Genomic DNA, 72,089 nt, shown 5'->3' with positions numbered 1-72,089 from the left:
TGAAAAATCAAGGTATGTTAGCTTTTCAAGATTCCCTATCCATGTTGGCAAATGGCCATTGAGTTCATTACTACTCAAGTACAGTTCCTTTGTATCATATTTAATGCATCCAGATAAATCGGAGTCACCAAATGCTTTTCCTTGAAGATTGCTGTTGCAAAACTTTAATCATTTTAAATGCCACATGTTTTTCAAGATGTGTGACATAGAAATTTCTAGTGTGGATGTGATTTGATTCATGGAGATGTCTAGATAGCAAAGGCTCCTTAACTCTCCCGACCAAGATGGAATTGAATTAAAATTGTTTGAAGAAAGGTCAAGGTCTTCAAGGGAAGTTAATGTTTGCAAAGCAATAGGAATGGGTCCACAAAGTGTATTATATGAAGGATCAAGAGAAACCATGTTCTTAAACTCTCCTAACCACAGTGGCACTAAACTGAGATTGTTGATACTGAGGTCAAGGATTTCAATAGAAGTCAAATTTTGAAATAGATGAAGGATTCGACTATTAATTTCATTTATTGCCATATTTAGGACTTGAACTCTAGCACATTTTGTGAAATTAATGTGGGCAAAAGAAACAGACAAGTTGCCAAGTCCACAACTAAGTAATTGGAGTTCTGGCAAAGAAGGAAGCATGTGAAGTACCTGGAACAAGTTGTGAGCTTCTCCAAGGTAGACACCACTTAGATTGAGGTGTTGCAAAGACTGAAGTTTAGATATCCAACTCATGTCATTGATGTGCAAATCATTCCAAGTGAGATCAAGAAACTACAATGTTCTGAGGTTTCCGCCAAAATTGGTAGGAATATTTCCTATGAAATTAGCATTAGAGATAGAAAGATATCTCAATCGCCCCATAAAACCAAAAAAGGCAGGCATTGAAGTAGCATTGAAGTTGTTTCTGCTCAAATTCAAATAAATCAAATGCTGCACCTCCAACAAAGATGGATCACCAACACCAGTAGCTTGTAGGTTATAGTCGCTAAGATCAAGTTGGAGAACTTGACCAGTAACATTGTGACAAGTTATGCCATCCCACTGTCAACAATTGGCTTTGGGATTCCAGGAAGAAAGGTGCGTATATAGATAATCATGAATAGATGCTTTGAACTTGAGAAGAGTTTGCTTCTCTGATTCAATGCATCTTCCCATTGGACGGTTTTAGATAATAGAAAAAACAATGCAAATCCCGCAATGACTTGCCTTCCCATATTCAAATCAGGAAGCTTAAACAAGTGACTTTTCTATACGATGAAGTGGAGTGTTGGGGCTTTTGTTGAATATGTGCCACTCCTATTTATAATATTTTGTGGCCAAGATACTTGTGGTCTATGACCCTTTTTTTTTTTTTAAATACGATATAAGATAATCAGGAGTTGTATATTTTTTGAAAGATAACTATTCACTTATTATTTTCTTCAACCTTTATAGAAGTCAACACTAATATCATATTAAAAAAATTTTAAAACATGAAAAATATGAGAGAACACTTGAGTGACTTGTTAGCATCAAAGTGTGGTGAGCACTAACTTTGAAATGGCTAACGGGATTATAAATTGTAATAAAATATTAAAATGTTCAACTGCTGATGGTAAATAAAAAAAATGTAAGTAAAATTTGAAATATATGCAATATTTTTTATTGATTATAAATTTGGTTACATTTAAATTGGAGACCGTCATTAATAAAATATGAGTAAAATATTATGCTCATTTGGGCTCAAAACATGAAAAAATCAAATCCTCTTACCGAAATTTATTTCTCATGCATGCGCGCACAACATACATATATATTCAAACTGAATTTTAAAATTCTTTAATGTAGAATCAATCAAAATAAAATTTGAAATAAATCATTCTTTGGGCTCTAGAATCGTGAATATCTTTTTTTTTTTTTGTTACCAGAAGAATTGTGAACATCAATCAATATGATCATGAATAAGCCGTCAAAATCTTAAATTTAGAACTATGACATAAAATTTTCAAATATTATATGAAGCCCGAAAACAATCTCTCGCAAATATTATAAAATGTAAAATGATTCATTTTCAATATTAGTAATTTTGCATATGAAAATTTTTTAAAAGTATTTCTGACGATATAGGAGAAGAAATAATTATGGTTTTATTATATTTTTAGGATATTTGAATTATTTGGATTTATTATTATTTTAGGATTTATTTATATTTATTAGTATTTTATTATTTTTTATTATTAGGATTAGTTGTTGTTGTTATTATTATTTTCATTTTACTATAATTTTAATATAAGCAGTGTTAGGATTATCAGTTACGGTAGATTTTAGATGTTGATTGAATTACTCAGATTAGTTTCTCTCTCTCTCTTAGTTCTCCTTCTCCATCTCTCCATGCTTTCTTTCCTCGATCTTTTCCTTTCTCCCTCCTCGTTTTACACCAATTTTGATTTTATTATATTTATCATATTTCTAAGATATTTGAATTATTTAGATTTATTATCATTTTTAGGATTCATTTAGATTTATTGTTATTTTAGTATTTTATTATTAGGATTAGTTGTTATTATTATTATTATTATTATTATTATTATTATTATTATTATTATTATTATTATTATTATTTTAGTATAAGGAGATATAGGTTTACATTCTATGACAAATTAGACTCGGATATTGAATTTGAAGACCATTATTTTCCTTCTCAGTTTCTCTCTTCCTTGCTCTTCCTTCTTTTTGATCTCATCCCTTCCTCTTTCTCTTTTCGTTTCACATCAATTTCATATTAGAAGTATGACATCATTGATTTTACTTAGGATAAATTCCAATAAAATGATCATTGAATTTGTAAAACCCCAAATGGTCAGTTGAACTTCTAAAATGCCAATTTAGTTATAATGACTAAATTGGGATTTTGAAATGTTGGGAAATTTACATTGTTGCCTTTATTCCCCCTCCCCAAAAGAGGCTCAAGCTACCCTCACCCGACTAGCTAGCCGAACACTGGAGCTCTGGCACTAGTGGTCGCCCTTGGAGTTTAGGTCGCCACCAGTCATCGGAACTCCAATAGCAGGCCGATGATCAATCACCAAAACTCTGGTGACAATAGCTTTTTTTTAAAGAATTTTTTCAAGTCTAATAAAATGATTAACAAGTTTGTTAACGCTATTAACAAATTTGGTATTGCTGTTAACAATAGGTTTTTTGGAAAATTCAAAAAATGGCATTTTTGCAACTTGAGTAACATAGGTAACGAGACATATAACAATATTAACAACTCTTATAATGTTATTAACCACGTGATTTGAAAGTTTTTTACACTTCGAGAGATTAGTCATGGCATCATAAATGGAGAAATTTTCAATTCCTGTAACATGGTTAACAAGTTCTTTAACACAATTAACAAGTTTGGTGTTACCATTAATAATAGATTTTTTTTTCAAAAAATTTAAAAAGTAATATTTTTACAATTTCAGTAATACAGTTAATGAGTCCTGTGGCAATGATCTCATACCCCAAATTAACATCAAGAAGCCTGGATCGAATACTTGGAGGGGCATAAAAAATAACTGGAAGCACGTCATGGAGAGTATTCAAGTAACTAAGGACACCCTAGGCAATGAAGTGGCGAGATGAAAATGGGAGAAGAGTGGATCCTTTACTACGAGATCTGCCTACAAAACACTTAACCCACAGTGTGAAGAGCCGACTGCAAACTGGAATAAAATCTGGAAGTTAAAAGTTCCCCAACGGTGCAAGTCATTTGCTTGGCTGCTATACCATGAACGCATCCTTACCAACAAACGCAAATTGAGGAGAGGACTTCATGAAATCGGGTTATGTGACAGATGCCATGCTAATATAGAAGCAGAGATACATGTACTTAGGGACTGCCCATTCGTGTCTAAAGTCTGGGCAACTATTCTCAAGCCCCAACACATACCTCTTTTCTTCTCTTGCGACCTGCAAGAATGGATCCAGTTCAACATGAGGGACAACGCTGGGAAAATGGATGAGGACTGGAAAGACTTATTTATTGTTATATGTTGGCTGATATGGAAAGCAAGAAATGAACTAACGCATTCGAAGAATAATGCTGATCTCAACTCTGTTCCGAAAAGAGCTGCTGCGATCTTGAAGTGCATGAGAAACTCAGCCAACAAACTTCAAGGGGTTAGAATGAATGCCCCATAGCAAAACTCAACTAAACTCACTGATGGCATCCCTAAAGACGCTTGCGTAGTGGAGGTCGATGGAGCATTCTCAGCTCATACCGGCAAAGCAGCGTGTGGTGGCATTATCAAGCGAGCTGATGTAGAAATCTGTGAAGGTTTCATGCTGAAGCTTGATCAAGGGGACCATGTTACGGCAGAAATCTGGGCTTGCTTGATGGGAATGAAACGTGCTTGGGACTTGGGAATTCGGAAAGTAGTCTTGCGCTGTGATTCATCCGAAGTTATTGAAACTTTTCTAAAAGGAGATCACCTCCTTCATGAGGACGGGCAAAGCATCCACGAGGTTCAGGAAATGATGAAATGGAACTGGGAACTGGGTTTCCAAGTGATAAGCAGAGCTGATAATGCAACAGCGGACTCTCTCGCCAAAATAGCACTCAATGGAGCCATGAGTTTGCAAATCATGAGCAGGGATACTATTAATGCCATTATCGGACACCATACTGTAATATAGCCTTACGTTTGTAGTTCCAGTTTATCAAAAAAAAAAAAAGAGTCCTGTGATGATATTAACAATTCTTGTAACTCTATTAAAAAAGTTCACTATGAAAGTTGGTGTTTTTAATGTCAACTCCTTAACAGCCTTTCCAATTTATTAGGCAATGACTATGGTTATAAGAGTTGTTAATATTATTACATGACTTGTTATAAGAGTTATTAATAATGTTACTTGGCAACCATATTATTGAAATTGCAAAAATGTCACTTTTGAAAATGTCACTTTTTAAATTTCTAGAAAACCTATTATTAATGGCGATACCAATCTTATTAATAATGTTAGAAAAACTTGTTAATCGTATTATTAGACTCGAAAAAATTCTCAATAAAATAGTTGCGGTCGTGGAGCTCTGGTGATTGATTTTTGGCTAGTCGTGGGACTCTAATGACTAGTGACCATCTGAACTCTGGCTGCCGACCAAGCGGTGAGTGTGGCTTGAGCCTCTTAAAAAACAATAAAGTTAAATGGCAACAATGTAAATTTCCCAACATTTTAAAATCCCAATTCGGTCATTATTGTTATAAATATTGTATATATGTGGATGTCCATAACCCCCAACTCTTAGGATTCTTTATAGGATTCTTGATCTTTGAATGTCCTAAAACCATAACCCCCCAATGAATGACTTAAGAGGAGTTTTACATGTTTATTGTCATTATTCCCTTGTTCATTTCTTTGTAACTCTTGGATTAGACTTTCATGGTTGGGGGCCTATAAATAGAAGCCATATACAAGGCATTTGTATCCATATATGTGTATGAGAAATACTTCTTGTTTTCTCTCCCAATTCTTGTTTTGCTATTCTCTTTCTACTCTCTTATTTTCATACCATGTTATCAGCAGAAGTTTGCTTTGAAAATTTTAGGTATGCCTTTTTTAAATTAATATATTCTTATGCTATATTACTCTCTATTAACTTTCCCTTACTCAATAATTCTTTTGATCATATTATCATCGGCAATTTTGATTTTCTATACATTTGCTATATATTATGTTATTTATTAATTTATACTTTCTATACATTTTAATTCTGTTATCTCCCCATTGTGATATTGTGTTATTTATTTATTTATTTTTTCATACTTCTTGTTTTATTGTTTGTTTACACATATCTGTTTGGTTTATATTATATCATTTTATATCTATTACAGCATTATATATATGATTATGTAACGTTGTTTATATTTGGATTTATTTGTTATTTATATTTTGATTATGAATTTGAATTTATTTAATTTATTTTATTATATTATTATTTTAATCTCATTTTATTGAATGGCCAGAAGTCATAATACTTTTGATCCTGTGATTAGATGACCAAAAGCTATATCACTTTTGCAATTGGTCTTTTGTGAAAGAACACTATGGATGCCTTTAAATGGTATGACAAGAAAAATCTATGACACTTTGATGATCTAATGGCGACAGATATCAAAGCCCTGACGGAGACATGGTGACAAATATCAAAGCCTCGAAGGCTAATAGTTCAAACATCAAATGGCATAAAAGAGCTTTATTTGAAAGATTTTTACTAGGGTCCTGAAGACTAATATTTGAAGAAATTGATTAGGTACTATTAAAAGTAAGAAACATGTTTATAAGAGTGATAAAGAACATGACCATATTATATCGGTGGAATTAATAATTTAAGGACAATGATCTTTGGTCTTGGCTATTGAATCATAATTGAGAAGATGGTGATACTTCTATAGTTAAAAACAATTATGGGTGAATATTACAATATGACCAGAAGTTATATGGACAAGTATATCCATTGAAGGTAAATGTTAAAATTGGTTATGAAACCAAAAGATCAATAAATATTATAAAAAGTATGAAACATAGTTATGATGCCTAAGATAATATCTTGTAAAGAAATATGCTCAAATTAGTCAAAGTTGAAAAATATAATTATACGCCCTAAAGGCTATATGACATTACTTTAAATTTTTTGTGATTGATTAGTAGACACATATTATTATAAGTATTTAATATTAAGATATTGATAAATATTCCAAGAGTAGTATGAAACCAAATATACCAAAAGGTGATTATTGGTCACTTTGAAATATTTATTTATTATGCCAAGTTATTTGCATGTTTAAGAATATGAAATATGAATATAATTTATTTTCATATCAATAGAATAGCCTAAAAGATGGTCATATTATGATATTGATATTTTATTGTGCTGTTTGTGCACAAATTAAAGAAATGATATATTATTCATATTTTTCTTATTTATATGCTATTTGTATGATCTTAGTTTGAATGATTTATTGTGATTTATTGACAATAAATTTTATTGTGAGTATTTGAAATTGTTCTGAGTTTAACTAAACAAGAAATTAGTTGAGAAAGAAAAGTTAAGCATTCATACAATATGTAAGTAATTTTTAAAAAGATATATTTTGAGTATTACAAATTAAATAAATAATATATATTAATGTCAAGAAATTTTGACAATAAGTTCAATTTTACACTTTATTCTCAGAAAGTTTATTTTAAAAGATCTTATATATTTGTGTTCTTTTTAATTATATGAGTTTGTTTATGAGAATAAATTAAGCATGTGCAAATGATAATTATAGTTTAAGAAATTGTGATTATTGGATTAATTCAAATATTATTTAATTTTTTAAATTCATATATTTTGATAAAGTATAAAAGAAAATTGTATATCTACAATTAAATTAGTTTTTGCTGTGACATTTGAGAGGAAAAAAACCATATATTTATGTCACATTTGAATTGAGAGAATGGAAAGTTATTTAACTTTATGAGAAAATTTATTATAAATAGTTGATATTAATTTTAATTGATTGGACAAAATCATATTTGCAGTATGTGTAAATTCTATATATATTACAAGTTAAACTTATGATACTTATAAGTATTCATTATTATGTATTACGATGTTATTAAGATGAATTTGTCTCCTCAATCTTCTCAAATCACATAGTTCCTGAAGAACTATGTGTAAAAATATTAATATAGTTCCTGAAGAACTAATGCAATGTTTTTTTTGGGCGGAAAAAGAATTAATAGTGAAAAATATGACCCATTGATCTACATCAAAACTTCAATTCTCCAAAAGGTCTAAAATGCAATAGCCCAATTAAATTAATACAAGTGAGTTGATGTCAGATAGAGTTTTACTTATATAAGAAACTTATTACAATAAACCATAAGTTTACTTGTCCAATTAGATTTATAGTTGGTATGCCTTGTTTGATCATCATGAATCATATATATGACTTAACAAATCATTGATGATGATTATTGACATCCATTGAAGAACTAGAAGATTCTTCATGAATAGACAACATATTAATTATATGATTTAAGAGTTCATATAGTTCTTATTCTCAAAGCAAAATTAATTATGTTGATATCACTAGTTATGATGTGGAATAGATCTCTATATTTCTGGAAATATATCAAATTTAGATATATGGGCCCATACCGATAGCATGTAAACCATACAAGTATTCAATAAATTTGATAAATGCATCTATAAGATGGTTACATGTGTTATTATTAGGTTGCAACCTGAAGTTTGCAAGACTAATTGAGTAGATCATTATATATGTTGAGTGCACATTTCCAAAAAAGTGTGATCTAGAAAATTTCTGTAGCAAACACCGGTGAGTTTATATCTTAGCTTTTGAATGATTATCCTATATTTATTAGAAAATTGCTGAAAAGCCTACTTAATAGAATGATCTAGTAGAATAATTTATTAAAGCCTCCAGAAGTAGCTAGATCAATACTTTTAAGAACAAGATCTTCATTTCAATGTTGGCATATTTGATTTGACATTTTATAGTACTTATACATATCAAGCTAACAAATTCTCCCAATAAAAATTGGCTTTTGGTCAGGAGCCAAATATTCCCATCTTAGAAGTTTAAATGTGCAATATTTATTACTATCACCCCACCACAATGCACATAGATGATTATTTTAAAAAGAAAAGTTGGGATATATGTTGAGAAAGAATCTCCTTCTTGTCTCTAAATGAAATGAAATGATGTTTCTAAATGAAACAAATGAATTTAGGAGACTTATATGATATGATTAATGAATTGTTATTCAACAAAGTTCTTTTCAACGTGAACAAAGTTTTCCCAACATGAGGGGGAGAGATTGAGTAGCTGGAAAAGATAACATATAGAATGCATTATTATCAAGTATAGATCCTCAGATATATGATGGTATGAACCAGAAGTTCATCAAAGAATGCATTCATGAGATATTACAAATATCTGCCAAATGCTATTACTGACCTATTTAAGTGAGTATTAATAAATCTCATATTCCAGTTGAAAATGCTCCAATTAGTATAAATAAAAGTGAGACATGCCTGAAGCATGAGAGATTAATTAGTTCCAATATAATTATGTTGGATAAAAAGGAGTATGAAATTTAGAAGTCATATTAAGAAGGCATACGCTCTAGAAGAATGCCAAGATATAACTTATTGAAAAAAAAAAAAGCCCCATAAGAGGTTTAAGTACCTAAAAAGTAATAAAAAGATCTCAATAAGTTATGTCACAGGAGGAAAAATGGAACCAAAAAGATAAAGTTGTCGACAACGTTTTTGATAATAATATCACGTGATTTGAAAGAGGATCTTATATGAAGATCAAAACTTGGCCAAAAGCAAAAGGAAAAGAGAAAAGATGCAATGGAAATATAATTATTATTTTAATATGTGAAAATTATGGACTTGCAGTCCAAACACATCAAATACAAAGTTATTACGTGACATATGAATATTTTTGTGAAAATAAAGAATTTCACAAAGGTCTAGTGATTATGATTAGGCATAATATTTTATGGTGGATGCAATAATTTTTGCATATATTACTAGTTTGGCAGTATATGAAAAATGAAATATGTGTCTGTTAGATATCATTATAGCCTATGCATGTGGATCACTAAATAATAAAGTTTACATTAGAATTCTTGAAGGATTTAAAATGCCAGAAGCATATATATGTATATAGAAAAAAAATATCCAATATTTGAAATATTATGTTGATTAAGATAATTTGAGTATACATATTTGGCTCAAAAAAATGTATTAGAAAATAAATAATTTCATATCTTATCTGACCTGTAGATCAAGCTATTGAACGTATCAATGATTGCAAGATGATTGATTTTTGTTATGATAATTTTGCCTACAAAATATATTCAACTAAATAGACTAGAAGTCCCATATATTTATTCTATAATAATATTTACATATATTGTTAATATTGCGTGTTATAATTTTGTTGGTAAAAATAAGTTTCTACAAGTATGCATGTGAATAACAAAATTGAGATTGAATATGTAGTTCTATGAAATTATTTTGTTCAAATTAAACTAATCATGTCGATGCAAGATATATTATAGTACGGTGTTTTTCAAAATAACCTTTCTTTGCAGTTCTCTCAGTGCAAGTGAAGAATATATTGATAATTCCACATATCCAAAAGATATGTTAGAAAAATACATTTCAATATAATTTGATGACGACGCACTATACATAGTTCAACTAAAAAGAAGATATGCTTGAAAAAGCATTGGACAACTTGAGAAATTAGTACACTTTATTATGATAAAATGATGAAGAGCGACGCTGTTGACAGAGGGAGTAAAAGTGATATTGTCCTTAGGGGGAGTAAAGATCATGATATATTCTTTTTTCTTAGCCAATATTTTGTCCCACAGGGTTTTCCTTGCATGGGTTTTAATGAGGCAGCTCCAATATATTGAAAGAGAGCCTTTCTGTCGTTCGCCTTGGGGTTCTCAATCAAAATTTAATCCAAGCTATGCAGTATAGTGCAAACTCGGGTCGTTTCACTTTTGGGAGCCTTTATTAATTACCTAAGTTAGACTAAATGCCATGCAATGCAATGAAATGGGGTTTTGGGTTTTTAAGACTTAAATGAATGGTGCCTCCTCTCACGCCGTCGGCCAGCTCTTTCCTCTGTTTCGCCTCTGTGTGTGTCGTTTTTCGTTCGGCCGCCTCCAGCTTGCTGTGTTTCGTCGTGTTCAGCCCCCCGGTCTCCGTTTCCAGCTGATGATGATTATTAGGTTGGGGCAAAACGCAACGTTTTGCCCCAGCTTATTATTATTTATTTTTCTTTTCTTTTAATTTAATTTTTTTCTTTTTTTTCTTTATTTATTTATTTATTTATTCTTGAATCTTTCAAGAACCTGTAAGCAAAATTCAAGGATAAGGTAGCATTAATTGTCCTTAAAAATCAATTAATCATAATTAAATCAAAACATGACAATTTTGCCCCTATAAAATAATAATTCAAAATAAAACAAAATAAATCAATTAAGGCAAAAAGGGACCAATTAAGCTGACAAAACTCATATAAAAGATACCAAAATATATAAAAATAATTGAGTTTGTCAACTCCCCCACACTTAGCCTTTTGCACTCCTGGGCAAAACATCATTAAAGAAGAATCCAATAGAGACACTCAACGCAAGCAAACATAAAACTAACTAAGCATGAATGTGCAATTAACTCAAACAATCTTTATTCCTAATTAATCAGTAATCATAGAATACTTCAGTGCAAAGAAATTAACACAAGAAACATAGCAGGATAAAAGAAGAGAAACATAATGGAGCTCACATAAGGTACAAGTGTTTCACTCATCTCTCAAATGGGAAAAATTTCACTCAATCCACCTAGATTAGCACCTACCATAAGCTTGTAGAAATTCTAATATCTCCACCACTAACATACCTTAGACTCATGATCAAGGGGACTTGAAGGGTTGTAATGTTGGAAACTATGGCCAAATGAATGAAATGGACTAACAAGTGAAATGCATGAGTAATAAATAATCAACTCAAAGTAAGCTAAAGTACAATCATGAAACAACACCAATGTGCAGATTTTAACCTTTTGAGACAAAAATCTTTGCTCTTCAAACCACCATGAAATGCCTTATTTCAAATTTATTCTTTTGTTGCAACTTATTTTCTTCTTCTTCTTCTTCTTCTTCTTTTTTTTTACTTTCTTTCTTTGGCTTTTTCTAAACATTTTCTTCTCTTTCTTGCCTTTTTAAGAGAGCCTTTCTGTCGTTCGCCTTGGGGTTCTCAATCAAAAATAAATCCAAGCTATGCAGTATAGTGCAAACTCGGGTCGTTTCACTTTTGGGAGCCTTTATTAATTACCTAAGCTAGACTAAATGCCATGCAATGCAATGAAATGGGGTTTTGGGTTTTTTTAAGATTTAAATGAATGGAGCCTAAACTAATGCAATGAAACAAACCTAAGATACTATATTTTTGGTGTTTTAAGATAATAATGATGGAATGGAAATGAATGATAGGAAGTCTCTTGAAAATGGTTTTGATAGCAATCATAGTTCACTTAAAATATTGGGAATTTCACAAATCATTAGGCTTTCTTAATAACAACCTCAATAACTCATTGAGTCCAAAGCTTACATTAATAACTCATTAATGAAAACTTTGTTAAGCTTCCCTAATGTGTAATTCTGGAATGATCATGCAATTGGCTCAATGTAACACAAAATCAACTCAGTATCAAAACATAACCATGCAAGATAGGAGAGAATCATGAGAGTTACAATAAGCATATATGCAACTACATATATTTAACCATAAAGTTCAACATCAATCAATCCAAATTACAAATGTAATCATTAACCAATAATTACAGTATCAGTCCCAAGTTCCTAACTAAGAAATTACAACTCCTAGACCTAGAAAGCCATAAATCATAGCTAAAAATTGCAAACTGAAACTAAACTCCCCTTTGAAGCTTGGAAACTCATGCTACTCTCCACCATCTTCAAGAGTTGATAAACCCTAGCCCTCCATAGCTTCAAGAAAAACTCCAACCAAAGTGAATCTATCAACCATGGCAGCTGGGAGTGGAAGGAAATGAGATGGAGTGAAGAAAAGATGAAGGAAATGGAGGTGGAGAGGCAAGAAGATGAGAGAATAGAGGTGTTGGAGATGATATGGAGTGTATGGTCGAAAATAGGGTTTCTAAGGGTTTTAGGGGTCCATCTGGGTCGGATCATATGATTAGAAGCTCCATTTTCGCGTTCTGATCCGGATCTGGCGTTGCTGATACGAAGAGTTCGCCGCGGCGAAGCATGCCCGAGAGGAGCTCCACCTAATCTTGTGATTTCGCCGCGGCGAAGCTGTAAGTTGGCCGCGGCGAACTCTGCCCGAGAGACTACTGGTGAGATTTCAATAACTCTATTAGTGCTAATACTCTGATCTTGTGTTGTGTCATCCTTTGGTCTTTGATCTTGGCTCCAATTCTCAATTGTCCTACAATAAAAAGCATCAATTTGAAGCATCAATTGTCCTAGAAATCAACTGAATACAATTAATAACCAATTATGACAATTTTAACCTCAAAAAGACACTAACTCAAAGCAAGGACTCTTAATCTAAATTAAGCACAATTATCATCAAAAGGAGCCAAAATCTATGATAAATACCCTTAAAATGATATGAAATAACATAGAATAATTGGGCTAAATCATATATATTGTGCACTCTTTTTCCTTCAGTAGGTTTTTGTCCCAATAGGTTTTTCCTAGTAAGGTTTTAATGAGGCACAATATTTGTTCTGGACATCCAAGGGAGAGTGTTATAAATATTGTATATATGTGGATGTCCATAACCCCTTACTCTTAGGATTCTTCATGGGATTCTTGATCTTTGAATGTCCTAAAACTATAACCCCCCAATGAATGACTTAAGAGGAGTTTTTCATGTTTCTTGTCATTATTCCCTTATTTATTTCTTTGTAACTCTTGGATTAGACTTTCATGGTTATGGTCTATAAATAGAAGCCATATACAAGGCATTTGTACCCATATATGTGTGTGAGAAATACTCCTTGTTTTCTCTCCCAATTCTTGTTTTGCTATTCTCTTTCTACTCTCTTCCTTATTTTCATAACAATTATGATTAAATTGAAATTTTACAAGTTCAAGTAACCATTTGGGGTTTTGCAAATTCAATGATCATTTATTAGAATTTTTCCTTTTACTTATGAGATTAAATTTTTTTTAAAAATTTGGGTGAGACCAAATGAGGGGGAAAATAAATTCATCTACCGGATCAGATTAAACTGATCGAGAAAAAAATTCTGTATAGTTGGTGGTATTTTTACATATTTGTGGAACTTAATTATAAGTCCCTCATTTGTGACCCGTTTCTGATTTTTCCATTAAAAAAGCCCTATATTTTAGATATCAAAATGGAATTAAGTAAAAAGGAAAATTAGGAGCATTTGAATAATTATAAACTGATAAAAATATTTTAAATATAGAAATTAAAATATTTTGGATCATGAACGAAACTTGATTTAATGTGTTATTAACCTGTTTTATTGTCATGAAACTAAAATTATATAGAGAATGCAATGTGTAAATTCTTTTATATTAAAAACATATAAAATTGGATGGAAGTTAAAGGCCCCCCCACCGCCAAAAAACTGTATAATAAAGGAATATATACAACAAGTTGAGTATTTTTTATGAATGAAAATAATAAGGATGATCTCAATATGTTTAAATGTCTGGTGCATAAATAATGTTGTAAGAAAAAATTAAAGTTTAAAAAATTCAATCAACTATATTATTTTCCTATTTTTGACCAAAAAAAGAACTATATTATATGCGAAACTGGCCATTTCTTCAGCACAAGGATTAAGAAAACCACATCACGCTCACATTGAGTTGCTTGTGTAGAGTTTTCCAAGTCATACAACGAAAATATGCCCCGCACTTCATGTTCCACTACTTTGACAATATTGCATCTGCATATAACGTGTTTTTTTTTTTTTTTTTGCCAGAGCATATGAGGCGTTGAAAGTATTGGCATCATATCAAAAATAAAGACGAGTTAATGTGGACAGAGACGGAGTGGAGAAGATTGTTCATGGTATTAATGAACCGTAGAAACCGTTCATATAGTTGTTCTTAACGTCACTACAAAAAAACATGCTTTCAACGACAGAATTTAGCAACGGAATTTTTTATTTAGCGACGGAAAAATTTCGTCACTAATCCGTCGCTAACTCAATTTTTTAAAAAATAAATAAAATGCCACGTGGCATCTCTACTAATAAAAAGAACTATATTATATGCGAAACTGGCCATTTTTTCAGCACAAGGATTAAGAAAACCACATCACGCTCACATTGAGTTGCTTGTGTAGAGTTTTCCAAGTCATGCAGCGAAAATATGCCCCGCACTTCATGTTCCACTACTTTGACAATATTGCATCTGCATATAACGTGTTTTTTTTTTTTACCAGAGCATATGAGGCGTTGAAAGTATTGGCATCATATCAAAAATAAAGACGAGTTAATGTGGACAGAGACGGAGTGGAGAAGATTGTTCATGTGTATTAATGAACAGTAGAAACCGTTCATATAGTTGTTCTTAACGTCACTACAAAAAAACATGCTTTCAACGACAGAATTTAGCGACAGAATTTTTTATTTAGCGACTGAAAAATTCCGTCACTAATCCGTCGCTAACTCAATTTTTTTAAAAATAAATAAAATGTCACGTGGCATCTCTACTAAAAAAGAACTATATTATATGCGAAACTGGCCATTTTTTCAGCACAAGGATTAAGAAAACCACATCACGCTCACATTGAGTTGCTTGTGTAGAGTTTTCCAAGTCATGCAAGGAAAACATGCCCCGCACTTCATGTTCCACTACTTTGGCAATATTGCATCTGCATAGAACGTGTTTTTTTTTTTACCAGAGCATACAAGGCGTTGAAAGTATTGGCATCATATCAAAAATAAAGACGAGTTAATGTGGACAGAGACGGAGTGGAGAAGATTGTTCATGTGTATTAATGAACAGTAGAAACCGTTCATATAGTTGTTCTTAACGTCACTACAAAAAAACATGCTTTCAACGATAGAATTTAGCAACGGAAAAATTCCATCACTAATCCGTTGCTAACTCGATTTTTTAAAAGATAAAATAAAATGCCACGTGGCACCTCTACCAATTGCCACGTCATCACTGGGGACCACCTCCACGTGTCGCTGCCACCTCACCTACGTCAGCCACGTGTGCGCCACGTGTCACCACCACATAATTCCCTTCTCAAGGTGACTTCTCACTGGTTTGAACCCACGACCTCCTCCGTGCGCATGTGTGGTTTTACCAGTTGAGTTGCAATGAGCCTGTTGACTTATTGTGTAAAATTAAATATATATATTATTATATTATTTTACACAAACAATTATATATACATATATATTATTAAAAACTAAAAATATACTGTATGATAATTTTAATCATAACTGTTTTAATGAAAAAATAATTTTTAAATATTTGTTTTATTATTTTAATAATGTTTTATTTTTTAAAAAAATATTTTTAATATAATTTTAATTTCTAACAACACTAATTTTGAATTTTACATCATAAATAATTTTTCATAAATAATTTTTAAATTTATTTTTATTAACATTGATAAGATATACAATTTAATTATATATATATATATATTATATTACATTATATTATATTATGTATATGTGGTTTATATATTTGAAGAAAATCATTTACAATTAGTAAAAAAAATCTTGTTATTCAAAAAATAACTACTATAATAAAATCTAATAAATTATTCTATATAAAAAAATTAAATGATTTAAATAGATTATGATAAACAGTATTTTTCTACTTGTATATATATCCTATGTAATTTATTTTCTTAAAATTTGCAACGGAATTTGCGACGGAAACAAATTCCGTCGCTAATTTCTGACGGAATTGCGATGGAATTTCCATCGCTAATTTTTTTGACAGATTAGCGATGAAATTAGGGACGGAATTGTCTGATAGAAAAAGATTCCGTCGCTAAATACGGATTAGCGACAGAATTTAGCGACGTACAGAAATTCCATCGCTAATCCGTCAAAAAAATTAGCGATGGAATTTCCGTCTCAATTCTGTCAGAAATTAGGGACGGAATTTGTTTCCGTCACAAATTCCGTCGATAATTTGTGACGGAATTTTTTTTCGTCGCTAATCAGCTGTTTTTTTGTAGTGGGCTCACGTTAATTACCATCAATGTTGGGTTAGAGACCTTGTATTGCAAAAGAATTAAACTTGCATAAATGCTAAGCTAAAACAATATCTGACGCTCTGATTCTATTTCATCCAACACTAATTTTATTTATGGCACATCTAGCATCTTGGTTTTATTTTTCTGCACTCTAATCTTATTTATATGCAATGCATCCAGCATCTTAATAAACCATAAATGAATGGTATTAAAGTGCTAGATATAAGATGAAAATAACATCAGAAATGCATAAGATGTTACTTTACCCGAAATACCTATAGTCAGAAGCGTTGGAGGGATGACGAAAGTTAACGTAAAAGAAGGAAAAAGATCAGTAAAGAGAACCACCCAAGTATATAAAATTCAAGGTTGAGAATTTATTCATATCTTAGGAATACAAGTACACAGATAAGGTAGACAAGCAGAGAATGCATGGTGTCTTACTACACAGTCCTTTATTAATAGGTAGGAATTATAAGAAAACAAGGCGCAACTAACTAATATAACTACTTATTCATGGGCAGAAGACAATCTTGTAGTTGGTTCCCCCTCGACAACTATGAGTCTTAGAATTGTCGGCAGGATAAAGGTAAGCATCAGGGCACTTATCAGTAGGACATCGAAGGGAAAGGCTACAGCCATTAGAGGTTGGGCTGAATTCCAAGGGAATATTGAAACCATCAATCACTGAGATATCGTAAAAGTCCAAATTGTTGGGTTGGTTAAGAGAAAATTCTGTAAGTGTAGTTGGTGGTGCCCCAGAGAGTTGGCATTGGAGCACACCTCCACAATCACCTGTGTCACAATGTCCATGACCTGACCCGTCGAAGTTGCAGCCGGTTCGACCCCATATACGAGCTTGGGCGGTGCCGGGCGCTACCTGAAGGGACCACGTCTCACTGGGATTCAGCTGCCGGCCACCACCGGTTGGCAAAGACGCCGGCCACACTGTGTAGGGGCAACTGTTGGTTATATCAAACGTGGCTGCTTCAGTGAAAGTGAAGCTAAGAGCCAGAAGGAGGGAGAAAACAAAAAGGCTTTTGGACAGTGTCATTTTTTGGAGGTAACTAAGATTGTGTAGTGATGTTGCTTTTGTGATGGTGAGGGATAGCAATAATATTAATGGGTATTTATAGGGTTCTGGGAGCTGTGGTATTTTTAAAATTTAAGCGATTATGGCATGAAGTAAATGGAAGAGTGCACAAATTAATTAGCACAGAAAATTAGAACCAATTTCAGTGCTCATCACTTTAATAAGTACTATAAACACATTATATTTGAATCATCCATATTTCATTTAGATGGTCTAGGTTTGATTTTTGTTTTATTTTTATTTTAAATAATTATTTTAATACGTTGAAAATCTAAAATAGAGATAATCTCTTAACTATAATTTTTTTCAAAAATAATTTTTTTCTATTTAAAAATAATTAATTAAAAATTTTAAATCTGAATTGTTTAAATACGATTCAGATCTGATGAAATTATTATGCTTATCAAAATAATGAGTATGGAAACGTGTTCCTCGAAAATTCATAGTTGCGGTCAAGCTGCGGGTCTGCATAAAAGATAATAATTAGTTTGGTGGAATGGATTGTCCAAAATGACTATATTGGCCTTGACTTGGAAAAAGATCGCGATTAGCGAAGACTTCTGGCTTGACTTTGAATAGTCCACACTTTTACTAAAAATAATAACTGATACTTTTTGTTGTGAAATATTATATTCCGTTTAGGATTTTTGGACTCAATTATATGAAAAATCCTAATTAAATTGAGTTGAAATACCTAAATTTAAATTCATGCTTGCATTTTTAACAAATTTCTAATTTAGTCATGAGGTCTCATTAAGAATTTCTAAATATTGCTAAATAATCAGGATGCTCCTCTTTAATTTGGAAGTAAAATTAATTATTTTATCGTTCTAAATAGCCCCTCATCTTTTATGACTATTGTTTGATATACAAATAATTTTACGGTGTTTTAAAATTTGTATATATAACTAAAACTTTCAAAAATATTTAATTGATGTTTCTTAATGGTTGGACGCAAGTTTTCTCATCCGTTTTGTTCATCTCTCCGGATCTGAATTTTATTATTCTTTGGATTTCTTCTACAATTTGTGTTGTGATTGTTTTAGTTCTCAGATCTCAAAATTTTTAGTTGTCAGTTGTCCTAATTCTGCTTCATCTGGGATTTGCATTGAATCATCATAATGCTGGAATTTTAGCCCTTCTTTGAATCAGAGAGCAGGAATTTGCTTTTAGGCATGGCCTCTTCTTTTTTTTTTTTTGGGCATAGATGCCTGGCTGGAGTCTTAAGTTATTAAAATTATTTGCCACACCAGCTTCTTCTAACAAAATTATTTCTAATACTACTGGCCTTTATTTAGCAGTTTTAAAGATAACGAAATAATGAATTTACATAAAAATGTAAAAGGGTATAAAGGAAAAGGAAAACTTGAGGACTTAATTCAAAACTAAATAAGACTATAAGAACCTTTAAATTAATTTTTTCTCAACTTTATTTAAGGGATATTCAGTGTCCTTCCATTCAATCAACCCAACTCCATGAAAAAATTAATTACAATTGAATGTTTAACTTACTCGTTTATATTTTTAATTTTTAGTAGTAATTCTGTTAGTGTGTATTTTGGAGATGTGTTTATGTATACCAGTTGAATGCGCAATTTCCTTGCAAGTCAATCAACTAACTTTTTAACAAATTACGCTGTGTTTGGCTCGACAGAGGGAAGGAAATGAGAGAGATTTTAATTAAGAGTGTGTTTGGTACGAGGGGTTTGGGAGGGGGTAGGAGAGGAAAAGGGAGGGATTTTAATCATTTCTACTTGTTTGGCAACACATAAATTTTAGGAGAGGAGGGAAAATTTAAAAAAAAATTTCCTCCCCTCCCCTCCAAAATTGAGAAGATTTGGAGGAAAAGGACAATATTTTGCCATGTTGTATCCATTATGCCTATATTTTGTTATGTTGTGATCATTATGTCTATATTTTGACGTACTGTGATCATTATGCCTATATCTTAAATAAAATAAGAGCAAAATTGTCCATATTAAAACATTTTTTCCCTCCCCTCCCCTCTTTTTTTATAAATTCAAATAAGATAATATTAAAATCTTTTCATTCTCCTCCCCTCCATTAAAATTCCTCCCCTCCCCTTCCTCTCATTGAGCCAAACATACCCTAAGGGAAGGGGAGGGTAGCAACAAAGGGGGGGAGGAGGGAGGGGGGAGGGGGGAGGGGATACCTTATTTTATTCTGATAAAAAATTGACTATTTTAACTTTATAAAATTTAAATGAATTTTCTCACTTTTTAATTTTATCAAGATATAACTACATATATAATGTAATTCACCAATTTTGACCTGCAAGACGAAATCACGCACTTATAGGATATCATCAAGTGTCTGTTTTGCTTGATCTTTCTTTTTATTTCATTATGAACTATTGAAAACGTATTGCTTACTTATTAAACTTTGTGTTTAAACTTGATCAGTATGGATTTTTAATTTATTCATCAATTTTAATTTTGTTGCTGTGATCTTCGTATGACTTTATATGTAGGCTAACGAACGCTCCTTTGAGGGTTAGATTTTGCAAACTATCATGAGGCCGGTTTCAATGGCTACAAATTCGCCCTGCTTAGTAAAAATATGTTGAAGCCTTGACATTGTACGTACTCTGGGCAGGAAGAAAAGGGTATTGTCTGAGATTGGGAGAATATGTAATTTTGGTTTTGCTCGTATGTTTTACATGGCCAAGTCATTTTTTTCTCTCAACAGTTTATCATTACTTGACTGGTGCATGTAAATTTTTGGCATGACTATTTACTAACTTGTGGTTCTCATGATTTACTCATTGCACGTTGCTACATGATATTTTTAGCCGTTACTTCTCATTGACTCTGTTTTTAATAATCATCCATCATAGGTCGCCTCTAAAGAAACTCAGAGTGTGGGGGTGGATCAAATTTCTAAGGAGGCAGCATTTGCGGAGCGAATCAATCTGTTTCATTCAAACGGTCACTACTATGACCCTATCCAATCAACTACCTCTTACTTGCATGTTTTTGAACCACCTAAAGTCACTTCTGCTGCCAGCGTTCAAGTAGAGGAGCCTCTCTTTCATGAGGATGACTTCTTGGAAATGAATGATCTCATTGATCCTGAACTAGCATTACCAAAAATAGAAAATCCTTTGGTGAATTTAGAGTTTGAAGATGGATTAAGTGCACTTGACTGGTACAATGATGCAGAGATGTTTCTTCGCGACATGGGGCATATTGACCAGGAAACTATTTCACATCCTTCTATGAATACTTTTGACAGTAATGTCGTGAATCAGCATTATCAGTCTCAGCCCTTTGGAGACAATGCAGATCAAAGTGGTGAACTCTGGATGCGTCATGAAAGGCATATGATGAGTCCAGCAGAACTTGCAAATAATGTTTCTTTCTGTTCATCAACCTCAGGTACATTCATTGGCATGACACACTGTGGTGGTGGTTTTGCTCAACTTCCAAATAATGATTGTACCATCTTTGTTCTCAATGGAGATGCAAGCTTCGCATCTCATTTGTGTTGAACTCTTCGAAGTTGACTTCCATTGGTTGATAGCCTGCTAATGCATCGAAGAAACCTTCCCTGATTATTGGTGTTCTGGCATCTTTGAGAGCTTTCTACACTAATATTAATGTGACTTGAGCTTGTTTCAAGTGGCTCTTGTGAAAAAAGGAAAAAAAAAAATACAAAAAAAGAAAAGAGCACAAACGATTTCTAATATCTGATAGTTTCTGGTCATATGTATAGGTGTGGGTTGTGAATCTGCCAGCTTGCTAATGAAACTGCGATTGTGAAGAGAGCAGGTAAAGGAAGGGGATCTTCTTCTGGTTCTTGCCGGCTCTCACTGCTTTATGTGCTTTTTTATGGGTTTCTATAGGGACATTGAGACTACTTGGGAGATGCATCCCTTGATATTTGAATCCCTAGTTTTGCTGCTATGCGTCATAGGGGATTCCCCTGATTTAATGAACAAACGTTTATTGTTCTAACATATTTTAATAATTTAAGGGGAAAAAAAAGAATTTACATTTTTTTTGTGTGTGAATATTGAACTTGAGAAGGAAGGTTTTTATTGTCTGAATGAGTGTTAAAACGAAAGAAGGGCTTGTAGGTAGATGAATATTGGGTGACTACAGCATTACACAAATGCTACTTATTTGTCTCAATTATTAAGCTTATTTAGGCTTTGCTTGAAGGACCTTAGTTCCTTTATTTGTTCATTTATTTCATTATGTATTTATTCGTTTATTTAATAGTTTAAGATGCCTATACTAATCCAATGCGGTTTGGGAGCTCTCATTTTGGACAATGGATCATATTAATATTCACCTTGCTGTGAAACCTATACATATATAGTGTTATTTCCCTCTATTGTAATTTTTAATTTTACTAGTGTGTTACGGTTGTTGGTAGGATGGTGTTTTATTTTATGCAGATATGCTGCAAGTAATCAGTGGATATTTGTTGGGGAAAGGTAAAAAAGTAGAGTTATTATCATTTTCCCATCAGGGTTTTTACCAATAAATATGTGGTGTGTGTGTATATATATATTCATGAATATGCATTATATAATCAAATAATTTAATATTTTTACACAATTGGAAAAAGCCATTTTAACATTTTGTACAAGGGATTGGGCTGAACTGTGTGACTATTTAGCTGTTATATTTTAAAAAAATCATAATCGACCGTTTTTATTAAAAAGAAATCAGAAATCTCGCTGCAAAAATAAGTTTTTTGACATCTTAATGAAAACGGGATCTAAAATTACAAAAGGAGGAAAGGAAAAGGAGAGAAGGAAAGAGAAGGAAGTGAAGGAAAAATCCAGCGTTCTGTTCTCAACTTATTTTGGCAGAGAAATTTATTTGACATTTTGACTCATAAGTATGGGCCAATATCATATGTTCAAAATCCACTCCTGCCTTTGCCCCAAAAAATGCATCCACTCCTGCGTCCCATCCGCCCTGAAATCAAATTCAAAACAACTTGAGCCCAAACTTAATATGTCTACTGGGACTCGTAAGAAAGCTAATATTGGGCCCAAACTTAACATGTTTGTAGTTGTAATTTGTCATTGTCAATACATGTCACGATAGTTGTTAATCATTACACTTTAAGTTATCAGTACCTACTCTTTCAGTTGTCAATACATATTTCACAAAAAAAAATGAGGACAATTTGGTAATTAAACAAATAAAATTTTTTGTAATGAGGTCTCTTGGGACTTTAGAATAATTTAATGATTTGAGAGGACCTTTTTATATTTAATTTCCTTGGGTGAGACCTTATTGCAATTTTTTTAATATAAACCAATTGAATAATTTGAAAAGATTAAAAAAGTTACTAAATTATTTAATCATAACATATGTTATGCTTACATGTATTTTTATATTATATATCAATTTATAATTAAAGCAAATTATTATAACCAATCCTTAATATAAAAGTTAATTCAACATTCAATTTGGTCCTAAATATAAAATCTGAATTTACTCTGTCTCTCATACTTGTCTATATTTTTCAAGATAATCCTTGTAGTAGTTGCACATGTTAACGATTTTATCAAATGATGATTTGAGCTAATACACATGATTAGCAAAGAAATTTTAGAAAAGATAACACCTATTTATTATAAATAACTAGCTGAAATAATTTTTTATATATTCAAAATAATCAATAGCTCTTATATTAAATATCGGAGGTAGTATATAAATACTTTAACATAATTTTTTAATTTTTTAATTTTTTTAAATTAATTAATGGGGCTTTATATTAAAGACTGAAGATAATATTAATTTTAGAATGTTGGTTAATGTATAATTTTTTGCCCTCAAATTAAATACTACCACGAGTGGTTGTTATAGAAATTAGTTAAGGGACTAGATTTGATCCTAAATATAAAATCTTAATATATATTATGTCTCACAGATTTATAATAAGTTAAGATGAAATTTTAACAATAAAGTTTTGTGTCAAAAGCTTCTTATACTACTTAGTTTTGAATGGTGCAAAAATAATCACAAACATTAACAAGTACAGAACTTGGTCGTTGCCATTAATACACCCAAACTTCCGTCTCTTTTTTGTTGTGAGTCCCACTTATTTCCCATTTGGCAGATGTTGCTCAAACCAACTTTAGACAAGTGGCACTCCTTTTGACCTTTCGCCGTACCTCTCCTCGCTCATCTTCATTTTTGGTTTCCAGCATGCCCTCTATTTTGCCCTCCATCTCCCTCACACACACACTCTACTTTCTCTCTTCATTTTTATTTTCTCACCCCCACCATTTTCTCTCTTCTTCACTTGGCCTTTTGCTTGCAACCCCTTCTTCTTCTTCTCCCTCAATGTTATGTGCATCAGTTCCCAATTCAATGACCTCCACCGCTCCACGTGCTGTCTCACCCTGTCTCACTCCATTTCTTTTCTTTTGTTTTTTTTCCTCTCAGGCTGACTATGTCTTCTTCCATTTCAAAGACCTCCATTTCTCAATATTTCTTGTTGATTGATCTAGCAAAAGAAAGTAATAGGTAGGATGAAGAACTTCTTAACCATGAGGAGTGATTAATCTGAAGATGAAGCCCTCCAATCGATCAACTTCGGTTTTCAGGATCTGAGTAGAGCCACTTCAAAGCCTGCCCACCATGCCATCAAACTCGATGGCTTCAGCTTCGGCACCTTCAGATTCTTCTCACTCCTTTTATTTTGGTGATAGATTCTTTTAACCCCTTTTCTCTTTTTTTTGACCAGCTTTTCACTCCTGCGCTCTATTTCTTGCACAATATGCTTAAGTTTTCTTCTTAGGATCTTGCAATTAGTTTAGTGTGGAATTTTCTACACTTTAGTTGAAATCTGTTGAATCATTTAAGGCTTTTATACTTTTGATTTTTACACGGGCATAATGGTGATGGATTTGGCGAGGTGGAAAGAGGGAAATCAGATGGGAGAGGAGTGAGAATTGGATGGAGTTATAGAGGAAGAAGAGGATTTATGAACTGGTTCTCTTCCTCCTTTCTTGCTGGTCTTCGCAATGTTGAAGCTACTTAGATGGAATCACTAATTTAAAATGTTTGATTTTGAGTTCGTAAGAGATTTTGTGGGTTGAAGAAGAGATGTTTGAAGGACAGAGAAGTGGACGATGAGCCGAGTTATTTATAGGTTGAAGCTTGGTTATTTTTTTTTCATTTACACACCTGTCATATATTATGATCACATCAACCTTCACTCTCTACCACGTCACCATTTCAGGTCAAACATTTTTCTCTCTCTAACTTTGTAACAGTCATCATGATTCAATTTAACGGTTGTGATAATATTGCTTCACGTTTTAATGTTTGTGTCCAGTTTTGCACCTTTCAAAATTAGATGATGCCATATACTTGGTGTAAAACTTTATTGTTAAAATTATACCTTAATGCACTTATAATTCATTTTTCAAAGTATTCCTGTTGTTTACACATGTTAAGAGGATTTTCATCTAAGGGTAATGATAGTATAGAAGGGGTATTATAAGAAAATCAACTCATACTTATTACAAATAACTAATTTAATTAATTTTTTAATCTAATCAAATTAGTTAAGTAATTCTTATGTAAATGACATGAGGTTGTATATAATATAAATTTTAATATAAATGTATAATCATTTTATTTTTATATTTTTAAAGTTTGTGTTCTAAAATTTAAATTCCATGCAATTGCACAACTTTGTACTCGGAACCTGAACCTAATCTCTTACTATTTTATTCATACAGATTAATGAACAATGAGTACTTACTTATTATTTATTAAATTAGTATACAAACTAAAACTAGTACTTGAATTATTTTTCCTATTTATGACATAGACATGTTGATTAAAAAACTTGCACATAACCATGACAACGATTAAAAAAAAAAAGGGAAATGGGGATAATAAAGATTAAGAGAAAACATCAACAGATCATGGATATTTGTTTTATTTAAAAAGGTTTGATAAAAATATAAAATAAATCAAAGCCAGAATTTCAAGGACTCCTCTGATGTAATATATTATTTCTATTTCAAATGACTATGTCTTCTATTGTAATATAAATTGGGATTTAATTTATGTTATAAAGTTTTAAAACAACTCTGAACATGTACATTTTTTTTTTGCACTGTTAATTGGCCGTTAATCCATAACTATGCACAATTAAACAAAGCCATGTTTAGCAGCTATGTGATTTTTTTTTAGCTTTGATGAGTCAATATATAGCCCTGATGTATTCGAATTGTTATATATAGTTCAATTTAATAATCATGTAATGAAATTATATGGCATTAATTAAATTAAAAAACAAACAAAAAAATTTAAAAGGATTGAATATTAATTAGAGATTTAATTTTTTTTTTGTCCTTAGTGAAATCATGAAGACATACGCTATATATCAAAATGACCCTTTACTAATATTATTGTCATTGTTGTCACACATATACTGAAACATTACATTATACTAATAACAAGAGAGACAATGTTATAAGAAAAGAAGAAAAAAAGACAGAACAAAGATACACATGGTTACAAATTTTAACCATGGACATGGTTTGTGAGCAGCCTCTTCAACTTTGCTATTTTTATTGAAGCAAACACATATATCTCATCTGCTACATCTTCCACTCTTCGGAAACAAGCATATCTCCAACTCTTCTTTAACACTAATGTCCCAATAGCACCCCAAAAGCCAACAGCAAACCCAATTGCTACTACAAAATAAAACCACACTTTTTTTGGATCAATTTCATCTTCGCGTTCTCCAATTTCAGGAACTTGATGAGGATCATCACCTTGACACTTATTTGGTAGTGGGATTCCACAAAGATAAGGGTTGCCAACATAAATGGATGGATCATTCAACGTCAAGAATTGATTTTCAGTCGGAATTGGCCCTGAAAGGTTATTGTATGACATGTTCAAATGACTCAACATAGTTACCTTCGGCATGCTCTTTGGAATTGTGCCAGAAATTAGGTTGCAAGAGATATCAAATGATTCAAGGGATTTCATATCCCCAATAACCTCCGGAATCTCTCCTTTCAAATGATTGTGTGAAAGGTTCAAGCTTATTAATTTGACAAGGGAGAATAACCCAAGGGGAATTAATCCAACCAAATTGTTATTTGACAAATCAAAGTTAATCTCAAGCTGCAAGATTCTAGTAATGTCAAACTCTCTTCCTTTCATAACTTGTTTCACATGTTGATAAGGCCATTCACTTTCTACGTCAAATTCCCATCTGGCTGAATTCCATATATGTGTATTATTTACTGTCATTCCTATAAGATTGCCAATGCAATTGGGTATTGAGCCACTTATGCTGTTATTTGCAAGTTCCAAAATTTGCAATGATTGGAGTTGGCATAGATGTAAAGAAATGTTACCATCCAACATATTATCTCGCAACCTCAGAATGTTCAGTGTGGGAAAAGTGTTGCTAGTCCATGGTGGTAAACTTCTAGAAATTTTATTCTCACCCAAATCAAAAATTCTCAATTCCGTCAAATTTTCCAAATTCAATGGAAGCTTCCCTTCAAGATAGTTATTGTTCAAATGCAACCAGAACAATGAAGAAAGCTTGCCGATTGAGATAGGGAAGGCACCAGATAATTTGTTGAATGAAAAATTTATTTCTGTCAATTTGCTTGTATCTCTCCAACAATTTGGAATTTCACCAGATAAATTGTTACGAGAAAGATCAATGCTACTTAGATTTACAAGGTGACAAAAACTTTGAGGGATATTGCCACTAAAAGAGTTATTTGATAGATCAAGGACATATAGATTGAAAGTTGACCAAACTTTGAGGAATGTTGCTCATGAGAGAATTATTTGAAAGATCAAGGATACGTAGATTTGAAAGTTGACCAAGACTTTGAGGAATGTTACTCATAAGAGAATTACTTGAAAGATTAAGCTTATACAGATTTGAAAGTTGACCAAGACTTTGAGGAATGTTGCCCATGAGAGAATTACTTGAAAGATCAAGGCTATACAGATTTGAAAGTTGACCAAGACTTTGAGGAATGTTGCTCATGAGAGAATTATTTGAAAGAAAAAGGTGAGATAGATTTGAAAGTTGACCAAGACTTTGAGGAATGTTGCCCATGAGAGAATTACTTGAAAGATCAAGGGAATGTAGATTTGAAAGTTGACCAAGACTTTGAGGAATGTTGCCCATGAGAGAATTACTTGAAAGATCAAGGTAAGATAGATTTGAAAGTTGACCAAGACTTTGAGGAATGTTGCCCATGAGAGAATTACTTGAAAGATCAATGTAAGATAGATTTGAAAGTTGACCAAGACTTTGAGGAATGTTGCCCATGAGAGAATTACTTGAAAGACCAAGGTAATATAGATGTGAAAGTTGATCAAGACTTTGAGGAATAAGGCCACTTAAAGAATTATTTAATAGATCAAGGCTTCTTAGATTTACTAATTGACCAAAACTGTGAGGAATATTGCCACAAAAATAATTATATGAAAGTTCAAGGCGCATTAGCTTTTCAAGATGCCCTATCCAAGTTGGCAAATGGCCATTGAGTTCATTCTGACTCAAGTACAGTTCCTCTATATCATATTTGATGCATCTAGATAAATCGGAGTCCCCAAATGCCTATCCTTGAAGATTGCTCTCATGAAAATCTAATATTTTTAAATGACAAATGTTTTTTAAGATTTGTGAGACAGAACTTTCTAGTGTGGTCGGGACTTGATTCATGGAGATATTTAGATGGCGAAGGCTCCTTAACTCTCCCAACCAAGATGGAATTGAACTAAAATTGTTTACAGAAAGGTCAAGGTATTCAAGGGAAGTCAAGTTTGATAGAGCAATAGGAATGGGTCCACAAAATACATTATATGAAAGATCAAGAGAAACCAGATTCTTAAACTCTCCTAGCCATAATGGCATTGAACTGAGATTGTTGAAATAGAGGTCAAGGGATTCAACGAAAGTCCAATTTTGAAACATATGAAGGATTTGACCATCAATTTCATTCCCACCCAAATTCAAGACCTGAACGCTAGTATTATTTGTGAAATTGAACGGGGGAAGAGGAGTAGACAAGTTACCAAGTCCACATCCTTTTAATTGGAGTTGTGATAAAGAAGGAAGCATGTGAAGTACTTGGAACAAGTTGTGAGCTTCTCCAAGGTAGACTTCACTAAGATTGAGGTGTTGCAAAGACTGAAGTTTAGAGATCCAACTCATGTCATTGATGTGCAAATCATTCCAACTGAGATCAAGAAACTGCAATGCTGTGAGGTTTCTACCAAGATTGGTAGGAATCTTCCCTGTGAAATTGGACCCAGCGATAGAAAGATATCTCAACCTCCCTATAGAACCAAGAAAGGTAGGAATCGAGATGGCATTGAAGTTGTTTCCACTCAAATCTAAATAAATCAAATGTTGCAACTCCAATAAAGATGGATCAACACTAGTAGCTTGTAGGGAATAGAAACTGAGATCAAGTTTGAGAACAGGACCAGTAACATTGTGACAAGTGATGCCATCCCATTGGCAACAGTTGGTTTTGGGATTCCAAGAGGAAAGGTTTTTATGTGGATCATCATAAATAGATGCTTTGAACTTGAGAAGAGCTTGTTTCTCTGATTCAATGCATCTTCCACACAAACCTAATGGGGCAATTCCCAACAACAAGAAAAGCAACACAAATCCTAATATGATGTGTCTTCCCATATCGATGAGAAAAGCTCTGGCAAAGTGAATTTTCTATATGGTGAATTTGTATCGAGAAGTGAAGTGTGGGGTTTGCTCAATACATGCAACTCATATTTATAGATGACTTTTTTTTAACCAAAAAATGTGATAAAAGATAATCATGAGTTGTATACTTTTAAAACAAACAACTATTCACTTGTGGTTTTCTTCAACTTTTATGTTCAAATTATATATTAAAAGAATTTAAAAGATGAAAAATACGTGGTTAGCATCAAAGTACCGTGAGCACTAACAACAAACTAAAAGCAATTTACTTTCAAATTGCAATGATGCGTCAATATGGTTGTTGCATATTCACATTGAATATTGAAATTGTTAAATATAGACTCGTTTAAGCAGGAAATTTAATTTTAAACTATTCAATTGTCTGGTCTATACAAAAAAATTTTAAAAAAAAAACTATACTTACACCTTTGATCTTTTTATATAATTATAATATTATGCAAAACTTAAAAACAAAACAAAGCCATTGATATAAGCGGCCAAGGATACAGATTTAAAACTGTTTTTGGGTAAAATATAAATTTAAAACTTTAATAGCATAAAATTATTAAAGTTCGCCAATCTTGTCAATTCTATACTTGAACATGTTTCAAACAGAGAACAAACAATTTTGAATGACTACAATTAACAAAATCATTGAATGTCAATCAAATTAGAAGTTCAATAGCTGGACCAGGATGATCATTCTGGGAAAAAATAAAAAATAACATGGGACAAAATATTGTCGGCGAAAAAAATTTATGTGAAAAGAATTATAAAATGTAAAATGTGTCAATTTCTAGATTAATCGTGAATGTAACAATTTTGCAAATATTATAAAAATTAGGAACGTCTCTTGGCGAACGTTTGAACACAATTTATTGTTGAAAAATGTTAAAAAAAATTAAAATAATTAAATTTAGGAGTTAGTTAGCTAATTTATATAGATTAAAAAATAAGTTAAATTGATGAGTTGTAATATATTTAGAAAAAATTTATTAGTTTTCATAAAAACCCCTCCTGGTAATGTACTCAACAAAATTAATGTCGAATGGGTTGTTTTAAACATTTCAGCAACACACCATTTCCATCGTTGGTTCATTTTTGTTTTGCTCACTCTAATTATATAAGAAGAATTTTTTGAGGATGATACAATCCTATTTATAAGAAATCTGAAATAAATATTTTATATTTTTTAAAGTAATTAAATATTTCATTTTAAGTATTTAAAAAAAATTTAAAATTGCTTGTTTAGATTATAAGGATTATTTTTTAAATGACATGACATATAATAAAAAATATAAAAAGATTGACATGGCAAAAACCAGTAACTTTAACGGTAATTTTAATGATAAGGGATCAATAAACAAAACACTAAATATTAGGGTTCTTAATTTAATTTTTTAAATATAAAGGAGGTTATACGCAACTGACCTAAAATTAAGGGAAGTTCTATATATTTTAGCCTTTGTTTTGTATATAAATGTTCAATAGATTGAGATAACAGTCATGAGAAAAAGAAAATGCTGCGTATCATGTTAGGTGGCTGCATCTCTTTCTCTGTTTTCTTTTTTCTTTTTCTTTTTTCCTTCTTTAATTATAGATCGTGGAATTCTTTTTCTCTTTCTTTTCCCCGTAGCTGGGTTTGCTTTTTCTTGCACTGGGCTATTTTAGTTTGGAGAAATTAATTATTTAGTCATTCTAGGGTTCACATAATTCCAGCTCAATTCCAAATATTTAATTTATTAGTGTATCTCAATATATTAAATTTGAGACATTTAATTAATTGGTTCTTTTATTTTATAATTCATATGCAATTCATCCTAAAAAATTATTTGTATAAACTAACCAATTAAACGTCAAAATTTTCAGTAGTCTTAGTTTCAAGGATTGAATGGTCGTCGAGTTGAAACTATATCTCTTTTAGTTACATGTTTAGATAGAAAGAAATAATGTACTTTTTATGATTCCCATAAACTGACAAAAGATTTAATTTTTGCTTTCCATAAAAAATTTTAAAAAAAATAAATAAATTTTCTTTGAAAATCACTTTTTTAAACCTTTCTGTGGCAGAGAAATAAAACAAACTTAATGAAACATTCCTCCTAATCTTCGAAAATCATGTGAAATCATCAAATGACCAGGTCAACCAAACTTTTCGTCAACGTAACTTTTTTTTGGGCATATTTTATAGCCACCGACACAATGCTTAGCTTTATTCTTCTCTTCTCTTTTTTTTTTTTTTTTGACCAGAATTTATTCTTCTCTTTTCATGCACGTTCATGCTTTTTTGAAATATTGATGCTTATAGATACCCTACCTTCAATAATTTCATGGTTGTTAGAAAGGATCAGATCGTCCAGTTAAACTAGTTGAACCAACAACCAGCCCTAGTCTTGTATAGAACCTCTTTTTTTGCGCTAATTTTTGATAGAGCAAAATAATGTTATTTTGCATTTTTATTTTTAGCTGATATATTCTCTTTATTGTTAGATATATTTAATGATATATATTAGTGATTTTGGTAAGTCTTGTGCTAAGTTTTCTTAGATAATTAGTAGTATTGTGACACAGCTGGTATTTTGGTGAATCCTGGCAGACAAAAAATAACTGTTTAAATTGACTTTCTAGAGTCGTTGATTTTCAGCAGCATATATTTTTTTTAATCAACACTGAAATTTATTATCAAAAGTCTATTTTTTGGTAGTACTTAATACCATCTGGATGAAAAGAAACAAATTGCATCATAAAGGGAAAAATAGATTATCCTCTTACTATGATTTGGGAAATCCAAAATATAATTTCTCTTTCAGATTATGACTTTTGATAACTTTAACTCCTTTTGGTCTCCTAAGTAGAACTTCTTTGATAAATATTTTCACTTAAGATTGAACCAAGATGGTTGGAATGTGTTACTCTATAAATACAAAAAATTAAGAAAATACTATTGCCACAATATTATTTGTTATGAGGGAATGCCTTTAAAAGAATTTTGATGGGGAAACCAAGCTACTATAACTCCAATTTGAAACTTGCTACAGGTAAGCCCTCTGTGCAAGTTTACTATATTAAAAAGAGATTGCTCTATATTCTTGCCTATGCTTTCTCTCTTCTCAACATCACTTGGCAAGAAATACTTGCCCTCAGTCATAATTTCTCTTCTTTTAATAAAGATGTGACTTATAATAATCTTATTTACTATGAAGGACATTTCGTATTTGGCTGGGAAAAAAAAGAGAGAAATTAAACCGTGTTGTACATCTAATGAAAATAAAAGTCTTTTAACAAATAAAGTGAAAGCCAAACTATTGATAACGAATATTTATAAAATATTTAATGTGTCACTGTCTATGTCAATTATGCCTTATTTTCTCATATAACGTGTGGAATGTCTTAAAGAAATTTTTAAGGTTAAGTAGTCTCTCCCTTTCTTTATATAAGTCTTCTTTTCAAAAAATAATTAATTTTATTTATATGCCTTTTTAAATTTTCAAGACTGAAGTTGATATGATGATATTGTCATTCTCTCAATTATAACTATAAGGCACTGATAGAATTGGCGCATGTAATTAAACAAAATCTTTAACAAATTGTAAAGTGAAAACTTTTGACATTTTTTTCTTTTCCTTTTCTTTTCCTATCTTTTATACACACTTACCAAACACTAAAATTCTAAAGCAACATTAATTAATAAAATAAAATAAAATAAGTGCATTAAAAGGGTCACGAGCATAAAAATAATGGTTATGCCAACTCCCAAGTCAGTCAATGGTTTTGTGTCATAGGGTATAGAGCCAAAGAAACTTCTTGGAGAGCGATTATTCTTATAGATATATAATTTTAGTTTCATGACAATAAAACAGGTTAATAACATATTAAATCAGTTTCATTCATGATCCAAAATAATTTAATTTCTATCTTTAAATTATTTTTGAGCAGTTTATAATGATTCAAATATTCCTAACTTTTCCTTTTTACGTAATTCCAATTTTTTTCTGGGAAAAATTAGAAACAGGTCACAAATGAGGGACTTATATTTTTTTTGGCCTAAAATGAGGGAGTTATAATTTTTTCACATGTATTTTTTTTCGGACAACAATATTTTGTCACATATTATCTTCGATTTTTTGCAGAATGATCATCCTTGTTTAGCTATTTAACTTCAAATTTGATTAACTTTCAAAGATTTTGTTAATTTTAGTCATTCAAAATTATTTGAGTAAAGTACGCTCACTACCCTTCTATTTTACTTCAATTACAAAAACCTTCCATATGTTTTGAAAATGTATACAAGCCTTTCTTAAAATTAAAATATATGTTACACAAACTTCTTTCTTATATTTCCATCCATTCCTTTGTGTAAGTTCCCTTTATATGTATTTTAAAAAATTTTAGGACACTAGTATTTCAAAAATTCTAACTATACTCCTATCCATTGTAATTTTAAAAGCTTAAGACAATATTAATTATCAAATAAATTAAGTTTCCATATAGAAATTAAATGAAGACAGAAATTTAAGGAGGAAATTAAAATAAATTCACTACATGGTAGGGAAAACTGTAAATAAATACCATAAAAAATCAAAAATTGCAATTTAGGTTCTTGAATCTAAAAAATTGCTGCTAGGATCAGGTATTAAATATGAATTAGCAAATATAAAAGACTAAATTACCCTCATGTCGAAAATAAAAATTTAACTATAAGTTATGTATTAAAAATTATAAGTTACATATGAAAAAGTCTGTACTATTAAATAACGAGTACAATATTAGAAATTATAAATTAAGTAGTCTAAATAAGAAGTCTGCAATGAAAATGACAAGTTTGAACAGCAAGACAATTTGATCTTCTACACAATATCTGCTCATTTATATCAAAGACTCGGTCGTAATAGCAATTTTTTGAATTCAAAAACCCAAATTACAATTTTTTTATTTTTTAGAGTCTTTATTTACAATTTTTCCTATATGATAAGAAAAATGACGCCAAACTTATGTACGGAAAAACTTATGGTTAAGAAATTGAAATCAATATCATACAGGATTTAAACAAAGGCCAAAGCATTTAGTAGTTTGGGTAGAGTTTTCCAAATATGCCGCCACCATATCCTCCTTCTGACGATATTACATATAACTTGTTGAAAGTATTCGCATTTCGCAACGCGTCAAAGACGAAAAGAAAAGGTAACTGTTGACTGACTTCAAAAATTTGACATGTTGTTGACATCAATATTTTTTCATATATTAATTGGCTAAAGAATTCAACAAATATGAGTTAAAGACATCAATTGTGCACTAGTTAAGATCAATATTGATATAAGATACAAAAAATTTAAGTTGTATTATATCCATTATTTAGTACTTTTTATCACTATTTTAAATTGTTGAAAAGAAGACTGTTTTTTCTCTCTCTCTTTTTTTCCCCAAAAAGACTATCTTTTTAAGAATTGGTTTTTATTTCACTTTTGATTTTATATACCAAGCAATGTTTCTGATAATTGATGACTAAATTGATGTACTTGATTAAAACAAATTAATGAATACATTGAATATTAATTAAATCCGCTGGCTTTGTTTTTTGAAATGAATTTCCACATGAGTGTGATTATAGTTTAGTCATCGAATTTATTTTAATGAATATTAACTAAATTGTTAATGAATTCATCAAATTTATTCTTTCAGTATCTTGAGACATATTTTTGAACTATTCTTTTCAAGCTCTATGGTGGTATAATTCGTGGCCTTATATGTCTTGCAAGCATTTAGCTTGCCAATTAAAGAAACAACCACCCCCCCCCCAAAAAAAAAAAGAGGTCTCTTATTGTTATTGGATATTGTTGGATTTTTCGTAGGACTATCCGTTGATGGGCTAACTCTCACCATCTATTGTGTCAAGAAAAGCTTTTCTATTAGGAGGATATATCTGTTCTTCGTACTTGAAATAGAATTCTGATTTTTAGCACTACCTAAATCTGTGTATGTACGAGCCTCGTTAATGAAAGAGAGAAGAAGAGCCCCAAGCCGTTTGCCCGAAGGTTGAATGTCCAACAAAGGAAAAAGAGAAAAAAGGGTATTGTACAGAAAAGTATTCATATTTAATACCCAATAGCTCTTCAAGCAAGATTGCCTTCATGACGAGTATACTTGTACTTAGCAAAAAAAAAAAAATTCATACATATTTCTGCACAGTTCTCTTATTTATTGACTGTCACTTGGCTGGAGATATTAGCTTTGCTTCATGATTTCTCTTTCATAGGCGTTGAGACCATTTCTTTCTCATTTTCTTAAGCATTTTAATTTTCATGTTGGTGTTCTTCCTATTTGTAACTTGTAAAACTCTTATTTACTAAATATTCCTCCGACCCTTAATGTAAAATCTAATTAGAAAATTAATGTTGGTCTTATATGTAAGACCTATTTTCACATGTTATATCAATTTTTTTTTTCAAATTAATCCTATTGATATTTTTCCAACAATAATCAAGTAGAAGAGGGAGGAAGAAAATTAAGAAAGATGTTTAGGATGTTTTAGAAATAACATGTCATATTAACTAGTTTAACTAACATTTTTAATTTACTCAAATTAGTCAATTAGATCTTACATTAACTATAAGAGAAATACTCTTCTGGTTCTATTTATAAGGTACTTTCAACATATTTCACGCAGACAGAAAATAAAACTCTTAAAATGCATTCACTTTTTATTAAAATATAATAACTTTACGACTTTACCTCTATTTAATATATATACCTTTTAAAAAAGATGTATAACTATTTACACTATAATAAATAGAGAACGAAATAGTATATTCATACTAAAAGTTTAATGAAGTAATTTGTAAATAAAACCAAAAAAAAAAAAACATTTTCTCTTTGTCCTATAAATATGACTAAAAAGGTACCATTTTGTCTTGATTCGTATTGGCTAACCCTTTTTTGAAAAATAATATTGAATTTTAAAACAAATATATGTATAAATAGAGATCACAGTTTAAGAAGCATCATTAGTTTGATAGGTTGTGACTAACCCTTTTTTATTGCTCATAAGCATTCTTCCATTAAAAGCAATCATGTTTACGGTCAGATATCAAATGTGGGCACATCTGGAAATGGTGCCAACACGTGAGTTGCAGGTATTATTGCGTATGTTCTTTTGGAACCAAGGCATTGATTATATACAATGTTAGGTCGTAACTTGGTCCAGACGCTACGTTCATGAAGTGTTTTTTTAATTTGGTCCAGAATTGTAAAGTATCATCAAGCGTCTGTTTTGCTTGGTCTTTCTTTTTATTTCATTATGAACTAGTGAAAACGTATTGCTTACTTATTAAACTTTGTGTTTAAACGTGATCAGTATGGATTTTTAATGTATTCATCAATTTTAATTTCATTGCTGTGATCTTGGCGTGACTTTATATGTAGGCTAACGAAAGCTCCTTTGAAAGCAAGATTTTGCAAGCTATCATGGGGCCGGTTTCAGTGGCTACATATTTGTCGTGCTTAGTAAAAATATGTTGAAGCCACGACATTGTATAGACTCTGGGCGGGAAGAAAAGGGTATTGTCTGAGATTGGGAGAATATGTGATTCTGGTTTTGATCGTCCATTTTGCATGGCCAAATCATTTTTTTCTCTGAATAGTTTATCATTACTTGACTGCTGCATTTAAGTTTTGGCATGACTGTTTTGTAAATTTGGTTCTTATGATTTTTTTGCCATTACTGTTCATTAACTCTGTTTTTAATAATCATCCATTATAGGTCGCTGCTGAAGAAACTCATAGTGTGGTGGTGGATCAAATTTCTAATGAGGTAGCATTTGCGGAGCCAATCAATCTATTTCATTCAAGCGGTCACTACTATGACACTACCCAATCAACTACGTCTTACGTGCATGTTTCTAAAGCACCTGATTCAAGTAGAGGAGCCTCTCTTTCATGAGGATGACTCCTTGAAAATGAATGATCTAATTGATCCTGAACTAGAATTGCCAAAAATAGAAAATCCTTTGGAGAACATGAAGTTTGAAGATGGATTAAGCGCACTTGACTTGTATCATGATGCAAAGATGTTTCTTTCGCTTCATCAACCTCCGGTTCTTATTGCTTTATGTGCTTTTTTATGGGTTTCTATGGGGACACTGAGACTACTTGGGAGATCCATCCCTTGACATCTGAATCCCTAGTTTTGCTGCTATGTGTTATATGGGATTCCCCTTATTCAATGAACAAAAGTCTATTGTTCTAACATATTTTAATAATTTAAAAAAAAACAGGAATTTACCTTCTGTTTCTTTTACTTTTATGAATATTGAACTTGAGAAGGAAGGTTTTTATTAAAATGAAAGAAGGGCGTGTAATTATAAGTAGATGAATGCTGGGTGACTGCCGCATCACACAAATCCTATTTATTTGTTTATTTAATAGTTGTTATAGCCTATGCTAATCCAATGCCGTTTGGGAGCCCTCATTTTGGCCAATAGATCATATAAATATTCACCTTCCTGTGAAACTTGTATATCTATAGTGTTATTTCTCTCTACTGTAATTTTTAATTTTATTAGCGTGTTACGGTTGTTGGTAGGACGGTGACATGGTTGCTACTGTTTTATTTTATGCAGACGAGTTGCAAGTAATCAATGGATATTTGTTTGGGAAAGTAAAAAAGCAGAGTTATCATAGTTTTCCCATCAGATTTTTATCAATAAATATATGGTGTGTGTGTGTGTGTTCATGAATATGCATCATATAATCAAATAATTTAATATTTTTACACAATTGGGAAAACTCATTTTAATATTTTGTACAAGGGATTGGGCTGAACTGTGTGACTGGTTATAGTGTCTTTTTCCACTTGTTATACATTTTAAAATATATAGTGTCTTTTTCTCGTGCTTTTTTTTTTCCGCGTGGAAAGGAATTCTTTTTAATATATTGGGAAGGTAGGAATCTTATTTCGTTTGTTTATTCATTATTATTATTAACGCACATCCACTTTGGTTTGGGAGCAACCATTTTGTAGAATGAATTATATAAATAATTACATAATTATGAAACCTGTACAAATAAAATAAATATATCCAACTGTAATCAAGAGAAGCATAGGAATATATTGTAGCAAATCGTTTGTATCGATTATAATTTTTTTAAAACATTGAAATGAAATCAGAAATCTCTCTGTAAAAATAAGTTTTTTTTGGACATCTTAATGAAAACGGGATCTAAAATTACAAAAAGAGGAAGAGGAAAAAGAAAGAAGAAAGTGAAAGAAAAATCTCTCAGCGTAAGGGCCAATATCATATATTTTAAAATCCGCTCCTGGCTTTCCCCGAAAAAACCATCCACTTCTGCTTCCCATCAGGAGAAGAAAGCGTGTTCTCAACTTGAGCCCCAAAAAATAAAATAAAATCCACTCCTGCTTTCAATCAGGCCGGAAATTAATTCAGAACAACTTGAGCCCAAACTTAATACGTCTACTGGGCCTGGTAAGAAAGGTAATATTGGGCCCAAACTTAACATGTTTGTGGTTCTAATTTCTTACGGTTAGACATTCTTAGACAATACTATTTTTTAAAAATAAAAGATCCAGTTGAATAATTTAAAAAAATTAAAAAAGTTTACTAAACTATCTAATTATAACATATATTACATGATCTTTTTAAAATACTTATATGCATTATTATATTATATATTAATTTATAAGTAAAGCAAATTACTATAACTAGTCCTTAGTATAAAAGTTAGTTTAACATTCAATTTGGTGCTAAACAGAAAAACCAAATTCACTGTCTCTCATATTTATCCATGTCTTTTAATCCTTCTAGTAGTTGCACATATTAAATATTTTATCAAATAATAATTTTGGCTAATACACATGATTAGCAAAGGTATTTTAAAAAAGACAACATCTATTTATTATAAATAATTAACTTAAATAATTTTTTATATCCTCAAATTCATCAATTAGCTCTTATATTAAAGATCAGAAATAACATATAAATACTTTAACATAATTTAGTAATTATTTAATTTTTTTAAAAATTAATTGGGCTCTTAACAACAAAGTTTTATGTCAAGAACGTTTGATATCATTTAGTTTTAAAGGTATAAAAGTAACCACAAACATTAAAAAGTATAGAATTTGGTCACTACGGTTAATAAGTCCAAGTGTCCGTTTCTTTTTTGTTATGGGCCCCACTATTTTCAGTTTGGCATATGCTGCTCGAACCAAATTTAGACACGTGGCACCCCTTTTGACCTTTCCCTGTACCTCTCCTCTCTCATCAGTTCCCAATTCAATGACCTCCACCGCTCCACGTGCTTTCTCACCATGTCTCACTCCATTTCTTTTCTTTCATTTTTCCCCCTTGGGTTGACTGTGTCTTCTTCCATTTCAAAGACCTCCATTTCTCGATCTTTCTTGCTGATTGATCTAGCAAAGGAAAGTAAGAGGTAAGAGGAAGAACTTCTTAACCATGAGGAGTGATTAATCCCAACACGAAACCCTCCAATTGATCACCTTCGATTCCCATGATATAAGTAACGCCACTTGAAAGCCCACCCACCATGCCATCAAACTCGATGGCTTCAGCTTCGGCACCTCTTTCCTTCAATGGCTTGCTTCTACCTCCACTATGTACGAGCCTTTAGATTCTTCTCACTCCTTTTATTTTGGTGACATATTCTTCTCACTCCTTTTCTACTGCGTTCTGTTTCTTACACAATATACTCAAGTTTTCTTCTTTGGCTCTTACAATTAGTTTAGTGTGGAATTTTCTATACTTCTGTCAAAATCTGTTGAATCATTTGAGGTTTTTATACTTTGGATTTTAACATGGGCATAATGGTGATGGATTTGGTGAGGTGGAAAGAGGGAAATCAGACGGGAGAGGTCTGAGAATTGGATGGAGTTATAGAAGAAGAAGAGGATTTATGAACTTGTTCTCTTCCTCCTTTCTTGTTGGTTTTGACTATGTTGAAGCTATTTAGATGAAATCACTAATTTGAAAAGTTTGATTTTGTGAGTTTGTAAGAGATTTTGTGGGTTGAAGAAGAAATGTTTGAAGGACAGAGAAGCGGACGATGAGCAGGGTTATTTACAGGTTGAAGATTGGTTTTTTTTTTTTTTCCATTTACACACTTGTCATATATTATGATCACATCAACTTTCACTCTCTGCCACGTCACCATTTCAGGTCAAGCATTTTTTGCTCTCCAACTTTGTAACAGTCAACATGATTCAATTTAACAGTTGTGATAAAATTGCTCCACATTTTAATGTTTGTGTCTACTTTTGCATCCTTCAAAATTAGATAATGTCAGATGTTCTTGGTGTAAAACTTTATTATTAAAATGGCACATTAACCCATTTATATAATTCATTTTTCAAAGTATTCTTATTAATTGCACACATGTTAAGAGAATTTTCATCTAAGGGTAATGATAGTCTAAAAGGGTACTCCTTCGGTCCTTAATATAGAACCCAATTGTTGAGTTAGTTTTAATCCTAAATATAAGACCTATTTCTTATATTTATCAATTTTTTTCTAAATTACCCATATGAATACTCCATCAACGATAATCAAGTAGAAGAGGGAGAGGAGATATTAAGAAAAATGATTATGGTGTTTTAGGAAAAACATGTAACATTTCTTATAATTAACGAAATTACCTAACTTCCTCAATCTAATCAAATTAGTTAAATGGGTCTTATATTAAGGATCGGAGGAGTATTATAAGAAAATTAACTCATATTTATTACAAATAAATAATTTAATTAATTTTTTAATCTACTCAAATTAGTTAAGTAATTCTTATATAAAAGACATGAGACTGTATATAATATAAATTTTAATATAAATGTATAATCATTTTATTTTTATATTTTTAAAGTTTTATTCTAAAATTTAAATGTCATGCAATTGCACAACTTTGTACTTGGAACCTGAACCTAATTTCTTAATATTTTATTCACACAGATTAATTAACAATGAGTACTTATTTATTATTTATTAAATTAGTATACAAACTAAAACTAAAACTTGAATTATTTTTCATATTTTATGACATAGACATGTTGATTAAAAAACTTGTGTATAACCATGACAACGATTAAAAAAAAAGAGAGAAAATGGATATAATAAAGATTAAGAGAAATAAAACATCAACAGATCATGGATATTTGTTTTATTTAAAAAAAGTTTGATAAAAACATAAAATAAATCAAAGCGAGAATTTCAAGGATTAGGTCCTCTGATGTAATATATTATTTCTAAAACATAGTGAAATAAGGTAATTTCAAGAATTTCATAGTGAAATAAGGATTAGGTCAACAGATCATGACAACGATTTAATTTTTTTTTTTTGGTTCATAGTGAAATCATGAAGACATACGCGCTATATATCAAAATGACCCTATACTAATATTATTGTCATTGTTGCCCCACATATACTAAAACATTACATTCTACTAATAACATGAGAGACAATGATATAACAAAAGAAAAAAAAAAAAAGACAGAACAAAGATACACACGGCTACAAAGATTAACCATGGACATAGTTTGTGAGTAGCCTCTTCAACTTTGCTATTGTTATTGAAGCGAACACATATATCTCATTTGCTACATCTTCCACTCTTCGGAAACAAGCATATCTCCAACTCTTCTTCAACACTAATGTCCCAATAGCACCCCAAAAGCCAACAGCAAACCCAATTGCTACCACAAAATAAAACCACACTTTTTCTGGATCATTTTCATCTTCACGTTCTCCAGTTTCAGGAACTTGTTGAGAATCATCACCTTGACATTTATTTGGTAGTGGGATTCCACAAAGATGAGGGTTACCAACATAAATGGATGGGTCATTCAACGTCAAGAATTGATTTTCAGTCGGAATTGGCCCTGAAAGGTTATTGTATGACATGTTCAAATGGCTCAACATAGTTACATTCGGCATGCTCTTTGGAATTGAGCTAGAAATTAGTTTGCAAGAGATATCAAATGATTCAAGGGATTTCATATCCCCAATAATCTCTAGAATCTCTCCTTTCAAATGATTGTGTGAAAGGTTCAAGCTGATTAATTTGACAAGGGAGAATAACCCAAGAGGAATTAATCCAACCAAATTGTTATTTGACAAATCAAAGTTAATCTCAAGCTGCAAGATTCTAGTAATGTCAAACTCTCTTCCTTTCATAACTTGTTTCACATGTTGATTAGGCCATTCACTTTCTATGCCAAATTCCCATTCGGTTGAATTCCATATATGTGTATTATTTACTGTCATTCCTGTAAGATTGCCAATGCAATTGGGTATTGAGCCACTTATGTTGTTATTTGCAAGGTCCAAAATCTGCAATGATTGGAGTTGGCATAGATGTAAAGAAATGTTACCATCCAACATATTATCTCGCAACCTCAGAATGTTCAATGTAGGAAAAGTGTTGCTAGTCCATGGGGGTATACTTCCAGAAATGTTATTCTCACCCAAATCTAAAATTCTCAATTCCGTCAATTTTTCCAAATTCAATGGAAGATTCCCTTCAAGATAGTTATTGTTCAAATGCAACCAGAACAATGAAGAAAGCTTGCCGATTGAGATAGGGAAAGCACTAGATAATTTGTTGAATGAAAAATTTATTTATGTCAATTTACCTGTATCTCTCCAATAATTTGGAATTTCACCAGATAAATTGTAACGAGAAAGATCAATGCTTCCTAGATTTACAAGGTGACAAGAGCTTTGAGGGATATTGCCAGTAAAAGAGTTATTTGAGAGATCAAGAAATTCTTGATTTGCAAGTTGACCAAAACTTTGACCAATGTTGCTCGTGAGAGAATTATTTGAAAGATCGAGGACAAGTAGATTTGAAAGTTGACCAAGACTTTGAGGAATGTTACTCATAAGAGAATTACTTGAAAGATTAAGGTCATGTAGATTTGAAAGTTGACAAAGACTTTGAGGAATGTTGCCCATGAGAGAATTACTTGAAAGATCAAGGTGAGATAGATTTGAAAGTTGACCAAGACTTTGAGGAATGTTGCCCATGAGAGAATTACTTGAAAGATCAAGGTAATCTAGATTTGAAAGTTGATCAAGACTTTGAGGAATGTTGCCCATGAGAGAATTACTTGAAAGATCAAGGTAATATAGATTTGAAAGTTGACTAGGACTTTGAGGAATATTGCCCATAAGAGAATTACTTGAAAGATCAAGGTGATCTAGATTTGAAAGTTGACCAAGACTTTGAGGAATGAGGCCACTTAAAGAATTATTTGATAGATAAAGTCTTCCTAGATTTACAAGTTGGCCAAGATTTTGAGGAATGAAGCCGCTTAATAAATTACTTGATAGATCAAGGCTTCTTAGATTTACTAATTGACCAAAACTGTGAGGAATATTGCCACAAAAATAATTATATGAAAGTTCAAAGCGCATTATGTAAAGAACCCTCTACCTCAAGACATTTTAACCCATCACAAAACCTCTACTATGGTAGAAAAGGAAATTGTTAATACGAGCTACCATAGTAGAAGGAAATTTCATATTTTTAGAAATTGACTTTCAAACTCGGGTCAACCCGATAGACGTTGCATGCAACTAAAATAATCCATTTATATTCACTGGGCCTCCGAGGCCTCCGGCCCGGGTAACACATACATCAAAATCAGCCCATCAAAATAGTTTTTCCACCAAGTAAAACACATTCCATAAAGCAATAGCAATGGCCTCCGGCCAACCAAAATAGGGAGATACATTCTATTCAGTTTACAACAAAGCCGGGAAATCAAAGATACCAAAAAGCGGTCCTAAATGTGGCAATATAACTACTACTCATACATATACAAATGCTAGAGGCCTAAAGCTAACCCAGCTCAAGCCTTTGCGTCTCTTCCCGAAGGTGCTCGCCTAGAACCTTCTCCTGAAAACATTGTAAACCACGGGGTGAGACAAAGTCCCAGTAACCAACCTTTCCAATACTAGGTACTACTAAATAGGTGCTCGTGAGGTGTCAAGTGGGGCAATTCACAAATAATACATAATGATAGCCACAACAATTTATGCAAGTGAAATGATGCAATCCCATCAACCAAATCCCTCACTTTGGGGGGATTTTCAGGAGCCGAACCCGGCCTATCCCTCACTATGGGGGACGTAAGGAGCCATAAAGGCCTATCCCTCACTCTGGGGGACGTAATGAGCCCGAAGGCCTATCCCTCACTATGGGGGACGTAAAGAGCCAACCATCATGCATTAATGGAGGCCTTACCACGTGGTAGTAACAGACAAAACTCTCACCAAATTTCCAATTAATGCATCATGCTCAAATCATAATCAAGAGTAATAATCATTTCATAATTAACCCCATTCAGTGGCATATCTTTCACAATTCCACAATTTCATTCATCATAAGTCCAAACCCCACAAGACGCTTTTCCATTTTTATATACAACATATAGTTCGAACACAATTACTAATTGGAGCACAAAACACAAATCTACTCACAATACCACAGAAGCAAGTACTAAGGATTGGAAAGTGGTTACCTCTCGCCTGAGCAAGGAATAACAATCAACAAAGTGGCCCCGCGCACCACCAAGACTCACAACCGGTCTACACAAGCACACAAACATACAACCAACATATATTAGCATTCAAACTAATAATGTGGCCAAAACAACACTTGGGGACACAAAATTCCTATCTCCCATCAAAACTCTACCCAACTCAAGGGGTATAACTATCAAAACAACACTCCAAAGTCCTCAAAGTCTATTAAAACATCAAGTCTCCTTCCAAGCATCAATTATAGTTCAAACCTCAAGGGCCCACTATAGGAATTCAACCTCCAACAACCCATTTGAGCAATTAAGGTTCCAACAACAAATCTAAACCGATTAAACATCCAATTAACCCTCCTTAACATAACCCAATTCACAAAACTCAAAAAATCAATCTCTACATTATCATCCTCAATCCCAAATCATCCAATTTCATAAACCCTAACTCCAAAATTCTAGATTCTTTAAATCCAAGGAAACTACACCGATTAAATACTTAAACTAACCCAATGCAATCAATTAAACCCAAAACAATCGGTCAAAAACCTCAGTTCAATCACAACTTAGAAAATCTAGGGTTTCACCAAAAATCCTCAGAAATTTCCAAGAAATTCCAAGAAAGAAAGAAGATTAGAGGTTAAAATCACTTACTTGAGGTAATGGATCCTTAGAAATGCCTTTCTCAAGCCTCCTCCACGAAACCCTAGTAGAGCTTCTCTCTCCTCCTTCAGATTTTCCAATTTTCGCACATCTGAACCCTCCAGCGATTATATAGAATCGCGACCTTTCGCCGCGGCGAACTCCATCTTCGCCGCGGCGAACTAATCCCGAGAGGGATTACTCGCCTGAAAAACCGACTTCGCCGCGGCGAAAGCTTCCCGAGAGGAAACTCTCACTCGCCCAGAAGAACTTCGCCGCGGCGTGCCCTTACCTTCGCCGCGGCGAAACCTTCCCGAAAGGGAAGCCTCGCTCACCAAAACAACTTCGCCGCGGCGTCCCCAAGACTTCGCCGCGGCCAAACCTTCCCGAGAAGACACTCCCCTCTGAAACCCCCGGTTCGCCGCGGCGAACATACCCTGAGAGGGGTACGTTCACCTATTCCTCCAACCAACCTCAAATCCAACATAAACACCAAGATCAAGATTAAATCACTAATCTATCCTCAAAATCAACCCAAAAGAGGCTATTAAACCCGATAAAAACTTAGGATGTTACACATTAGCTTTTCAAGATGCCCTATCCAAGTTGGTAAATGGCCATTGAGTCAATTCTCACTCAAGTACAGTTCCTCTATGTCATATTTGATGATCTAGATAAATCGGAGTCACCAAATGCCTGTCCTTGAAGATTGCTCTCATGAAAATCTAATCTTTTTAAATGACAAATGTTTTTTACGATTTGTGAGATGGAAATTTCTAGTGTGGCCAGGAATTGATTCATGGAGATATCTAGATGGCGAAGGCTCCTTAACTCTCCCAACCAAGATGGAATTGAACTAAAATTGTTTAGAGAAAGGTCAAGGTATTCAAGGGAAGTCAAGTTTGATAGAGCAATAGGAATGGGTCCACAAAATACATTATATGAAAGATCAAGAGAAACCAGATTCTTAAACTCTCCTAGCCATAATGGCATTGAACTAAGATTGTTGAAATAGAGCTCAAGAGATTCAACAAAAGTCCAATTTTGAAACATATAAAGGATTTGACCATCAATTTCATTCCCACCTAGATTCAAGACCCGAACTCTAGTATTATTTGTAAAATTGAATGGGGGAAGAGGAGTAGACAAGTTGCCAAGTCCACATCCTTTTAATTGGAGTTGTGATAAAGAAGGAAGCATGTGAAGTACCTGGAACAAGTTGTGAGCTTCTCCAAGGTAGACTTCACTAAGATTGAGGTGTTGCAAAGACTAAAGTTTAGAGATCCAACTCATGTCATTGATGTGCAAATCATTCCAACTGAGATCAAGAAACTGCAATGCTGTGAGGTTTCTCCCAAGATTGGTAGGAATCTTCCCTGTGAAATTGGACCCAGCGATAGAAAGATATCTCAACCTCCCCATAGAACCAAGAAAGGTAGGAATCGAGATGGCATTGAAGTTGTTTCCACTCAAATCTAAATAAATCAAATGTTGCAACTCCAATAAAGATGGATCAACACTAGTAGCTTGTAGGGAATAGAAACTGAGATCAAGTTTGAGAACAGGACCAGTAACATTGTGACAAGTGATGCCATCCCATTGGCAACGGTTGGTTTTGGGATTCCAAGAGGAAAGGTTTTTATGTGGATCATCATAAATAGATGCTTTGAACCTGAGAAGAGCTTGTTTCTCTGATTCAATGCATCTTCCACACAAACCTAATGGGGCAATTCCCAACAACAAGAAAAGCAACACAAATCCTAATATGATGTGTCTTCCCATATCGATGAGAAAAGCTCTGGCAAAGCGAATTTTCTATATGGTGAATCTCTATCGAGAAGTGATGTGTGGGGTTCCCTCAATACACACAACTCATATTTATAGATGACTCTTTTTTTTTAACCAAAAAATGTGATAAAAGATAATCATGAGTTGTACACTTTTAAAACAAACTATTCACTTGTGGTTGTCTTCAACTTTTATGTTCAAATTATATATTAAAAGAATTTAAAAGATGAAAAATACGTGGTTAGCATCAAAGTACCGTGAGCACTAACAACAAACTAAAAGCAATTTACTTTCAAATTGCAATGATGCATCAATATGGTTGTTGCATATTCACATTAAATATTGAAATTGTTAAATATAGACTGGTTTAAGCAGGAAATTTAATTTTAAACTATTCAATTGTTTGGTCTATAAAAAATTTTTTTTCAAAAAAAACTATACTTACATGTTTGATCTTTTTATATAATTATAATATCATGCAAAATTTAAAAACAAAACAAAGCCATTGATATAAGCGGCCAAGGATATAGATTTAAAACTGTTTTTGGGTAAAATATAAATTTAAAACTTTAATAGCATAAAATTATTGAAGTTCGCCAATCTTGTCAATTTTATACTTGAACATGTTTCAAACTGAGAACAAATAATTTTGAATGACTACAATTAACAAAATCATTGAATGTCAATCAAATTAGAAGTTCAATAGCTGGACCAGGATGATCATTCTGGGAAAAAATAAAAAATAACATGGGACAAAATATTGTTGGCGAAAAAAATTTATGTGAAAAGAATTATAAAATGTAAAATGTGTCAATTTCTAGATTAATCATGAATGTAACAATTTTGCAAATATTATAAAAGTTAGGAACCTTTCTTGGCGAACGTTTGAACAAAATTTATTGTTGAAAAATGTTAAAAAAACTTAAAATAATTAAATGTAGGAGTTAGTTAGCTAATTTATATAGATTAAAAAAATAAGTTAAATTGATTAGTTGTAATATATTTAGAAAAATTGATTAGTTTTCGTAAAAACCCCTCCTGGTAATGTACTCAACAAAATTAATGTCGAATGGGTTGTTTTAAACATTTCAGCAACACACCATTTCCATCGTTGGTTCATTTTTGTTATGCTCACTCTAATTATATAAGAAGAATTTTTTGAGGATGATACAATCCTATTTATAAGAAATCTTAATAGGATGTCTGAATTAAATATTTTAATAAATATTTTATATTTTTTAAAGTACTTAAATATTTCATTTTAAGTATTTAAAAAATTTAAAATTGCTTGTTTAAATTATAAGGATTATTTTTTAAATGACATGACATATAATAAAAAATATAAAAAGATTGGCATGGCAAAAACCATTAACTTTAACGGTAATTTTAATGATAAGGGATTAATAAACAAAACACTAAATATTAGGGTTCTTAATTTAATTTTTTAAATATAAAGGAGGTTATACGCAAATGACCTAAAATTAAGGGAAGTTCTATATATTTTAGCCATTGTTTTGTGCATAAATGTTCAATGGATTGAGAAAACAATCATGAGAAAAAGAAAATGCTGCGTATCATGTTAGTTGGCTGCATCTCTTTCTCTGTTTTCTTTTTTCTTTTTCTTTTTTCCTTCTTTAATTATAGATCGTGGAATTTTTTTTCTTTTCTTTTTTTTCCCCAACTGGGTTTGCTTTTTCTTGCACTAGGCTATTTTAGTTTGGAGAAATTAATTATTTAGTCATTCTAGGATTCACATAATTCCGGCTCAATTCCAAATATTTAATTTATTAGTGTATCTCAATATATTAAATTTGAGACATTTAATTAATTGGTTCTTTTATTTTATAATTCATATGCAATTCATCCTAAAAAATTATTTGTATAAACTAACCAATTAAATGTCAAAATTTTAAGTAGTCTTAGTTTCAAGGATTGAATGGTAGTTGAGTTGAAACTATATCTCTTTTAGTTACATGTTTAGATAAAAAGAAATAATGTACTTTTTATGATTCTCATAAACTGAGAAAAAATTTAATTTGTGCTTTCCATAAAAAATTTTAAAAAAATAAATAACTTTTCTTTGAAAATCACTTTTTTAAAGCTTTCTGTGGCAGAGAATTAAAACAAACTTAATGAAACGTTCCACCTAATCTTCTAATATCATGTGAAATCATCAAATGACCAGGTCAACCAAACTTTTCGTCAACGTAATTTTTTTTTGGCATATTTTATAGCTACCGACACAATGCTTAGCTTTATTCTTCTCTTCTCTTTTCTTTTTTACCAGAATTTATTCTTCTCTTTTCATGCACGTTCTTGCTTTTTTGAAATATTGATGCTTATGGATACCCTACCTTCAATAATTTCATGGTTGTTAGAAAGAACCAGATCGTCCAGTTCAACTAGTTGAACCAACAACGAGCCTTAGTCTTATATAGAACCTCTTTTTTTGCGCTAATTTTTTATAGAGCAAAATAATGTTATTGTTATGAATATAATAATATCTTTGTGGATGTACATATATCTCTCACCATCTCCTATATCTCCTATAGTCTCTAATATCTCCCATTATCTCTATATCCCTCAATTATCTCATATTATCATGTAATCTGTAGATTCTATCGAATGTGTAAAGCTGTGCCTATAAATAGAGGCCATATATAATGTATTGAGTGCACTTGAATGGAATGAGAAATACTCTCTCTTGTTGATCCTCTCTTCCTCTGTATGATTCTTCTCTATATTTCTTCTTTATTTGTAACACGTTATTAGCACGAAACTCCAACCAAAGTGCGTATGATATACTTTTCTACCCCATCATAATCTTAGAGCATCATCTTTATTATTTTTCTAGAGTATCATTTGCTCTATTCAAATAAAAATACCTCAAGCATCATATATATGGTGTTTCAGAGTATCCGTATTCCTATTCAATTTATCTAGGATAATCTAAGCCATTATGTGGAATTAAAAGGATTATCTACTGTTTTTTTAAACATCGGGTTCTATGGTTATGATTGGAGATTTTCCCCCCTCTATTTCTTATTGACCTGACGTCACTATTTTGATGGAACCCGAAGTTCCAATAGATACTAGCAGTATCCATAAAGATTTACCATCTAAAGTTAAATGGCTAGAAGCCATATAATTTTAAGTTTTCATCTCATTGTAGTTAAATGGCCAGAAGTCATATAACTCAGATTTTTCATTCTTTTCAAATTAAATGGCTAAAAGCCATATGATTTTGATTTTCTATATTATAGCCAGAAGCTATACAAATTGAAGTTTTTATCTTATGGCTAGAAGTCACACATATATATATATGGGGTTAATTCTCTATTTTTTTAAATGACTTGAAACCATATATATTTGATATTTTATCTTATTAAATAACTCGAAGTATTTAGGTATAAATTTTCCATTTTATGGCTAGAAGCAATATATATTTGATTACTGTTATTTTATTAAATGGCTAGAAGCCCTGTAATTTGAATTTTCTATTTTATGGCCAAAAGCCATATATATATATATTTTTTTTATCTTATTAAATGGCTAGTTGCCATATAAATTTGATTTTCTGTCTTACGGCCAGAAGCTATAGATATTTGAATTTTTTTATCTCATTAAAAGGCTAGAAGCGTTATAATTTGTATTTTCTATTTTATGGCCAGAAGCCATATATATATTTAATTTTTCTTTATGTATATATATCATGTTGAATTTTATATTTTATAGCCAGAAGCCATTTATATATATTTAAATTTTCTTTTATCTTATTAAATGGTTTGCATTCATATAATTTTGATTTTCTATCTTATGACTAGAAGTCATAAATATTTAATTTTGTTATTTTATTAATTGGCTTGAGGTCATATAACATCAAAGTTTTATCTTATGGTCAGAAACCATATATCTTTAATTTTTTTAATTTTGAAATTAAATAGCTAGATGCCATGTATCTTTATTTTCTTTATTAAATAGCATGAAGCCATATAGTCTTGATTATGAGAAGGATCATTATATGGTTTGTTTATAAAAGAAAAATTATGACAATTAGAATTATAAATAATGTAGCCCAGAAAACTAATGACTATATAGTGAAGGATGTATTGGCAAAAGAGTCTATCTTTTCTCTTTATTTCATATTACATTTAATTAATTTGAAATTCAAGTTTTATTTTTATCTTATTCTCATATATTTTTGACATTCAATTTGACATTTATTAATATTATAATTTTCTTATTACCAAATGGCCAGCAGCCATTACACTTATGTTATTAAATGACATGAAAATAATAACTTATGATGTTTTTAAAACCCTAAAGGCTTATGGTTTAAATATGAAATGACACAAATGATCTTTAAAAATATATATAATTTTCAATATAGAATCTTGAAGACTAATGACTTATAAATAGCCCGGAAGGCTTATGATTCAAATCTTCCTAATTATATAGTTTGATTTTAGTCCTTATGGATTTTTTTTTGCTGAATTTATAAATTTATAAATAAGTTTTGAAACATTACATAATATATACAAATAAATAAAGTTTTTGAATAACAAAATATCGAGAATATATATATTTTGTTTAAAAAAAATACTTCATATTTTTTATAAAAAAAAGGGTATAACAAAAAGTGAAGTATATCATATAGTGAAATAATAATATATTTTAGTTCCTAAAGAACTATATATAACTTTTTTTTTTTGAAGAACTATATGTAATCAAAAAATTGATATAGTTCCAGAAGGACTAATAACAAAAGATTGATATAGTTCGAGAAGAACTAATAGCAAAATGTTGATATAGTTCCTGAAGAACTAGTAACAAAATCGATATAGTTCTTGAATAACTAATATAGTTCCCCCCATTATTTTTGTGGGCAGAAAAAAATTGATAATGAAAAATTATGATCCATAAACATTTATATTAGAATATTTGCTTATCAAATGGTCTTAAGGTGATAGCTTAATTAGATTGAAATCTATTCTTATATATGAATCAGGAAGCATTTGGATTTCCAAGTTAAAGATATGTTATTAGCTTACTATATATTATTCACTGTATTTGAAATACAGAAATAAGAAAAATATATTTATATAACTCACACTTGAGAGGGAGATTGTTGAAATACAAGTGTGAATCATATTGGATGGAATTTGTTATTATTAATATTAATGGCATTCCTTATATCTCGTATTCTTTTTGAAAAAGGCTCGATAAGAGTCAATGGTGCTGAACCTTCCATGAGTGCACAAGTTTTTACCATTAGGTAAAAGATGAAAAATAACGCTTTAAAAGAGCTATATCGTGATTCATTATCCTGAAGATAAAATTTATAATTGATAGCATATTCCTTATGAAATATTAAGGTGAAAAATGAATAATATGACATGGTAATAAGAAGTTTACCAATAATTGAGAATAATTTTATAATAAACCAGAAGTTTATATGTAACATCTTAAATTCTACTCTAAGGATTTAAATATTAAAAAAGGGTTCAAACTGTTATTTTCTCTGTTTTACCTAGGGTCTTTAACTTCAGTTTACCCCTAGTGTTTTCTTTTTTACCCTCCACCGTCTTTCTTTTCTCTTCCTCTCTCTCTCTCCCCGCGTTTATTTTGGTTGCAGCATCGGTCATCTCTCTCCCTTCTTTCTTCATCATTTCAGATAGTTTTGATAAGTAAAACTATTTCTAATTACAAAACTTTCTTAATGAAAGTTGTTCTACTCAGTCAGATCTATCTAATGATAGTAATTTTGTGTTGCTTAGAGAAAATTTTTGATATAGAGTTCAGAGTTTTGATGGGTGTTCACCACAGCATTGTAGATCTGTTATAGTAGATCATTTTTTACCGGTTTAAATTTGTCTATTTATTGATTTTAGTATTTAAAAATTAATTTTTAATTAAAATATATGTTATTTATGAGATATATCATATTTATACCGATTAAAATTAAGTTAAATAATTTATTTGGGTTGTTTGACATATTATTAAAATTTTAATCGGTTTAGTTTTATTTATTGGGTGACTAGAGGTTTTAAAATAATTATTGTAGTTAAATTTTCTTATTTATGAAAAAAAATATATATATGCCATTAAAATTTTGATTAGATTATTTATATATATAAATATTTGAGATACTATTGAATTTTTGATGGTTCGGTTTTGAGGTTTAAATTTCAAATGAGATTTTTAGAATTTAGAATATACTAATTTCATATTTAGAAATTTTAGAAAATTCTTTTTATTAAAGTAAATAAGTTGGAGGATGTAAATAAATAATTTGGCTTGTTAGAAAATTATCAATTAGTTCTAAAGTACTTAATTTTGGATTATAAGAGTTGTGAGAATTTAGAATGAAAATTAAATTCCATTAGGAATTTAACTAATATAGAGAAGTTTAATTAATTAATTAGTTTGTGTTAATATGTGGTTATATTAATTGTGTAGATTAATTTTTGGTTGAGCAAAGGATTGACCTTGTGGTAATTCTTAGTATTGCTTTGGCGAGAGGTAACCACTTTCCACTTGTTATATGTGCTAATATGTTGTTTGTGAGTATTTTGCTATTTTTAGAATAATAGTTGATATTTGGAACTTTAGTAGATATATTATATCTTTTGAGCTATGAAAATTGTCTTGTGGGATTTTTGGAATGGTGATTGAGAAGTTTGGAAAAGATATATGATTTATATCTTATGGATTATACTGAGAAAAGATTGAGACATTTTTATTATTTTGTGAATGATTGGTTGTTATTTGAATTTTAGGATTGAGTCCTATCCTACCACGTGGTAAGGTCACAATTAGTGCACATTGGTTGGCTTCTTCTTTCGTCCCCCATAGTGAGGGATAGGCCTTTGTGGCTTCTTATTCGTCCCCTAAAGTGAGGGATAGGCCCATATGTTTGATTGATCCCCCGAGTGAGGGATAGACTTATGTGGCTTGTGTGTTGACCCCCATAGTGAGGGTTTGGATGATTGAAATTATATTTTTATGGATATATCTATGTTTCTCGAGAATTAATAACTATCCTACTTGACACCTCACAAGCACATGTTAGTATGTATGATGAGTTGGAAAGCTGGTTACTGAGGCATTTGTCTCACCCTGTGGTTTAACATTTTCAGGCGATAGTTCAGGTGGTGGCCCATCAGGGAAGGCTCTGGAGGCATAGTGTGCTGTTATAGCTTGTATAGCCTCCCTGCTTTTGTTCTATGTGCTGACTTGTTATATATTGCCACATAGGGCTCATCTACTATCATGATGTAAAATAATACTTTTAATTACTACTATCTGGTATGATAGGGCCGTGAGGAGGCCCGAGACATTTTAGACTCTGCGCGTAACGCTCTTTTGAAAGTGTTGACTTTTGACTAATGAGTTCTATAGTTTATATTAAACTGATTTATCAGTTCGTATGGTTGAAAATATAAGTTTGGTTTGGGCTAATGGTTGAATGATATTTCTGGACTTTGGAAGTCCAAGGCCCAAGGTAACGATCGATGTTACTCTTATTATAAGTTTATTTCTTTGAACCATGATAGCGATTTTAAAATTTTAAGGTTTCTTCTTTTCTATCATGGTTAATCATTCAAATAAATTGTCGGATTTAATCTAAAATGGTTTTGAAAGAGCAGTTGTCTCATTATACATTTACAATTTGGCATGACCGATCAGATCATCCTGGATCATAATGATGCAAAATATCATGAAAAATGTGTATTGTCATTTATTAAAGAACCAGAAGATTCTTTAAAAATGATATATAATTCAAGAATTTTTATGTGTTGTTTGTTCTTAAAGAAAATATCACTAACTATGCTCATAATCGGATCCGTACAGATCTATAATATATCAACTTTATATATGGGCCCATTTAGACACCACGTGGAGCAAAGTAATATTCTGTAAGTGAAAGATGCATCTATAAAATGGTCACTGGTGTTTGTGATCAACTTGCAACTTGAAGTTTGCAAATATGTTCAGTAATTACATTGAGTACATAAGTTCTTTATTATGAAATCAATATGATTCTCGTTGAGATTGCTAGTGATTGTTCCTCATGTTGCTGATGATTATATGCTTAGTAAAAGCCTCCATAAGTAGCTAGATCAGAGTTTATGAGAACAGAATTCCCATTTGAGTGTTGGGATGATTGATTTTATATATTTTTGCACATAAATGCATCAAGCCAACAATGTATTGTGAATTCTCCTATTATAATTGGCTTTTGGTCAGGTGCCAGCCATTTTTCATCTTAAAATGTGTGATATCTATTATTCCACCGCAATAACGCACATAGATGGATATTAAAAGTAAGTTGGGATCACTATTGGATAAAATCTCCTTATTCTTGTTTGTCTTTAAATGAAACAAAATAATGTTTCTAAAGGTGATTTATGGATTTAGGAGATCTACATTATATGTTCCCAATATGAGGGGGAGAAAATGTGTAGCTGGAAAAGAGAATATATAGAATACATTTTTACTATCAAATATAGATCCTCTAATATAGTAGTATGAACTAGAAGTTCATAAAGTATTGTATTCATAAAATATTATTAATATCTACCAGATGTAATTACTTATCAAAATGAGAATTCTTAATTCTTATATTCCAGCTAAAAGTGCTCTTATTTTTGAAGACATGCTAAAAGCATGAGATTATAATCTGTTCCAAAAGAAAAGAAAAAGGAGCAAATGATCATGATGATCATACTAAGGAGGCATGAATTGAAAAAGAGATTAAGACACAATTGTTTGACTCTTGAAGAGGTTTAAGTGTCTGAAAGCAATAAAGAGATCTCGATATGTTGTCTCATAAAAGAAAAGGGGACTGATAAAGGAATAAAATTGTCAACAATAATTTTATTGATGATATCATGTGATCAAATGAGGATCTTATATATAAATCTGTCATGAGATACAGACAAAAAAATGGTTGGCCAATAGAAAAGAAAAGACGCAATGTAACAGGGATTTGTGTATCCCTAGCCTATGCACTTGAAGTGTAATGCTAGTATTATGTAAAGAGACATTTGTACAATATAGAGAGAAATAAAGTCTTGTGGTGGATTAAATTACATGTCTTATCAATCTGGCAGTCTGGTAATAACTGAAATTTTTTTTCATGTGCGTCTTAGAAATATATAACTATAACGTATGACTTACTTTATAGTGAAGTTTTATATGAATCCCTAAAGGATTCAAATCCTTGTATAAATTCAAACGATCCAATATATGAATAGATATGGATCATAATGTATGAAAATCTTTGAAGGATTTAAGTTTCTAGAAGCATATAATTATGTTCTCAAGAACACTATTCAAGTAAATCTCTATATGAGACATATGTGGTTAATATTGACTGAAGGAATGATGTAAACATATTCCAACTTGTCTATTTGCGAAAAGATTCAAAATGAGTCTGTTATTAGTACTATTTATAATGATAATATCAGAACTCCTAATGAGTTTTCAATAGTTGTGAATTACTTAAAGGAAAAAATTTGAAATGAAACCGTTCAGAAGAATATATATAGATAAGTCACATCTATTATGTGGATGAGCAACATCTATTATATGTTTCATTAGTTGCAAGTTCTTTAGATGTGGATTAAAGATCGATTTAGACCTCCAGAACGTAATGAATAAACAATTGGTCCAGAAGTACCATATCTTAGTATCACTGAAGCATTTATATATCTAGCCATACAGAATCTGATATATCATTTCCTGATTAGCATGATATAGTTTTTTTATCAACATGAAGATTTTAGAATGGAATTAAAAATATTCTTTGTTACTTTAAGGGTGCCATGGAGGTAATATTGTTTTATTTGAAGGTATCCAAGACTAATCTTAATGGCTATAGATAAAGTATTTTTGTTTGATCCTCAGATCATAGTATGATCTACGTGTGGGTAAACCATAAAAGGACTATTTGTCTCAATTTTCAGAAGATTATGAAATTCATATTTGACGTTTTTATCTCATTACAATATTTGGAAGGGTTGTTTGTTATATTAGACTTTGTAGGCTCCAAGATGTCAACTGATGTTATTGATACACGCTGTACTCTTTTTTCCTTGTTTATGGTTTTGTCCCACTGGGTTTTGCAAGCAAGGTTTTTAATGAGACAACATTGCATAATGTATCAATGAATGATGTACTCTTTTTTTCCGCTAGGTTTTTATCCCATAGGGTTTTTCCTAGTTGAAATTTTTTAATGAGGCACATTCATATATATTGGACATCTAAGGGGGAGTGTTATGAATATAATAATATCTTTATGGATGTCCATATATCTCCCACTATCTCCTATAGTCTCTAATATCTCCCATTATCTCTATATCCTTCAATTATCTCATATTATCATGTAATCTGTAGATTCTATCGAAGGTGTAAAGCTGTGCCTATAAATAGCGACTATGTATAATGTATTGAGTACACTTGAATGGAATGAGAAATACTCTTTCTTGTTGATCCTCTCTTCCTTTGTATGATTCTTCTCTATATTTCTTCTTTATTTTATAGCAGTTATTTTGTATTTTTATTTTTGGCTGATATATTCTCTTTATTGCTAGATATATTTGATGATATATATTAGTGATTTTGGTAAGTCATGGAAGCTTGTGCTAAGTTTTCTTAGATAATTAGTAGTAGTGTAACATAACTGGTATTTTGGTGAACCCTAGCAGACAAAAAATAGCTGTTTAAATTGACTTTCTAGAGTCGTTGATTTTAAGCAGCATATATTTTTTTTAATCAACACTGAAATTTATTATCAAAAGTCTATTTTTTGGTAGAACTTAATACCATCTGGATGAAAAGAAACAAATTGCATCATAAAGGGAAAAATAGATTATCCTCTTACTATGATTCGGGAAATCCAGAATATAATTTCTCTTTCAAATTATGACTTTTGATAACTTTAACTCCTTTTGGTCTTCTAAGTAGAACTTCTTTGATAAATATTCTCGCTTAAGATTGAACCAAGATGGTTGGAATGTGTTACTCTATAAATACAACAAATTAAGAAAATACCATTGCCACAATATTATTTGTTATGAGGGAATGCCTTTAAAAGAATTTTGATGGGGAAACCAAGCTAATATAACTCCAATTTGAAACTTGCTACAAGTAAGCCCTCTGTGCAAGTTTACTATATTAAAAAGAGATTACTCCATATTCTTGCCTATGCTTTCTCTCTTCTCAACATCACTTGGCAAGAAATACTTGCCCTCAGTCATAATTTCTCTTCTTTTAATAAAGATGTAACTTATAATAATCTTATTTACTACGAAGGACATTTCATATTTGGTTGGGAAAAAAAAGAAAGAAATTAAACTGTGCTGTACTTCTAATGAAAATAAAAGTCTTTTTAACAAATAAAGTGAAAGCCAAACTATTGATAATGAATATTTATAAAATATTTAATGTGTCACTGTCTATGTCAATTATGCCTTATTTTCTCATATAACGTGTGGAATGTCTTAAAGAAATTTTTAGGGTTAAGTAGTCTCTCTATTTCTTTATGTAAGTCTTCTTTTCAAAAAATAAGGGTAAAGGTGCATATTTAACAACAAACTTTACATGAAGGGGCACTGGGCACCATAATGTATTTTTTGGTGCAAAAATATGCACAAAGTTGTTACAAGGGTGCAAACCAGCCAATTCTGTTAACCCAGGTTAATGCCCGTTAAGTCATGTATAGTGGGTCCCACAATCTGTACACGAGTGACGATGAGTCACTCCATCTAACCATTTGAAAACACGGGCAAGGTCGCTGGATCTCCCTTAAATAGTCAACCAAAGTCATCTGCTTCCATTAATTTGAATAAGAGAGGTTCGTGTCAGCTCAATAACTCCATTGTCGCTATCGCATATTAAAATCAATAGGGAGAGCGAGCGAGGTCCTGTGGTTCTAGTCCAAGAAAACTAAGTGGCAAAACATTCCCCTGCTTCTATTCAAGCGTTGGCTGCTTCCATTAAAGCTTCGAAAGTGATGAAGGAAGGAGTAGGGTGTGTTTGCAAATGCCGTCGTCATCATCGTCTACCACTGGAAGATCGAGAAGGAGGGTGTGTTTGCTAAGACAACCCAGTCGTGAGGATGATTACGAAGGGCCAAGAAAGTATTGCCATCATAGGATGGTGGCACCCAAATGGACGGCATGGACAAAAGCGAACCCGGGGAGGAGGTTTTATGGGTGTCATTACTATGACCAGGTAAGGAACAAAATTTTGAAACTTGGTTTGATTCAGCATGTTGTAATGGTTGAGCTAAACATTGACAGGATGGTGGGTGTGGATACTTTGCTTGGCATGATGCTAAGTTCGGTGAGAGGGTTAATACTGTGATTAAAGAGCTTCTGGACAATATTGACAAGCTATACGATGAGAATAGTGAGCTTCAAAGAGGCAATGATGGGCAAAGCTGTTTGATGAGTTGGCTGCAATGCGAGGTGAAATGAGGCAGGTGCAAAATAGGCACCAGATAAAAGAAAGTGAGCTTAGGAAGGCAGTGAAGAAGTTTAAGATGACAATGTTATGCCTGTTAATTACATAGGTGTGGCTATTTGTTGGCTGTCTATTGTAAATGAGTAATGTACTTGGTTTATGTAGTGTATTTGAGATAAGTTGATAGTATTTTGGTTGATGTACATTCACTTGTTAATACTTAGGATATACACGTTTATCCATGATGAAATGAGCATACAGAGAGCATTTACTATCTTCCATGATACACAGAGCACTTTATGTCTTCTAAATTCTAAATAGAAGTGATGAAATGGAATGATATTCAATATATTCCCTGATTTAATAGTACTGCTAGATACAATCACATATAGCTGCGTGAAATATGGAAACTTTTCACATTAGTAAAAACTTAGGAATTTATGGTCTTTGCACATACAAAGCCTTAAACTGATGAGAACATAATTCTCATGGACAAAATATACAATAAGAGGTTTAGGTCCTAGCGTACATACAGAGCCAGAAATACAAAATATTACAGACCTAATAACTAAGCACTCTATATATTAGATGTTATTGAGGTGGCCCTAGTGTTCCTAATCATGTCTCGTGTCTGAGCTTGGAGTTAAGAGGTTGTAATCGATGGGTGGCCCTTCCATTGCAACCCTAGTGGCTTAAATGGCAGCATTGGTGGTTGAGCAACAGCAAAACCTTGGCCATTGACTTGAATCCTCCTCCAACCAGGCTCTACATTGGAAGTTGCAGCCCTTTTCATTCGTATTTCATTCTGATTTGGCATGGAAAATTTTGTTTGAGGGTGTGCATTATGAGCAATTGGCCGTGGGCTCCTTTCCTCAATTACCACTTGAGAATGCATACCAAGCTGGAAAAAAAAATAGAAAGAAAATTAGATAATTATTTTGTGAACAAGGCTATTAAATAAGGAATGAGGTAGCATACTAACATTATATACAATTCTGCCAATCTCTTCATCTATAATTATACCCATTCCACAGGTAGTTCTGGGCCTGTAGACACCTCTCTTACTTGGTGGCTGTTTAGTAGGCCTTAGACTGGAAGGTCCAGATTGGTGTTGTCGTTTTTGTGATGGTTGAGTAGGCTGTGTCTGTGAAGGTTGGCTCACTTCAGGAGGTTGTGATGGTTGGGTCAGGTCAGGTTGCTGTGAAGATGGAGTCACTTATGTAGCTTGTGTGTTCTTTCTCCTTTTTGGCCAAGCGGTACTTGAAGAAGGTGCCTACATGAAGCATAATAACAAACATTAAGTGAATGTGAGGTTGAAGGATAAAATTGGTCTAAATTGGAAAGTACCTGTTTACATGTGGATTTGTTGTGTCCCTGTTGTTTGCAAATACTACATCTATTGATGGAACCTTTCTTGCTTAATTTTTCTGGCTGAGGCGCTTTAGATGCATTTTGTGTCATTAAAGCATTTTGAGCAGAGGCAACTTTCTTCCTCCTTTGTGCTTCTTCAGTCCTCAGTCTTTTTTTCCTCAGTCTACCAAGTAATGACACCTCAGGAGGAGGCAGCATAGGAAGATGTGCGTCTATGTCCCAAAATTGCCGACCCCTAACAGGTTGTAATTTTGTCCTGTAGCTAGCAATATACATGTCCTTGTGGTAATAGCATGAGATTTGTGTCATAGGATCTATTTTGGCATCATACAAAGCACAAATACCATGCTGGCATGGGATTCCAGTTAAATTCCAAGCTCTACATGTGCACATCCTCCTAGTCAAATAAACAATATGTCTATCCTAACCCTCACTAACCTCATAACCTTCATCACCATTGAAGATTATTCTACAATTTGCAGCTAAAAACATATTGGCCTCAAATAACTCTAAGCATTTAGGGCTATATTGTCCCTTCCAAGTACTAACTATTCGTGAACTATCAGCCCATTTCTCCATCATTTTAACTATAATTCCATCAAACATCCTGATGACTGGAAGGAACCTATACTCATGAATCCAAGCATTAAGACTCCCACAAACATTATTATCTACCATCCAAGACTGACACCTAGTGATAAAGAATGCTCTTACCCAAGCTCTTGGATTGTATGATACCACTGCTGCAGCTGCTTGCTTTTTCACATTTCCCAGTTGCTTTATGTTGTCATTGAATTGTTCTTCGAATGTGCTCCAAGCACAAGAAAATAACATCTTTTTCAGCTCATTACCTCTCCATTGTTTGCTCCAATTGGCATATATGTGTTGAGCACACAGCCTATGCTCCGCATCAGGTAGCACTTCAGTCACTGCATGTGCTAATCCCTGTAATTTTTAATAATATATTTTAGTCACTGCATTCCCATAATTTCACTATCACAAACAGTAAACCAATTTTCACATAATTATGCATGTTTACCTTCTGCATATCCGACATGATTGTCACTAAACCACCTTTCTCAAGTTGTAGTGAAGTCTAAAGCAATTGAATAAACCAGGTCCAGTTAAGACCATTCTCTTTTTGAGTTAACCCAAAGGCCAACAAGTAGAGTGAATCATTTGCATCTATGCCCACTGCTATTAGCAAAATGCCTTTTGCTTTCCCTTTTAGAAACGTCCGTCCAAGCCAATGAAGGGTCTACAACCTTCTTTCCACCCAACCTATGATAATCTAGACATTACTTATTGATATTGACAGTCAGGTTAAAAAAAAGAAGAACAACATGTTTACATAGTTCATTAAACATATTTACCTTCGATGCATTAAAGCATACATACATCCTTCTGAAGACTCTTCTCCCTTGCTCCAAAGCTTCATTGCTTATCTCACACCTAACATCCGACCCAGGATTTGATATGCTCAATTCGTGACAATATGCTTTTAACTTTGCATATTCATCTTTGAAGCTGCCCTCCATGTCTTGCATTATCATCCTCTTTGCCCTCTTACATTTGTGTATGCTAACATGAACTTTCAAGTCACGCTTAACTTCACTCTTCATATCAGTAATACTAAACTTCAGTCTCTCTTGTACCTTCTCCTTAAAGTGATCTGCTAGCCACCTTACAGTTGCTCTTGGATTTTTATATACCCTCGCACATCTATGTTCACTACATAAGCTCTTTATACAAAACCCAACATTAAGCCCATCTCTAGAGGCATATAGAGAGAATGGGCAACCCGCTCCACATATAGCTTTAACCAATCGTTTCTCACTTCTCACAACTTTCAAATTAACTCCCTTTTCAATGGCGTAATTATCTATAGCCTTCCTCAGCTCATCTTTGTTTGCAAATGTCATCCCTAGCATGAAAAAAGGCCTCCTACTTGGCCAATCAACTTCAACCATCCTATACCTCTCTTCTGAAGGCCCAACTTCATCTTCTAAGCCCACTTCTTCAGCATCTTCATTCACTTCAGCATCCTCAACCACTTCATTAACTTCAAAATCATCCTCTATACTCTTCTCAGTATCTGAGCTCCCAGTTTCCGCTATGTAACTCCTATCATCACTGACATTATCTTCCTCATTGTCAAATCCACCGTGAGATTCACTTTCACTTTGCCTCTCATCCTCTTCCTCACCACAAATTCCCTCATCTTCCTCGTATAAAATTGCTTTCCCTTTGTCTCTAACAGCTGCTTTAGCAATTGCATTACTTTCACTTTGTCTCTCATCCTCTTCCTCACCACAAATTCCCTCATCTTCCTCACACAGAACTGCTTTCCCTTTGTCTCTAACAGCTACTTCAGCAATTGCATCACTTTCACTTTCACTTTCATTTCCTAGATTAACAATATCATCTATGTCCTCCAAACCATCTACTTCTTCTATTATATCAATTATATCTTGTTCTCCAAGTCTCTCACTCTCTTCATTTTCAACTCCCATCTCCACATTATTCCCTACACCATCATCATCTCCAAACCCTCCTATTGGTCTATCAAAATAATCATACCCTGACCTTCGAATACTTTCAGCTAAACTACTGTGACCCTCACGCAACCTGGCTTTTGTAGCAGCCCAACTATTCATCACTAAAACACAAATATTATGGTACCTCTTAAATAACTTAGCTGTCGTTGCATCCATATTTCCCTCCGTATTCACCTCTGTATTTGCCTCTCTATTTGCCTCCGTATTTCTCTCTGTAGTCACGTCCATATTTCCTTCCATATTTGCCTTCGTATCTCCATCTCTGTTGGCTTCCCCATTTGTCACCATTTCCTTGTGTAATAAACAAATCAACAAATTAATCATGGGGACGATGACATTTCACTCTTTTCAGTCAAAAACCCAAATCCATACCTACCAGTCAATATTCTGTGCCCTTGTTCCTCCTCTTCTGTAGCTCAGAAAGATTGTCTCCTCACGTGCGACTACTATTACCACTCGTAGATTCCTCTCCCTCTCTCGATTTCAGCTTCAGTTTCCACCTCCTTTGATTTCAGCTTCAATTTCCACCTCCTTCGATTTCAGCTTCAGTTTCCACCTCCTTCGATTTCTTTCTTCCCTACACACAGCTCTGAGCTTCCCTTCGACTTCTATCTGTCTCCCCTAATCAATTTCTCTTGATTCAATTTTTCATAATTTCCCTTCCGCCTTTACATTTTCCCTTCCGCCTTTACATTTCGCTCTTCCTATTTTCGCTTCAGATTTTTCAGGTTTTCCCACGCCACTATTGCCAGCTCATTCTTACACTTCGCCATCACCAATGCAGGACTCCACACTCAGCTTCTTTGTAGTCAAACCGTTTGTCCACTTCTTGCTATAGTCAGACTGTTTTCTCTCTCCATTTTTTCTTAGGTCAACGTTACTCTGGGTTAACGGAACTGGCTGGTTTGCACCCTTGTAACAGCTTTGTGCATATTTTTGCACCAAAAAATACATTATGGTGCCTAGTGCCCCTTCATGTAAAGTTTGTTGTTAAATATGCACCTTTGCCCAAAAAATAATTTATTTTATTTATATGCCTTTTTAAAATTTCAAGACTAAAGTTGATATGATTGTATTGTCATTTGGTAATTAAACAAATAAAATTTTTTGCGATAAGGTCCATTGGGATTTTAGAATAATTTAATGATTTCAGGGGACCTTTTTGTTTTTAATTCCCTTGGGTGGGACCTTATTGTAATTTTTTTAAATATAAAACCTAGTTGAATAATTTGAAAAGATTAAAAAAGTTACTAAATTATTTAATCATAACATATGTTATGCTTACATGTATTATTATATTATATATCAATTTATAATTAAAGCTAATTATTATAACCAATCCTTAATATAAAAGTTAGTTCAACATTCAATTTGGTCCTAAATATAAGACCCAAATTTACTCTTTTTCTCATATTTGTCTATGTTTTTTAAGGTAATCCTTGTAGTAGTTGCACGTTTTAAAGATTTTATCAAATGATAATTTTAGCTAATACACATTATTAGCAAAAAAATTTTAGAAAAGATAACACCTATTTGTTATAAATATCTAACTGAAATAATTTTTTATATATTCAAATTAGTTAATTAGCTCTTATATTAAATATCGGAGGTAGTATATAAATACTTTAACAAAATTTAGTAATTTTTTAATTTTTTAAAATTAATTAACTGGGCTTTATATTAAAGACTGAAGATAATACTAATTTTAGAATGCTGGTTAATGTATAATATTTTGCCCTCAAATTAAATACTACCATGAGTGGTTATTATAGAAATTAGTTAAGGGACTAGATTTGATCCTAAATATAAAACCTTAATATATATTATGTCTCACAAATTTATAATAAGCTAAGATGAAATTTTAACAATAAAGTTTTGCGTCAAAAGCTTCTTATACTACTTAGTTTTGAATGGTGCAAAAATAATCACAAACATTAACAAGTATGGAAGTTGGTCACTGCCATTAATACATCCAAACATCCGTCTCTTTTTTGTTGTGAGTCCTACTTATTTTCCATTTGGCATTTGCTGCTTAAACCAACTTTAGACACGTGGCACTCCTTTTGACCTTTCGCCGTACCTCTCCTCACTCATCTTCATTTTCGGTTTTCAGCATGCCCTCTTTTTTGCCCTCGATCTCCCTCACGCACACACTCTTCTTCACTTGGCCTTTTGCTTTCAACCCTGTCTTCTTCTTCTCCCTCAATGTTATGTGCATCAGTCACCAATTCAATGACCTCCACCACTCCACATGCTTTCTCGCCATGTCTCCCTCCATTTCTTTTCTTTCGTTTTTTTTCCTCTCGGGCTGACTGTGTCTTCTTCCATTTCAAAGACCTCCATTTCTCAATATTTCTTATTGATTGATCTAGCAAAAGAAAGTAATAGGTAGGATGAAGAACTTCTTAACCATGAGGAGTAATTAATCCCAATACGAAGCCCTCCAATCGATCAACTTCGGTTTCCAGGATTTGAGTAGAGCCACTTCAAAGCCTGCCCACCATGCCATCAAACTCAATGGCTTCAGCTTCAGCACCTTCAAATTCTTCTCACTCCTTTTATTTTGGTGATAGATTCTTTTAACTCCTTTTCTTTTCTTTGGCTTTTTTTTACCAACTTTTCACCCTTGCGCTCTATTTCTTACACAATATGCTCAAGTTTTCTTCTTAGGATCTTGCAATTAGTTTAGTGTGGAATTTTCTACACTTTAGTTGAAATCTGTTGAATCATTTGAGGCTTTTATACTTTTGATTTTAACACGGGCATAATGGTGATGGATTTGGCGAGGTGGAAAAAGGGAAATCAGATGGGAGAGGACTGAGAATTGGATGGAGTTATAGAGGAAGAAGAGGATTTATGAACTGGTTCTCTTCCTCCTTTCTTGTTGGTCTTCGCAATGTTGAAGCTACTTAGATGGAATCACTAATTTAAAATGTTTGATTTTGAGTTCGTAAGAGATTTTGTGGGTTGAAGAAGAGATGTTTGAAGGACAAAGAAGTGGACGATGAGCCGGGTTATTTATAGGTTGAAGCTTGGTTATTTTTTTTCATTTACACACCTGTCATATATTATGATCACATCAACCTTCACTCTCTACCACATCACCATTTCAGTTCAAACATTTTTCTCCCTCTAACTTTGTAACAGTCATCGTGATTCAATTTAACGGTTGTGATAATATTGCTTCACGTTTTAATATTTGTGTCTACTTTTACACCTTTCAAAATTAGATGATGCCATATACTTGGTGTAAAACTTTATTGTTAAAATTATACCTTAATCCATTTATAATTCATTTTCCAAACTATTCCTGTTGTTTACACATGTTAAGAGGATTTTCATCTAAGGGTAATGATAGTATAGAAGGGGTATTATAAGAAAATCAACTCATATTTATTACAAATAACTAATTTAATTAATTTCTTAATCTAGTCAAATTAGTTAAGTAATTCTTATGTAAAGGACATGAGGTTGTATATAATATAAATTTTAATATAAATGTATAATCATTTTATTTTTATATTTTTAAAGTCTGTGTTCTAAAATTTAAATTCCATGCAATTGCACAACTTTGTACTGGGAACATGAACGTAATCTCTTACTATTTTATTCATACAGATTAATGAACAATGAGTACTTACTTATTATCTATTAAATTAGTGTACAAACTAAAACTAGTACTTGAATTATTTTTCCTATTTTATGACATAGACATGTTGATTAAAAAACTTGCACATAACTATGACAACGATTAAAAAAACAGAGAAATGGGTGTAATAAAGATTAAGAGAAAACATCAACAGATCATGGATATTTGTTTTATTTAAAAGAGGTTTGATAAAAATATAAAATAAATCAAAGCCAGAATTTCAAGGATTAGGTCCTCTGATGTAATATATTATTTCTATTTCGAATGATAATGTCTTCTCTTGTAATATAAATTGGGATTTAATTTATCTTATAAAGTTTTAAAACAACTCTGAACATGTAGATTTTTTTTTTTTGCATTGTTTATTGGCCGTTAATCCATAACTATGCACAATTAAACAAAGCCATGTTTAGCAGCTATGTGATTTTTTTTTTTGGAGCTTTGATGAGTCAATATATAAGCCTGATGTATTCAAATTGTTATATATAGTTCAATTTAATAATCATGTAATGAAATTATATGGCATTAATTAAAAAACAAGCAAAAAAATTTAAAAGGATTGAATATTAATTAGAGATTTTTTTTTTTTTGGTTCATAGTGAAATCATGAAGACATACGCTATATATCAAAATGACCCTTTACTAATATTATTGTCATTGTTGTCACACATATACTGAAACATTACATTATACTAATAACATGAGAGACAATGATATAACAGAAGAAGGGGGAAAAAAAAAGACAGAACAAAGATACACACGGCTATAAAGATTAACCATGGACATGGTTTGTGAGCAGCCTCTTCAACTTTGCTATTGTTATTGAAGCGAACACATATATCTCATCTGCTACATCTTCCACTCTTCGGAAACAAGCATATCTCCAACTCTTCTTCAACACTAATATCCCAATAGCACCCCAAAAGCCAACAGCAAACCCAATTGCTACTATAAAATAAAACCACACTTTTTCTGGATCATTTTCATCTTCACGTTCTCCAATTTTAGGAACTTGATGAGGATCATCACCTTGACACTTATTTGGTAATGGGATTCCGCAAAGATAAGGGTTGCCAACATAAATAGATGGATCATTCAACGTCAAGAATTGATTTTCAGTCGGAATTGGCCCTGAAAGGTTATTGTATGACATGTTCAAATGGCTCAACATAGTTACCTTCGGCATGCTCTTTGGAATTGTGCCAGAAATTAGGTTGCAAGAGATATCAAATGATTCAAGGGATTTCATATCCCCAATAATCTCTGGAATCTCTCCTTTCAAATGATTGTGTGAAAGGTTCAAGCTGATTAATTTGACAAGAGAGAATAACCCAAGAGGAATTAATCCAACCAATTTGTTATTTGACAAATCAAAGTTAATCTCAAGCTGCAAGATTCTAGTAATGTCAAACTCTCTTCCTTTCATAACTTGTGTCACATGTTGATTAGGCCATTCAATTTCTACGCCTAATTCCCATGGGGTTGAATTCCATATATGTCTATTATTTACTGTCATTCCTGTAAGATTGCCAATGCAATTGGGTATTGAGCCACTTATGTTGTTATTTGCAAGGTCCAAAATCTGCAATGATTGGAGTTGGCATAGATGTAAAGAAATGTTACCATCCAACATATTATCTCGCAACCTCAGAATGTTCAATGTAGGAAAAGTGTTGCTAGTCCATGGGGGTATACTTCCAGAAATGTTATTCTCACCCAAATCTAAAATTCTCAATTCCGTCAGTTTTTCCAAATTCAATGGAAGATTCCCTTCAAGATAGTTATTGTTCAAATACAACCACAACAATAAAGAAAGCTTGCCGATTGAGATAGGGAAGACACCAGATAATTTGTTGAATGAGAAATTTATTTCTATCAATTTTACTGTATCTCTCCAACAATTTGGAATTTCACCAGATAAATTGTTACGAGAAAGATCAATGCTTCTTAGATTTACAAGGTGACAAAAGCTTTGAGGGATATTGCCAGTAAAAGAGTTATTTGAGAGATCAAGAAATTCTAGGTTTACAAGTTGACCAAGACTTTGAGAAATGTTGCCCATGAGAGAATTACTTGAAAGATCAAGGTGAGATAGATTTGAAAGTTGACCAAGACTTTGAGGAATGTTGCCCATGAGAGAATTACTTGAAAGATCAAGGTAAGATAGATTTGAAAGTTGACCAAGACTTTGAGGAATGTTGCCCATGAGAGAATTACTTGAAAGATGAAGGCACTCTAGATTTGAAAGTTGACCAAGACTTTGAGGAATGTGGCCACTTAAAGAATTATTTGATAGATAAAGGCTTACTAGATTTACAAGTTGGCTAAGATTTTGAGGAATGAAGCCACTTAATAAATTACTTGATAGATCAAGGCTTCTTAGATTTACTAGTTGACCAAAACTGTGAGGAATATTGCAACGAAAATAATTATATGAAAGTCCAAGGTACATTAGCTTTTCAAGATCCCCTATCCAAGTTGGCAAATGGCCATTGAGTCCATTCTCACTCAGGTACAGTTCCTCTATATCATATTTGTTGCATCCAGATAAATCGGAGTCACCAAATGCCTGTCCTTGAAGATTGCTCTCATGAAAATCTAATCTTTTTAAATGACAAATGTTTTTAAGGATTTGAGAGATAGAAATTTCTAGTGTGGCCGGGGCTTGATTCATGGAGATATCTAGATAGCGAAGGCTCCTTAACTCTCCCAACCAAGATGGAATTGAACTAAAATTGTTTAGAGAAAGGTCAAGGTATTGAAGGGAAGTCAAGTTTGATAGAGCAATAGGAATGGGTCCACAAAATACATTTTGTGAAAGATCAAGAGAAACGAGATTCTTAAACTCTCCTAGCCATAATGGCATTAAACTAAGATTGTTGTAATAGAGCTCAAGAGATTCAACAAAAGTCCAATTTTGAAACATATGAAGGATTCGACCATCAATTTCATTCCCACCCAGATTCAAGACCCGAACTCTAGTATTATTTGTGAAATTGAATGGGGGAAGAGGAGTAGACAAGTTGCCAAGTCCACATCCTTTTAATTGGAGTTGTGATAAAGAAGGAAGCATGTGAAGTACCTGGAATAAGTTGTGAGTTTCTCCAAGGTAGACTTTACTAAGATTGAGGTGTTGCAAAGACTGAAGTTTAGAGATCCAACTCATGTCATTGATGTGCAAATCATTCCAACTAAGATCAAGAAACTGCAATGCTGTGAGGTTTCTACCAAGATTGGTAGGAATCTTCCCTGTGAAATTGGACCCAGCGATAGAAAGATATCTCAGCGTCCCCATAGAACCAAGAAAGGCAGGAATCGAGATGGCATTGAAGTTGTTTCCACTCAAATCCAAATAAATCAAATGTTGCAACTCCAACAAAGATGGATCAACACCAATAGCTTTTAGGGAATAGTAACTGAGATCAAGTTTGAGAATATGACCAGTAACATTGTGACAAGCGATGCCATCCCATTGGCAATAGTTGGTTTTGTGATTCCAAGAGGAAAGGTTTTTGTATGGATCATCATAAATAGATGCTTTGAACTTGAGAAGAGCCTGTTTCTCTGATTCAATGCATCTTCCACACAAACCTAATTTGGCAATTCCCAATAACAATAAGAAAAGCAACACAAATCCTAATATGGCATGTCTTCCCATATCGATGAGAAAAGCCCAGCAAAGTGAATTTTCTATATGGTGAATCTCTATGGAGAAGTGAAGTGTGGGATTTGTTCAATACACACAACTCTTATTTATAGATGACTTTTTTTAACCAAAAAATGTGATAAAAGATAATCATGAGTTGTATACTTTTAAAACAAACAACTATTCACTTGTGGTTTTCTTCAACCTTTATGCTCAAATTATATATTAAAAGAATTTAAAATATGAAAAATACGTGGTTAGCATCAAAGTACTGTGAGCACTAACAACAAACTAAAAGTAATTTACTTTCAGATTGCAATGATGTGTCAATATGGTTGTTGTATATTCCCATTGAATATTGAAATTGTTGAATATAGACTCGTTTAAGCAGGAAATTAAATTTTAAACTATTTAATTGTCTGGTCTATACAAACTTTTTTTTGCCAAAAAAAACTATACTTACACCTTTGGTCTTTTTATTTAATTATAATATTATACAAAATTTAAAAACAAAACAAAGCCATTGATATAATCGGCCAAGGAAATAGATTTAAACCTATTTTTGGGTAAAATATAAATTTAAAACTTTAATAGCATAAAATTATTAAAGTTCTCTGATCTTGTCAATTTTATACTTGAACATATTTCGAACAGAGAACAAATAATTTTGAATGACTACAATTAACAAAATCATTTATTTGTAATCTATTTAGAAAAATTTATTAGTTTCGTAAAAACCCGTCCTGTAATGTACTCAACAAAA

The 72,089-nt window shown here is 32.1% G+C and overlaps 3 protein-coding genes and 3 pseudogenes across 3 annotated transcripts; 1 reads left to right on the top strand and 5 right to left on the bottom strand.

Annotated features, from left to right (window-relative positions):
- Positions 1–17,338: 17,338 nt before the first annotated feature.
- LOC114744857 (thaumatin-like protein) lies at positions 17,339–22,044 on the bottom strand. Its single transcript, XM_028932997.1, has 2 exons — positions 22,037–22,044; positions 17,339–17,861 (listed from the first exon to the last, which is right to left on the bottom strand). The coding sequence occupies exons 1-2, from the start codon at positions 22,042–22,044 to the stop codon at positions 17,339–17,341; spliced, it is 531 nt and encodes a 176-aa protein (XP_028788830.1).
- A 4,301-nt stretch (positions 22,045–26,345) lies between these two features.
- On the bottom strand, positions 26,346–27,192 carry LOC114744961 (receptor-like protein EIX2; annotated as a pseudogene).
- Positions 27,193–27,685: 493 nt separating this feature from the next.
- On the bottom strand, positions 27,686–43,834 carry LOC114744949 (receptor-like protein EIX1; annotated as a pseudogene).
- Positions 43,835–47,112: 3,278 nt separating this feature from the next.
- Positions 47,113–47,625, bottom strand: LOC114744939 (receptor-like protein EIX2). Its single transcript, XM_028933085.1, has one exon. The coding sequence runs from the start codon at positions 47,623–47,625 to the stop codon at positions 47,113–47,115; it is 513 nt and encodes a 170-aa protein (XP_028788918.1).
- A 12,054-nt stretch (positions 47,626–59,679) lies between these two features.
- Positions 59,680–60,116, top strand: LOC114744929 (uncharacterized). Its single transcript, XM_028933078.1, has 2 exons — positions 59,680–59,871; positions 59,940–60,116. Exons 1-2 carry the CDS (start codon positions 59,680–59,682, stop codon positions 60,114–60,116), a joined length of 369 nt encoding a protein of 122 aa, XP_028788911.1.
- Positions 60,117–68,343: 8,227 nt separating this feature from the next.
- LOC114744919 (receptor-like protein EIX2) lies at positions 68,344–71,338 on the bottom strand (annotated as a pseudogene).
- Between the last annotated feature and the right edge of the window lie 751 nt (positions 71,339–72,089).

The sequence above is a fragment of the Neltuma alba genome, unplaced genomic scaffold, assembly GCF_004799145.2.
Source record: "Neltuma alba isolate B1F8T4 unplaced genomic scaffold, ASM479914v2 tig00000766_pilon, whole genome shotgun sequence".
NCBI classification, from domain to species: Eukaryota; Viridiplantae; Streptophyta; class Magnoliopsida; order Fabales; family Fabaceae; genus Neltuma; species Neltuma alba.
The sequence above is the reverse complement of the archived record's forward strand: the minus strand, read 5'-3'. Positions and strand labels throughout refer to the sequence as shown.

What these genes read in the sequence shown, in the direction of transcription:
- LOC114744939 (XM_028933085.1), bottom strand. Translation starts at nt 47,625, where the DNA reads ATGGGAAGACACATCATATTAGGATTTGTGTTGCTTTTCTTGTTGTTG.
- LOC114744929 (XM_028933078.1), top strand. Translation starts at nt 59,680, where the DNA reads ATGCCGTCGTCATCATCGTCTACCACTGGAAGATCGAGAAGGAGGGTG. An exon ending in GGTGTCATTACTATGACCAG is followed by an intron (nt 59,872 to 59,939) that starts GTAAGGAACAAA and finishes AAACATTGACAG; the next exon opens with GATGGTGGGTGTGGATACTT.